At 46.8% G+C, this 62,483-nt stretch overlaps 1 protein-coding gene across 1 annotated transcript; it reads right to left on the bottom strand.

Annotated features, from left to right (window-relative positions):
* Positions 1-1,820: 1,820 nt before the first annotated feature.
* SACS (sacsin molecular chaperone) lies at positions 1,821-43,285 on the bottom strand. The gene is made up of 10 exons (XM_052650110.1): positions 43,236-43,285; positions 43,020-43,170; positions 35,281-35,368; positions 32,938-33,023; positions 32,156-32,267; positions 29,348-29,494; positions 25,926-27,420; positions 25,130-25,221; positions 18,713-18,739; positions 1,821-14,667 (listed from the first exon to the last, which is right to left on the bottom strand). The coding sequence occupies exons 1-10, from the start codon at positions 43,244-43,246 to the stop codon at positions 3,110-3,112; spliced, it is 13,767 nt and encodes a 4,588-aa protein (XP_052506070.1). The 5' UTR covers positions 43,247-43,285; the 3' UTR covers positions 1,821-3,109.
* Positions 43,286-62,483: the final 19,198 nt, after the last annotated feature.

Here is a 62,483-nt window from a genome sequence, read left to right as displayed (position 1 = left end):
CGACTAGCTAAGTCTCATCTACTTGCCGTTCTCTACTCTCTTATCCTTGAGGTCGACAAAATGCTGAAGGACACAGGATGTCAACTGGCACTGATGGAAGGACACCCACTGGTCCCCAAAGTTAACCTGTCAACTACTTCTCTTTATTTGACTAAACGCTATGCAAACATCTTCCCAGCATCATTCTCGGGCCTTCACCTGCTCCCCCCCGGTGGCTGCAGACCACTCGGGCCTCCTGCCCACAGGGCAGCACAGAGCCCGCCTCCATGGGCAGGCCTGTTCCAACCCCCTCCCCAGGAGCAGCTGCTCACACACTGGTTGGCAGTCTCCAGTTTCCTTTTAATAAGAAAAGCAAAATAGGGTAAAAGGCATAAAATAATAATAATTAAAAAAATAGTTTGGGTCCAAAATTCCTTGCCCTGAACTTCAAAATCTAAAAGTTTCAAATAATGAAAACTTCCCAAATCTATCTGCTGTAAACTCTGGGCAGCAAAACCTGATCTAAGTTTAGATGAGGCTGTTTCTCAGGTCTGTGTAGTTTAGGGTGGGTGGGTGTTCATGGTTTCACTGTGTTTGATTAAAGGGGAGTGGCCCAACCCCCACCCCCAATGGAAAAGTGAAACTGAAGTCACTCAGTCGTCTCCAACTCTTAGAGACCCCATGGACTGTAGCCTACCAGGCTCCTCCCTCCATGGGATTCTCCAGGCAAGAGTACTGGAGTGGGTTGCATTTCCTTCTCCAGACCCCCAATGGAAAAGCCTCATTAAACCCAGTTTATACACAGTAGTATTAACTTTCTAAAATTCAAATTCTGAAATACATTTGTATGCAAGGGCTTCATGGAAAGGACTGCAGACCTATAATTTTTCTGTTAAAGGAAGTCTAGAAAAAACACAAAATTCCAACTACATCAACTACCATAAAGGCCAAAATTTTCTGTGTACATTTTAATATCCAAAAGCAATAAAAATACATTCCAAGTGTTGAATCTAAGTTTTAAAGTAGCAAGAACTTAAAAGTCCCAGATAGCTGGAGACCCAGAACTGGGGAGGGGACAGAGAACCCCAAGTTTGGTGTGTAGGGTTTGAAAACTTGTGCCTCAGGTATAAGAGGAACATCGCCCACCTGTTAGGGCTCAGGTGTGAACTAGCCCAGCACACAGCCCTTCCCTGAAGCAAGGTTGGCATCCATCCAGCCTCTACTACAGAATAATTCTATTTCATATATTTCCAAATACGTATGTGTATCACATATGTTGAAGTTACAATACTTTGGCCACCTGATGCAAAGAGTCAACTCATTGGAAAAGACCCTAATGCTGGAAAATATTGAAGGCAAAAGGAGAAGGGGGCGACAGAAGATGAGATGGTTGGACAGCATCATGACTCAGTGGACATGAATTTGAGCCAGTCCAGGAGATAGGGGAGGCCAGGGAAGCCTGGCATGCTGCAGTCCATGGGAGGGGGGTTGCAAGTCAGATACAATTTAGCAAGTGAACAACAACAAAACTCATAAATGTCAACTAATCGCATTCCCTAAAAAGGTGAAATAAAATCAACTCTTAACAAAATCAATGAGCACCTAATAAACTGAGTATATACCAAGTACTTTATACTCAATCATAAAAAGAAACCTCTTAAAATTCCAGTATAAAATATATAGGAAAGTTCTATCCTAGTATTTCCAATAAACACACATATACACAGCATGTCAAATCTTAATACAGGAAGATACTAAGTTTGATTTTCAAGGAACTATTTCTCAAGAAATACCAGTTATAATGACTTCATATGTACATTTGCTTTATTAAAATTGTGGCACTTATTATAATAGCAGAAATCATCACATGGCTCACATCCAGAAGCAATATAATAGTGGAGGCGCAAACATTCCTTATTACCAGTACAAGTAAAAAAAGTGGTAATATGTCCCATAAGCCCTTAATTGCATAAAATATTATACTGCACATCATTTACAGCCAGCACACTTAAATAAACTAATAATCATCTTTTATATTCTGCAAGGGATATAACGTTCATAGGACATTCAAACATGATAAAAATTAAACATCAGTTCTGAATTATTCATGGGGAAGACACAAGCTGATAATTCCTCTTTTATAACCTACTGGATATTGTCACATGATTTTACAATTTTTTAATGTCTTCAGAGTGAAATCCAAAGAAAAAAAAACTCCACTAAGTGCCATGTTGAAGGACAAAAAATGTTGAGTGCAGCACCTTTAGACAATGAAAGATCACATCCTGTCCAACCACACCATATAAATTAGGGCGTTTGTGGGAAACACATACAAACAAACATCAAGCAAATGCCCTCACAGGTGACGGGCGTGGCTTTGGCAAGCGGTTCTCCAAACAATATTCACATCCAGCGAGAACAGGGGCCACCACCGGGTCTCCCGTAATGCCATCTTCATGATCTGGGATGCCTGCAGGCCCAGGGAGGGGGACCTCCAGGAAGAGGATGTGAAGGGCACTCAGGGAACCCCAGTGGAGGCTGTCTGCAGAGTCTCAATCAAGTAGTAGTCAGGATAAAATACTGTTCCATGTTACACATGTGCTGAGTATCTAGCATGTAAAACTGCAACAGGCTCATAATCAGATCCAGCTGATAATGCACCCAAGAGGATCTGCTTAAAGAAACGATAAAGCTCCACAGATCTAATAGCCTTAATTTGTTTCAACCAATGATATGTCCAGTGTTTCATTAGCTCCTTCAAAAATACTGCATACATCAAAAACATAAAACTAACTCCTCCCACCCTCCACCACCAACCAGAGACCCAGAGACTCTATCTAACAGACCGCTGAGCTTTGGTGTGTAAAGTGCAGTTCACAGAGGTGCTGGCCGGCCAGCCAGCTGCATCCAGCAATTTCAAGTTCACCACCAGCCTCGAAACACTACTCTCTCAGGTCAAGGTCCCCTGTGGACATCCACGTTAATAAGAAGGCCGAGATTCTACCTGATCAACTCCCATGTGCTTCACCATCCCTGAATGCTGGCGATGAGGCTTAAGGAAGGACAGTGAGTCATATTTGTGCTACGACATGTCCGGGATCTAGCTCCCCACTTCTCCCCCGGTGTTGCCTCACACTTTCTGCTGTATGAAGTTTTCAAGTTTTATGATGATACAGGCAGTACACTCCATCACCCTCATGGCGACCTCAGACGTGAACCTGTCATTGGGGATCTGCGGGAAAGGCAGCAAGTCAGGGTACCTGGTCTTCAAGCTGTCCACACCGTAGGCCTCCAGGGTGTGGACGTCGTTGGTCAGGCCCTCCAGCTGCTGACTGTACTCCTCAATCTTCTGCGCCAGGGCCGTTGGCTTCACGTCCTTATCGGACTTGCCCCGCACGGCATAGTCGGCCGCGATGAGAGCCAGCTTGGCAGACAGGAAGCATTTGAAGCACACCCACTCGTTGGCATTCTTGTGCAGGTCGTTCCTGGCAGCCGAGAAGTTGGCCCTGGCCTGGCGCAGCCACCTGCGCGCCTCCACCGGGTTGCCAACTGTCTTGAAAGTAGGGGGGACAAAGAACCTCTGGGAGTACGTCTGCCCAGCCGGCGGTGGGCCTTTCTCTTTATTTTGCTGCTGCCGCTCGGATTTGTGGCTCGTGGCCTCCTGGTTCCACGATGTGTAAAATCTCTGGAAGGAGAACTTCTCCGACTGGAACCGGGTGGCTGAGGTGGGAAACGTCCGCCTCGAGGCTCTGTCTGCATTTTGATCGAGAAAGGCCTGTTTCTCTAACCTGTTAATCTCATTCTGCAGATGCTTGAAAACCTCATTAGCCATGTCGTGGTCCTCTGGGTTTTTGTCAGGGTGCCATTTCAAGTACAACCGCCTGATAATCTTCTTCCTCTCCGACTCAGGAAGCTTCCAGGCTTGCTCCACCACAGACGTCACCTCCTTTAGAATTTCTGGGAGAGAAGTAGCCTTGAGCTTTTTGGGGGAATGATGCTTGGAAGATGGGGTCTTGAGGCCCTCTCTCCCAGGGAAGAGGGGTGGAACGCTTCGAAGACCGGGGGCCAGAAACTCTGTGGGGCTGGTGGGGGTGGAGGGGGTGCTGTCTCTGCTCTGGGAGCTCTCCTCTGGCCGTGAGAACTTGTACAGATCCAGAGAGCTAACGATTTTGTATTCACTGTAGCCAATGTCAATCTGATAAATCTTTCCTAGGAAGCTTGAATTGTCGGCGTCTTCTCTTTCGACCTCCTGTACAATGATGGCGTACGTGTACGTTGGCTGGTATGACCCATAGATGTCCCCGCCTTCAGCATCGACAAGGTAACCAACGTACTCTCCCGGGTAAAAGACATTCATGGGGTCCATGAGCAGGGTGTAATGAATCTCAGCAGGTATTGGTGTGCCAGGCATTGGTAGTTCAAGTTTTGATGGTTCTGAAGAGTCATACTTCACACCTAGGCTGTCAAGCTTCTCGCTGATCCTGTAAATATCGTTGCAGCCCAGCATAGCAATTAGGTAGGACGTGTCAGAGATCAGGTTGTCGGTCGCCGACTTCAGCGTCATGGCCAAGGCCAGCAGGAAGTTGATGTCCTTACTGTCTGAGTGCTGTATGTACAGCAGGATGACGGCATTCCCAAACCGCTTCAGGAAAGCGAAGGTCTCGCTCCTGCTCTGGGGGATGGGGTTGAAGCCCTTGACCCGTAGTGTGGTCTGAAGCTTCTCAAAGCAGGACACCTTCAGCCCTTCACGGAGGGCCTTGCAGAGGCGGATGGCCTTCTCCTCGTTGGCCAGGAAGGCATTGTCATTCTCGTGCTTCATGATCCTGACAAGGCCTGCGATGAACTGCTCAGAGGACAGCAGGAGCTGCAGCCGGCCTTGGAGTGAGCACAGCGCCCCAAACTGGCACACCCTGGGGGTCTCCTCGTCCAGCTGCTCCTCCAGGATGCTGCTCAGCAGGCGTGGCCGCAGCTTCTGGGGAAAGAGCATGATGAGCTTGGTGTGGAAGCCGTGGTCCTTCCCCAAGTAACACTGGCTGAGGTCCACCAGCATCTGCACCCCGATGCTGCCCTGGATCCGGCTCTTGTAGTGCGGGGCATCGTCGAACACCAAGATGCTCGACCTGACCAGTCGGCCGTCCTGACTTGGCAGGTAGAGTGTGAGGTCCCGGATGTTCTCCAGGTCGCCCCGCACCTTGACAGAGTCGTTCTGCAGACTCCTGAACAGGCCAGAAACAACCCTCTTGACAGTGCGCATCTCGTTCGGGTCCAGCTGCTTCCCTTCAGAGTTCTTGAAGATGCGGCTCAGCACCTCCACGTACTGCTTGGTGGAGATGACGTCCTCAGTACCCAAATGTTTGAACAGCTGGTGGAAGGTGCCCAGCTCTAAGGGCAGCTTGTACAGATACGGCTTGAAATCGGACTCGTACTCCAGGTTGATCACCACCTCCTCTGGCTTCAGGAGCTTCCAGCCGTCTTCCACCATCACAAAAGCAACACCCCGCAGCTGGAAACGGAACTCCCTCTTCTCGGCACTGAGGAACTCGTATATGCTCCTCAGGACCTTGGCTCTAGTCCTGACCATATCCTCGTCCAGTGTCGTGATGTTGCACACGTTCCTGCAGTTGTTGATGACCTTGTCCACGGGGGGGTCGAGGTTCACATTCAGCAGGCTCAGAACCTGCTCCAGCTGCTCCTGGGGGCCGAGGTCACTCCCTGCTTGCTCCCTGATGCTCAGGGGCGTGGCTTTCTCTGGGAGGATGGGGCAGGACGTCCACAGCAGCTGCAGCACATCACACTGCTTGAACTTTGGGTTCACCTGGGCGCCACTGAACCTGATGAGGGGGAGTGTCCCATTCACCTCCTGATATTGAGGGTGAAATCGGATGAACTCTGCAGGGGCCCGTTCTGGACACAAGAAGGGGATCAGAGACAGTTCTTTTAGGAAGTCCCCCACAAACAGATCTGTTCGTTCCTGGAATATGTGATGGAGAAGGATGTCGACCGTGTTCTGCAGCATTTCCTTAGACCAGTTTTCCGTATTAGCTCGCACACTGATCTCCTTAGCAAACTGCAACAATTGCTGCTGAGAGAGGATGTGTTTCAGTCCAATGTTTCTTAAGAATTCTACCCAGGAGGTCATAAATGCAACTTGATTTTTGGGTTTTATAAGTTGTTCCAGTTTTTTAAAGAAGTCTTTCGGGATGAACAATTTTTCAGGAAGCATAACTTCAAAAACTCTTACAGTTCTGTCATAGAAATGCTTTGCTTGCTTTAGTCGGTTGTTAGCATCGTGGATTATCAATAAACCTTCCAGCTTTTCAAAAAGTTGTTCCTTAATCTCAGACAGCTCCTCAACATTCGACAGTCTATTCTTGAGATAAATCAAATGCTCTAGTTTTGCATCATAAGAGAGATTTTCAATTTTTGGTAAGAGGTGTTTCAAATATACCTCAAGATCATCCACGGGTACACAACCCAGCAGCTCATACAGTTCTTTCAAGTGTATTTTTTCTTCAAGAAATGCAGAGGATGATGATTGCGTCCATTTTTCCACTTCGGCGGAGGGAATACTTTTTGTAAGCATGTAGCATGTTCCAAACTTCACAATGCTCATGTAGCGACCACTGATGGATTTGTAGCATGGAAGGGACTTTAAAATTTTTATGTCATCTTGGGACATCAAGTGATTCAAATTGCAGTTGAAATACATCAAAAGTGCTTCAAAGTCATTTTCCACTAATTTTTCAGTTCTAAACGTTGAGGTTTGGACCATGTAATGCACAGCCTTCAAAATGCTTGTGGGGCTCTCTATGTTGGCCGTGTGAGAGGACAACAAAGGGACAAATGCACTGTCTTTGGAGCAGATTTTGTTCAAAGCCAGCTGAATGCAGCCAGCTTTCATGAGGGCATGAAAAACCTTATCAGTCTGGGCATTTGGGAAGACAGCGATGTGCATGAGGCTCAGCGGGAGCAGGACGTCCCCCTCAGGGACCACGAGCTGGCTGGCTGACACAGTGAACTTTGTTCCCGGGAGCAGGGCCCAGTCTCTCAGGGTGTCCACGACGGCGTCGAAGGCTGGCTTTGTCTCCTCTTGGTCCTCCTTCACGTTCATGGACTCGCTGATGAAATGCCAGGCATTCTTCAGCCAAGACTCACTGGCAAAGCTGTCTTTCCACTTGGTGCAGCTCTTGGTCTTGTACTCGCGGGGCAGCACAGAGGGCAGCAGGTCAGCAAAGCTGGAAATGTCAAACACTTTCGCAACTTTGCAGTTCAGTAAAATATTGCTGTACTTCAAGTACAGCGTGTTCATGAACAGGTCTTTGCGGGATGGGATCAGTTCGTGGTATGTTGTTAGAAACTTGGGACGTTTTGCATCAAAAGTTTGCAAAACACTGTCCAGGGTAATGAGAAGGGGCAGGCCCTCCACTTCAAACTCACTTTCTTCTGCGTCCTTAAAACAATAATCGACTAAAAGTTTTAAACTGTGGAAAAGCTTCAGGTTGGTCTGCTGGAGACGACAGGGCAGCTTCCCAATATGGCAGTTGGTGTCAGGGGAGGAAAAGGTCATTAAGAAAGCCCGGACATCGGCAGGGGTGACATAGCTCACGGGGATGTTGGCGTCCACAAGGCAGTGGTACAGGTTAGCAGTCTCGTCACAGTTATAAACCAGGTTGAAGCCGATCTCCAGGAGCAGGTGCTTCAGCCTGTAGACATTCTCTGCGACCGTTTTGCGTGTGGTGATGTTATAATCTGCGTTTTTAAGGTGCTGTAGCTCATCCTGCAGTAGATTGTCAAAGAATGGCCTGGTTTTATTTGAGGTGGACATGTTGACCCAGGTGATGATAACGGCGGAGTGCAGGTCAGAGCCGTCAATGCTGGGAGCGCGCACCACTGGAAGGAGGCGCTTCATGTCATCGTGGATGCAGCTGTACAGCGCCTTCACCAGACAGTACAGGTCTGGCTGGAGGTCCAGCCTGTTGACGGGGAAGAACGACAGGAACTTCTTCAGCATGTCCTTGACAACATGGATGGGTGTGCTCTGCAGGACCGAAAGCGTTGGGTCAGAGCCGGGGAAGTAGCGCTTCTTTAGCTGGGCCAGCAGCTCCACATACGCGGGTGCAATGAGCGCCGTCATCAGGCTGCTGTTCCAGTCACTGCGCACGCCGACCCCGTTGTCGTCTCGCCACAGGTTCCTGCGGGCCGAGTCCAATGCAAAGTGGCCGTTCACGTGGAATGGGAGCCCCGTCTCTAAAGAGAGCGGCAGAAAGCAGAAGACCCTGTGGGGCTTCTTGTAGTTGTGGGTGATACAGGCGGCCACGCCCCCGCGAGGGAAGAGCGTGATGTCCTGGTTCTTGTGCGCTGACACAACGCTCTTGGACACCTTGTCCATGCTGGAGAAGCCAGACCTGTTACAGATGAGCCATGTGGTGAGGCTCCCCTCAGAGTCCTCGGTGTCCATGGTGTAGGTGACCTGCTGCACTGGGATGTCTGGGAGCTGCCTCTTCTTTGTGACGCTGTCGATGACAGACGCATGAAACTGCTTCCTCTTCAGCCGGTCCCCATCAGTGATATTGCCCTTCACAGAATACAGCACGTTCAGGGCACCCGTGGCTTTGTCTATTTCACAAATAGAGATTTTTTCCATGTGGTTAAGAAACATTAACAGCTCTGCTCCATCTGACCGCAGCTTGTCCAGGAGGTTCTGGACCATCCTGTCTGATGATGGAACTGATGAGATCTCCGAAACCTTTGCCATCTCTGCGTTACGGAGAGGGAACCGGAACATTGTGCAGTTGTCCAGCTTGAAGTGGGTTCCCAGGTAAAGATCCAGAACGTCTGAGAACTGAGTTCTGAAATCTGCATCCAGGTCTCTGAACATGCGTCCAGGACTGACGGACGTGGCTCCCGGTGCATACCTGGCGTGAGGGTCGAAAATGCACAGGATGTCGTTGCCGGAGATGAAGGAGGGGCAGTCTGTGATGTGATACACGGAGTTGAACCCCACCCCGTACTGCCCGGTCTTACAAGGGTTCCCTTCCTTGGTGCCTCTGCCCAGGTTCTGGATCCCTCTGACGTCATCCTCCGTGAAAGGCTGGTTGTTGTACACACACAGCGCTGGCCCCTGCAAGGGCGCCCACTTCTCATCAAATATCCTGTCCACTGGGTGCTGCCTGGGGTCAAACACGAAGCAGATCTCCGTGGCCTTCGCGTCATCAGCGTTCTGAAGCAGCTCTTTCAGCATCTCCTTTTCTGAAGGATAGGCATTGAGGATGCTCTTAATTCTGCTGGTCAGTTTTTCTTTCTGCCCAAACTCCGAGCCCAGTGTCGTGAAGCACACATTGGATGCATACCGTTCCAGGGCTTTGTGCCGCTTTGGCACTGCACCCAGTTTCACGGCTACTTCCCTAGGTATGTCTGCATGACAGTACTTGACAGTGCTATCCTTCACTTTTATCCAGGGACAGTCATTATAGCACAGAGACTTCGCAGGGAGAAGCTTAAGGTTAGTATCCGGCAATAATATATGGCCATAATTTTTCTCACAAAATTCTTGTTTCTTTTCTCTAATGAGACTCCATATCCCCTCACTGATTATTCGCCGGCAGAGCTGAAAATTCTCTTCTGTTACTTGTTTGGTTTCTTTTTCTTGAGCTATGGATTCCAAAACGAGGGCAAAATCTTCCACAGTGAAAGACTGCCTCACACCCACACTTTCAAAAAGTTCACGGAAATTATTTTTATATTTATTAGGCAACTGATAAAGGTATGGGGCTGCTTCAAAATTTAAATGAAAAGCCACCTTTTCTGAGCTGACATACACATTTTCAACGAGAACGAAGCTAAAGGTTTTCAGCTTTTCAGTGACTGCCGTCTTGGTGCTGTCGCTCTGCATCATCGCCTCGTGGAGGTATTTGTAGCAAGCATTGGTGATGTTCTCCTGGTATAACGTGATCCCATCATCCACTGACTTTGCAACTTCTCTCAGCTGGTTTACAACCAGCTCAACTGTGGGCTTCCGGAGCAAACCCAGAAACTCCTTCACTGCTAAGGGCACAGACCCACAGCCTCTGAAGGAATGAGAATTTTCATTTAGAATTGGTTGCAAAAGACAGACTATATCCTGGTGCTCAGCTATATAGAGGTCAGTTGCTGCAAACATGGTTTCAGGCTTAAAGCTGTTGCCTTTCCAATCCAAAGAGAAACCTGCCGGCTTTGTCAGAAATGGGAGGAAGGGGATTGTTTGATACATTGCAGCAAAATCCTTTGCTCTTGGATCCCTTATCTTCAGTTTTTCATCAATAAGACTTAACAGGATGCTACTTCGTAGACAAGCAGCACCGTGATCACTTTTATTAATTTCAGCTACTGACTCTGCACGCTCCAGCATGTCATCCCACAAAATGTCATCCTTCGCCATACCTAGCTGGACTAGTTTGATCAGAATGATAGGGTTTAGATAGTCCTGAGTGGAACCGTAAGGAAATCTTCCGTCTTTAGTATCAAATAACTTAGCGACGCGTCCTTCAGGGTGGATTAATCTTGACGGTAAAACCAGAGGATGCCCCTCCAGAGAGCAGGGGATACATGGGGTAACACGGAGGATCCCTGAGAACTCATCAACTTTCTCATTTAGGACAAAATTCATTAAAGGATCTCTGAGTTCTGCTTCAATTTCCTGAATATTTGGGAAAAACACTTCTGAAAAAAACTGTCTCTCTGAAAATGTATTTTCCAGCAGTATCTGTTTGCAGCCAGCTTCTTCAAATCCTAGCTTTACCGAAGAAGGAAGTTCAACAGCACAAAGGTTTTTCGACCCTGTCTTCTTGAGGTATTTCAAAAATATCTTGAAGGCAGCTGGACCAACATCTCTTCTTTTAAGTATGGAGTCATCCAGAAATCTCACGTTCTTCATGGAGACCCACGTGGACCCGTCAGAGAAGACCCTCGTCAAGTCCTTCCCTTTGCCATGGGCGATGTCTTCATAAAACCCTTGGCAGATGACAGAAAAGTCATCGTGCACTAGGTCGGGGTCAGGCCACACAGTGTGGTAAGTGTAGTCCATCAGCTCTCCGCTGGCGGCTAGCTCACGCAGCACACTGAGAGCCTCCAAGTACGCTTTCACGACCACGTGCCTCATGAAGGTGGTGTTCCAGCGCCCCTTCGTGTCTGTCTTCCAGATCTCTTTCCTGTTTGAAGTAACAGCAAAGCACCCGTTGATGTGAACTGGCAATCCCGTCTTTATCCGCAGGGGTAAATAGCAGAACACTTCTCCAGCCTGTGGCCGCACAGCCCACTTCTGGTCCTGGACTTCAGCAAGGAGAACCGCCACAGCTCCACATGGCACCAGGCCCAACCTTCTCCCGCTCTCACTCAGGGAGAACTTGAGTGCCTCCCCTGTGTCCATGCAGGTACAGATCAGCCACGTGGTACAATCCACGGTTTTCTGAGGCAACTCATCTGACGGTTTTTTGGATTGGCCTGCCTTCGCCATTTCAAAGAGAACAGCCGGGTCATCTTCTGGACCTCTGAAAAGTGGTGACTGTAAGTCTGCAATCCTTCGGAACACGTGGTGAAATTCCTCCACTGTGATCTGCAGGATGCAAGACGACTTGGGGGCCTCGGCGGGGAGCTTTTTGTTACTGGTGCCACAAGTTTTCATGAGCTTAGCGGCTTCTTTTAGAACACTGATGACAGGTGTGGTCAGTGCTTTGGAGGAGCATGGTTTTTTTTTTATGATTATTGTGTCCTGTGCTAAGCTGGGATTGGTTTCCTCAATCTTCAGGTACTTCAAGTACATGGAGGTTACATTCTGAGTGAAAATGATGAGCCTGTGTCCACAGAGACTAAACTCATCCACCAGAGAGTAGATGTCAGCTGTGTTGTAGCAGGTGCTGCTGACCTCGCTCACTTTGGCTTCCTGCTGGGTTCTGAAGGACAGTCGAAACAGAGTCCCACTATAACTGTAGGGTGCCTCCACCGTCAGGGGCAACTGACAGTCAAACACGTTCATGAATGGCTTGAACTGATTAGGAAACTTCCTGAGTCTCTTCTGCTGCTTGCTCCAGTTAATTTTGATCCCAGGGTTAGACCTGTCCTTAATGTGCTTGCTAATGTGGTTGATGTTCGGGTCAAACATTATCATGAACTCTCGGCTCATAATGACAGGGATGTCCGTGATGTGGTACACAGAGTTGAACCCAAGACCAAATTTCCCAACCTTGTCAACTTCGGCCCTCTTCAGAGATTCCCCAAGCCTGGTTATGTTCACAAAGTCTGAATCTGAGAACTGGGAGTTGTTGAACGACCACAGAGCCGGCCCGTGGCACGCCGCCATCCCCGGGTCCAGGAGATTCTCTCGGATGTCCATGTTTCTTCTCATGTCAATCATGAAGCTGCATTCTGTTGCATTTGCATCATCAGCATTTTGAAGAAGCTCTTTAAAAATATCTGACACCGAAGGGTACTCTTCCAGAATGTTTTTGATCCTTACTGTCAGCGGTTCTCGTTGTCCTGACTGCTCAAAGCCCATGTTCTCAGGGTTGATTAGTCTTGTACTGAGGCATGGGACTTTCAGCCACTCAGCAGTTTTCATGGGTATGTCCTCATGTACCAAAATGATCGGCTCCACAGAATCTTCCAGTAAGTCATTCAGGTCATCAACTTTGATGTCACAGTAGCAGCATTCATGAATTGGCTTCATGATGAGCTTGGAAGGGTTCTTGCTATGATGTATAGGAACTGGTGTGTTGGGGCTTGCTGGAATCTGATTGCTGTAAAGCCACCTGATAATGTTCAACATAAGATGAAGATTCTGTTTGCTTTCCTGGTCACTGAGGTCTTGGTCACTTTTGAGATACACCTTCTGAATGACCATGGAAATATGATCTGCTGTCAACTCCTCTATTGAGCCACAGGCCTTAAACAGCTGGTGGAACTTTGCCATGGTTTTAGGCACACTATGCAAATAAGGCTGAAGGTCAAGATCATGGAATGGTTTTATCACAGCTTGGGTGAGAGGACAGAACTTTTTGCCAGTCCAAACCCATGGAAATTTTAAGGCTCTGAAAGCATCTTTCCCTTCATTTAAATGATCATGCATGAATCCATAAATTTCAAGCAAAATATGTTGGAATTGGTAGTAGTCTTCATCGCTAAAGGTCTTTGATGTATACCAATCCACAACGATCTTAAAGTGCTTTAAGACGGCGTTGATACCAGGTTTTGTGAGGATGCCTAAAGCTTTCTCCAAGTTTACATGGACGCTTTCCACGAGGGGAAGTGAAGAGCCAACCAGGATGGCATGGGCTGCATCGCACATGTCAGGGGGCACACAGAGCTCACAGAGGTCGCCCTTCCAGACTAAGGAGCCTGGGTAGTTTGGGGGCCTTTCCTTGCAAGCTGGAACCCATTTTATCTTCTTTAGGGTCGCCTTCCCTTCACATGAGTGCAGCAAGGCAGGGTTCTTATTTAAAACCAGTAAGAGTGTCCTGGCTTTCTTCAGGAGAGTGTCCTGATTTGGACAAGAACTGGCCTGTAAGGCTTCAATTTTTTTAGCCACTTGCACAACATCTTTCTCTTTGAGACTGGCTTCATTTTTCAGGCCAATCTGTCTTAAAGAGTGAAGGATGTCTGGGGAGGTAAAGGCCAAGGGCGGGAAACAAGCTTCCTCTTCGTCATAGAAGAGGTCCTTCAACACCTCTACGTCAGGGTCAAAGAGTTCGCTGGCCATCACCAGCCGCCCTGGTGGGAGCTGAATAAACTTTAGTGGCGTTAACCAATCAAGCACATTTGGGTTCTCACTTTTGAGAGAGGACAGGTTCTCAAGGACCCATAGCACAAGGTGTGTCACCTCTTCTTGAGAGTAAAATGTACTTTCTATGTCTTTTAAGATGAGCTTCAAGCAGCTGGTGGTCCTGACCTTCTCCACCTTCAGCAGGTTTGCCAGGCGGATGGTGGCCTCGTCGCTGCTGTCGACCACCGAGATGGAGAGCCGCAGGCCTGCCGGGAGTGTGGCCGCGGGGTGCAGGACCCTGCAGCCCTTCAGCTTGGTGTAGGAAGACAGCCCCTGGCTGGATGAATGGTTGATGCGCTTGAATATTGTCAGCTCCTGAATTATTCTCTTCTCCTTCTCACTGCTCTCAGTCAAGTTGGCCAAGAACTTACGCAGGGCATCTTTGTGCGTTGGAAGCAGCGATGCAACCTGGTTACACAGCTTCTGCAGAGGCATCTTCTCCATGATGTGCAGCACAGCACTTGGCGAGGGCAGGTGGATATATTTTTTAATAAGTGGGTGCTGTATGCAGGCATCTAATTTTTTAAGGACAATCCCTCCAAGCTTCTGTACCACGTCTGCTAAAAATTCTGGAAGCTGTGCTTCAGACTCATCATCTAAAATGACTAATGAAGGAACCCTGAGTCTGATGAGCTCCACACACGTCTGCCCTTCTTCTAGTGGGGTCCTGGGGATGAGCGGCATCTCATCAAATAAAGTCAGATCCTCTGAAAAATGTACATAGAGATGCTTCCACACCATCCTAAGCCATGACACAGATGGGTGCTTTCTGTCTTCATCGCATGGGTACCACTGGACAATCAACTCTCTGCCAGGCCAGAATGTGTTCATTACTTCTTTGATAAGACGTGCAAAGCGTTCTGGATTCAGGAGCTGAAGCTGAGTGCAGGGCCTTCCTACAAGTCACATAAAGAGATGCTATGAGTACATACAAGTCTACTGTCACTTATTTAATTTGCATATTCTTGCATATTAGATAGGCCTAGAAAGTCACTTTGAGAGTTTTAAGCACACTGTAAAAACACAACAATTTGGCATAATTGTGCTGACAGAGCCTAGAGAAGTAATATTTTTCTCTGGAAAGTGCTTACTTTATTTTTTTATAAATGTTATTTATTTATTTTATTTGCCTGCATCAGGTTTTGGCTGTGACACGCAGGATCTTCAGTCTTCATTGAAGCACGTGGGACCTTTAGTTGTAGCAAGTGCGATCTAGTTCCCCAGCCAGAGATTGAGCCAGGCCTCCTGCATCAGGAGCACAGAGTCTCAGCCACTGGACCACCAGGGAAGCCCTGGAAGTGCTTATTTCAAATAAATATATAGAATGCATTTACATGCGTTTAAAAAATTACCCTATAGAATCATACAAATGGAATCAACATGGAAAATAGTTTTTAGTGGTGATTTGACCACAAATAAGAGCATCAAAGAAAATGTGAATAAAGCTTAAAGAAGCCTCATTTTATTTAAGGATAATTTATAAGCAGGCCCTGTAAGAATTTTTCTTTGTGGTGCTCCCAGGAGCCGAGCAGCTGAAAGGATAAAGCGAGGCTCCAGGTGAGGGTATGGGGACTGATGTCCCTGTCCTAGCTGACCCAGGCTGCAGGAGCTGAGGCAGCCAGGAGCCTGGAGCTTCCTGTCCACCACGACTGGACGTTTGAGGAGAAGGGGCTAGCGCGGCCTCTCTGGAACTTGAGGGCTCCCTGGAGAGAGGAAGGGGCTGAGGTTACAGCTCTGAGATGCTCTGTGCGTGTCCAGGCAGGGAGCATGGCCACAACCCTCTGAGGCAGAGTTCACTTGTGCTTATCACCCAGGAAAGGGCACTCTTCTGGACTCTGGCCTTGGCAGCAGTGCTTTAGGGATAAGCAATGGGACACCGGGGCCAGCTGTGATGGCATGCTTTCCCTACCAGGTAGCAGCACTCTGGGACTATTGATAAGCCAAGAGGCTAGTAAGGTTTTCTCTGGGGAAAAAACATGTTTGCTGATTTTCAGCCACTGGTCTAGAAAAGAACATTTTATTTCTAAGCACATTTTGTGTTTCCGTGCATTTGTCTACAATACCAGGAATAATAAAATTTTAAAATAACATAATATACCTGTGAGTACTTGCCTATACAGGGAAATAAAAAGCATCGCAAATTCAATATTATGCAAACTAACATTCCATTTTTTCCCTAGCATACATATAATATCTAGACTCTGGAAAGACTAATTTTGGAAAAAAATTAAAAGGGGAACACCTCAAGCCCCTTGAAATTTTGTCCATCATTATCTGTTAACCAGGGAATGACACTCTTATTTCACGGACTCACACACCAGGGAGATGGCCTTAACTTCTACCAAGAAGATTCTCTCTCATGTTACAATAAGACATTTAAAATTACTGCCACAGAAGTTTAAGCAAGGACACACTTCTGCAGCTATTAAAGACACCAGTACCCACGTCCTGATTATTGTCAGTTTCTACACTATGTGGTGTTGGAGAAGACTCTTGAGAGTCCCTTGGACTGCAAGGAGATCCAACCAGTCCATTCTGAAGGAGATCAGCCCTGAGATTTCTTTGGAAGGAATAATGCTAAAGCTGAAACTCCAGTACTTTGGCCACCTCATGCGAAGAGTTGACTCATTGGAAAAGACTCTGATGCTGGGAGGGATTGGGGGCAGGAGGAGAAGGGGACGACAGAGGATGAGATGGCTGGATGGCATCACTGACTCGATGGACGTGAGTCTGGGTGAACTCCGGGAGTTGGTGATGGACAAGGAGGCCTGGCGTGCTGCAATTCCTGGGGTCGCAAAGAGTCGGACATGACTGAGCGACTGAACTGAACTGAGCTGAACTGACACTATGTCACTTAGGGTGAGTCAGGCAGTAGTGTTTAAGAAGTCACAAAATCTTGTCTATAGTCTGACTAGCACAGCCTCCTTGGTCTGTGAGTCCCATTAAAATATTATTTTTTAATTCATTTTTAATGTTCTGAAAAATGCTTACTGAATTAACTATAATAAAATATCCAAATCACAAGACAAGGATATAATACCAAAGATACAAAAAAAGAGTTAGAAATTAAAATTCCAAACACTCAAAAAACAGAAAAACCAAATGTGCAGCACACTGTGTTCCATGTTAATAACTGTCACCCAACATGCACTCTGCAGATAATCCTGTCCAATAACCTTGCGTGGAATTCAGCAGCCTATAAGCCACATACCTACCTTCAGGACAGCTGTCTAGTATCAATGTGCAAATAAAATGTCAATGATATGCACACACCACATGAAACATGCGATTGTGTGCGCCACGTGTAACATGTGATTCATGCATACACCACATGTAACGTGATTGCACACACCACATGTAACATGTGATTGACGCACCCACCACATGTAACATGCGATTAGCCAGTCATGCTCTGATGAAACAAATCATGGAAAATAAAGGAGAGAGAAAATGTAGTAAGAGACATTTCTAAGCACAGAAGTCAATTAAACCTGGAGTTCTGATTTCTGTTTATTTAGTAGTTAAGCTTTCAGCTTTTACCCTAAAGTATAAATGTTAACACAGAAAAATGTCTCCATGCCCTGGATTGGGGCACCCTTGAAATTGTGAAGCACCTCAACCAATATTCATAAAATAATTCAACAGAGTTTATTAAATGACTTGTGCTTCTGTGGCCCTGCCTTTAGAATTATCAGCATTGTCAAAAGAGGTTAAGTATTTCATGCCAGGCATGTTTCTAGAGACAGAGAGTGTTTATCAGTTTTAACTATTTAGGAACAACTCTGCTCAGACTGGTTTGTGCTTTACTGTGGGTCAGCTCAAGGTAAAACCGTCAGCATGCTAAATCTATGGTTCAGCCCTCACTTTGAGGAAGATTTTCCACGTGGATGGAGACAGGATGCTACAGTCCACTTGAAAATAAGATGAGGTGCCAGTTAAACTGTAGGCCATCTGTCAGTCAAATCTTCAAAGGAAGAAAAAGGAAACAAAGGACAGAAAAGCAGCACACAGGGATGGAGAGGGCAGCTCGGTGGTGAGCCCGGTGCTCCCGGTGCTCTGCAAGGGCCCAGGGAAGCCTCCCTCTACTCCACAGGGCACCAGGCTGGCTCAGAACAGCACTGCGAGCAGAAGTCAGCAGTGGCACTGCAGCGCCGCCCTCGCTTCCATCCTGAACAGGAGACAGACAACAAGTCGGGGGGGTGGCCGACACCACCCACAGCACCCCCCACCCTGGGCAGGTGGCTAACCATGCAGCCTGCTGACAACAAGACTCTGCCTTCCGCTGTGATCACTCCTTAAAGATGTAGGAATGCAGTCACGGTAGCTGTGAGGGATCAGCCACTTTTCTTACAAGCTAGAAAACAAGGTTAATACTTACATGAATTATCACTATAACAGTGACTTAGCTTCTAAATTAATTTTAGCTTCAAGGAATAGACTAACTCCAAAAATAATGTTTACTATAAAAACAGTTTCTATAAAGCTAATCTCATATCCTGATTTTCCAAGGGAAACACAAACTGGAGGAAAACAGTACAAGTTTATCAAAACTTTTTATAAAAAGACAGTCAATAACTGATACTTCACCGACAGAGATCCTAGAATGGATGTCCCTCTGTCCATTTCAATCTCATCATGTAACAAGTGTGGGCACTCTCACCCTTCCATTAAATCCCACAGCTTAAATACCAATCTCAGCATAATTGTTTCATTTGAGACTAAATGTTCTATGAACTGAAACATGGCCTGATTGTGGTGTGTGTAACAACCACCTATGTACTCTACTAGTATAGTTTCCTCTCTCCTTTAATTGTTAGCACCAGAAAATAATACTGACACAACTTCTAGCTACTGGGGTAAATGAAAAAACAGGATTCAAAGAATCAAATGAACAAAAACATCAGGCTGCAAATGAATACAACATTTAGTCAGTCATCATACCTGAGTATCCCCAGAGAAGTTGTTGTGCTAGAATATAATTAAATCCGTTCTTAGAAAAAGCCGGAATTGTCACAGTTTTCACATAATGGCTACAACAATTATTCTGAATCTTAAGATAGCACTGTTTTCAGAATCTTACACATCATTATGTAAAAGAAAAGCCATAAACAAACTCCAAACATAGCAGAATATACATTTAAGATTTAAGGATATACTTCAATATAATTGACCTAGGTTCAATTCCTGGGTCAGGAAGATCTGCAGGAGAAGGGATAGGCTACCCACTCCAGTTTTCTTGGGCTTCCCTTATGGCTCAGCTAGTAAAGAATCCACCTGCAATGCGGGAGACCTGAGTTAAATCCCTGGGTTGGGAAGATCTCCTGGAGAAGGGAAAGGCTACCCACTCCAGTATTCTCACCTGGAGAATTCCATGGATTGTATAGTCCATGGGGTTGCAAAGAGTTGGACACGGCTGAGCACTTTCAATATAAACTTTCACTTTCAATATAAACTAAATCCAAATTATGAAGCATTCCTACCATATGTCTGATTCAACTGCTTTTCTTCTACTTCCTCCAAAACCCATTTACCTGCTCTTCTAACTTCCAAGAGTCACCCATTTACTCAAGTAACTTAATACAGAAATAACCTGTAATGGAAAAGAGAAAACAACAGAATCTTCACCCCAACTCTGAAGCTCCAGAGAGTCCTAAGTCCTTCAAGCTCTTTCAGCTTGTGTCTCTGTCCCTCAGAGGAGGATGAAGGTGGAGAACAAATCAGACACAGAAGATATGCATTTGAAAAGAAATTCTGACTCACGGCCACACTACAAGCATCTGCCTGCTCATATCCCCGTCCCCGCAGCTTCATCCCACCTAGCCCAGCAACGGAAGCTCAGCATCAGCCTATCAACCTGGCACTGGGAACATGAAAGAGACTAGTGGGTGGCTTCCTAGTCTGTCTGGCCCAGGAAACCGGGGCTGTGATCAGGCAGAGAGGATTAAAAGGGCCGTGACAGGCTTGAGTGACACAGGTCTGCATGGCCTACAGGGGCAGGGGCGTGGTGGGCAGCGGGGGGGCCGGGGGGGGGTGGCAGTGGGTGGCACAGAGAGCCTCTCCGTGGAGGAGACTTATGGGTTGCAGGCAAAGAGATGAACAGAAGCCCTCAGGCAGGGTGCAGGAGAGAGAGTATTTTAAGCAAAGGGGATGCTGTGTGCAGAAACACAGATACGCGAAAACCTGAATTCGTGTAAAAGAAAACTTTACCAAGCGTCCACCTTGAAGTGGGCACTGTGCCGCGTCAGGGTGACAAACCTCACAGGGCTCTGCTCTCTTGGATGAAGGGAACTCTGGTCTCTGGAGGCCAGTCACGGAAGCCCCACAGGCCACACAAACAAGACCGGACCTGTCTGGAGCCAGGACACACACTGGAACCCATCAGCGGACGGTGATGAGATGAGCATAGCAAGGAGGAGGCCCTGCGCGCTAACAACACAGCCGGAGAAGGGCGATGCAGAAATTCCATCCCCAGAGCCCAGAGACACGAGAACAAGGGTGGTAATGGTGCCGTGCTCACAAGGAAAGATCACACAAGAGGCGAGACAGATATGGACACAAGATGAGGACATGAGTGGGGAAAGCGTGGACTTCGAGCTCCCTGAGGAGCTCCATGGACAGAATGACAACAGTGTTTCTCATGAGCCAGGTTTCATGTTAAACTACACGCTCCATGCACACCATCTTATCTTCAGAGAAAGCCTGCCAAACTAAAATATCACTGGAGAGGTTGTCAATAGCCTGCCTGATGGCCATCATGCAAACTGGATAAAATTCAGCTGGTAGGCTGGGACTGCCTGCCATCCGCCACTCAACCCTTTTTCTCATTTCATTACACTTGTAAGAAAGAAAGCAATCTTTCATTTCATGTAATTGAATCTCATGCGCTCTAGATACACTTTTCTCGAAGGATGTCACTGATGAGGAAAGAGGCTCACAGATATCAGGTAATTTGTTGAAGGTCACACAATGGAGGAATCAAGTCTGAGCCCAGATCTGTGCACTGACAGAGCCTGGGCCCATACCCCCTACGCTGCACTGCACTGTGAGTCCTGAAACTGGGCACCAACAGAAGACGTACAGACCACTACAGGTGTGTGATCAAGGGACCTGGGTGAACAAGGAGGCCCAAAGACCATAAGGAGTTCCTGAACTGACCCTCATTAAGGAGTCAACTAAGGAACAGGAATTCACAAATAATTCTTAAAAGCAGGCAAAGAAGTATCAGGACAATGAGAGAGCCGGGGATTCAAAGATGAGTGACCAGTAGGAGCAAAGCCTCAGGGGGACCAGGTAAGAAGAACAAAACAATTTCACTGGATTTAATAAATTTTAAAAAGTCATTAACTGGTGATCTCAGTCAGGCAATTTTATTGCACTGAATGAGAAGTGCGTCTGCAGAGACAACAGATGGTGAGCAAGTGCAGACGACAAGCATGTGCCACTCCCCCAGATGCTGGACTACACAGAAAGCAAACTAAAGTCAAGGTTGGCTTTGTTTCCCCCAAATGGAGAAGACTCTGTGGATCACAACAAACTGAGGAAAATTCTTAAAGAGATGGGAATACCAGACCACCTGACCTACCTCCTGAGAAATCTGTATGCAGGTCAGGAAGCAACAGTTAGAACTGGACATGGAACAACAGACTGGTTCCAAATAGGGAAAGGAGTACATCAAGGCTGTATATTGTCACCCTGCTTATTTAACTTATATGCAAAGTACATCATGAGAAATGCCAGGCTGGATGAAGCACAAGCTGGAATCAAGATTGCTGGGATGAACATCAATAACCTCAGATATACAAATGACATCACCCTTACGGCAGAAAATGAAGAAGAACTCAAGAGCCTCTTGATGAAAGTGAAAGAGGAGAGTGAAAAAGTTCGCTTAAAACAACATTCGGAAAACTAAGATCATGGTATCTGGTCCCATCACTTCATGGCAAAAAGATGGGGCAACAATGGAAACAGTGAGAGACTTTATTTTTGGGGCTCCAAAATCACTGCAGATGGTGACTGCAGCCATGAAATTAAAAGATGTTTTCTCCTTTAAGGAAAACTTATGACCAACGTAGACAGCATATTCAAAAGCAGAGACATTACTTTGCCAACAAAGGTCTGTCTAGTCAAAGCTATGGTTTTTCCAGTAGTCATGTATAGATGTTGGACTATAAAGATAGCTGAGCACCAAAGAACTGATGCTTTTGAACTGTGGTGTTGGAGAAGACTCTTGAGAGTCCCTTGGACAACAAGGAGATCCAACCAGTCCATCCTAAAGGAAATTAGTCCTGAATATTCATTGGAAGGACTGATGCTGAAGCTGCAACTCCAATACTTTAGTGACCTGATGTGAAGAACTGACTCATTTGAGAAGACCCTGATGCTGGGAAAGATTGAAGGCAGGAGGAGAAGGGGACAACAGAGGATGAGATGATTGGATGGCATCACCGACTCAATGGACATGAGTTAGGCTCTGGGAGTTGGTGGTGGACCGGGAAGCCTGGCGTGCAACAGTCCATGAGGTCGCAAAGATCAGGCACGACTGAGCTACTGAACTGACTGACTGAACTGAAGCGTGCAACTGCAAATGAGAGGCGACAGAGTTAAATAGTGAGAGCACAATCAGTACCATAGTACTTAGCTGAGGATTTTACATGTGAAACAAGTGGAAGATAAAACTATCACATGGTGAGGTATTTTGTTGGGGCTACACCCATTGCCAAAGAAAACACTTCCCATGCAGCTGTACTTCCAAGTGTGGCTAATCAGATTTTACTTATAATTAGGAAAGAGAAGCCCACAGTGCTTTGTGTCAGCAAAAGGATCACATAATCTGTTTTTGCAGCCAAAAAGATTCACTGACGTTTCACATCTGTGACGTTCCCACCGTAGGAAGGGAGCCCCACAGATGCAGCCCTCTCAGCCTCTCTTCTCATACTCTTACCCCACACACCAGCAAGATGACTGGCTCATCGACTTCTCAGTGTAGGAAGAAATGCCTGCCCCTGCCCAGGGGGACGGCCGGGGTAGCTCCCACAGCTCCGCAGTGCAGGGCATGCTGGGAAGTTGAGGTCCCCAATGCTGCCTGTGACCAGCCTGGTGAACTCGTCCATCTCACCCCAGAGGTCACAGTACAGGCCCACAGTGTGCCCTAAGCCACGCCCCCAAGACCAGGGTCACCGCAGTGACCCAGGGCTGACCAGTAAGGTCTGCCCACTGGTTCCTCTCTGCATCTTCCTTCACCAACTGGAGTCCCAGGAAAGGAAAGCAAAGGGGTCATTACTGAGTCCCCACTGGCCCTACACCATAATGTTCTCCAAGCAGTAAATCTGTTCATCAGAATAAAGTGACATCAAAAATACATTTCTGTCTGGAACTAATGGTACAAAACAACAAGAAGGATGCCCAGGAGGCAGTCCCTTCACCACATGGTCAGCTAAAGACACCAGAAAGGCTAGAGACCAGGATGATTAAATAATCACAAGGGTGGCAGGCTAATATTAATACTTAAATCCAGATAAGTTGACAGTGAAGACAACTCCTGGGAAAACTAGCTGCACATCACAGGTGACAATAACAGCAAAGACATCCCTTCTAGTGTAAAACCGGGAACCAGAGATAAAACACGGAGTTTACAGATGATTCCAAAATAACAAATCAGAACTCATAGTAGATGAGAAAATGAGAACACACACAGAGTGGGAAGACTCAGCTTTACAAAGATGTCAAATTACTGAGTTAACAATAGGTCCCCACTCATGCGAGGCTAGAGAAGAGGCTGTGGCCATGCCCTGTGCCACAAAGTACTTGAAAATTCTAAGTAAGACCAACATTATCCTGCTGGTCTTCTACCCTTTGAACCTGATTTGATTCTGAATTATTTTCAACTGATTTCCAACTCCCTACCTACCTCAGAAACTAATGCACATGAACAAAAATTCTCCCTTCAAAACAAAGTGAAACCACACAATGAAACAGCACAGCTGTGAGAAAGAACGGTCTGCAACTGCGGACACCAAACTAGACGATCCCAAATTCAGGGCAAGTGACCGCAGCAGACTGTGTGCACATGGATTCCCCCCACAGGAAGCCCCGAGTCCATCTCTGCTGTCGAGAGTCAGGGTCACAGTTGCCCTTGGGTGGTCGCAGCCAGTCTTCTGGTTCTGATCTGGGCATGTTCAGCTTATAAAATTCCAGACCTATGTTTAAGGTAAGTATACTTTTCTGTGTGTACACTGTATTGCAATGTAATGTTTTACATAAGAAGATAATAGAGAACTTGGGAAGTGAGAACTTGTAAAACTTTGGAGCAGAGAATGGCAGAGTCATAGGAAAGAATCCACAGTAAGACTCCCCACAAGGCTCTTCTAAAGCTCCTGACACGGGGAACAGCAGCATCCGGACCCCCTCCGGCTCACACCGCATTGCCCACAGCCTCCCTGAACTCCATCCTGAATCAACACCCCAAGCCCCAACTCCTTTCGCTTCCATTTACAGGAATGAAGGTGCATGACCATTAGCAAGCTTTCCTTTAGCCGTTACCTTTGAAAACAAACCAGCACACAGTACAAAAGACACGTCACAAAGAGCACACTTTACAACCTTACCTAGTAGAACAAACCCAGAATTTTTCAGGCCAATATCTAACTTTAAAAAAAGTTCAATATCCTTCAATTAAAAAAAAAAAAGAGTGGCTGAAAGAATATAAACAAACAAACAAAAAGTTCAGGCAACAGTCTTACAAAGGTGCTCACAAAAGTTGAAAGATAAGGTTAAACAGAACCATGGTGATTTTTGTCCCAATTATTCTGTCTTTTCCTAAAAAGGACTCCCGATAGAGGACACCCATTCCTGCCTCGGCCCCAGGAGTCCTCCCGACCCTGATGCACAGGTCTCTTTTCAACGTGCAGGTCCCCAAAGCCACCCCAACACAACCACGTGGAACCCTGGAGGCAGGTGGCGTGGGGGCAGAGCAGGCGGACCCCGTCTCCCCTCGTGTGTCCACCTAACCCACAGCAGTGCTCTCACAGCCACGCGGGCCACCAGGGAGGAGGCCGGGGGCAAAAATCGGGAAAGAAATGGGGAAGTACTGCAGGCCCGTGAGGCACTGTGCAGGGGTGAGGACCACCGCCACACCCTAACCCTAAACACAGGTTTCTAAACACAGGACCACCTTTGCATTCGGACAGACGTCAGCATCCACGACTGACACATCTCAAACCACAAGTACATGAGGTTGAACCGTATGGAGCTGCTGACCAATAGGCAATTCCATATTCATTCAACTTAACAGGAAACACATAAATTGTTCACATTTTTATAATTACACTTATTTTTAAAAAGCTAAAATAGCTATAATACCTCGGGTTTGGGCAGCTTCCTTTAAAGCAGCTAGAAGGTGAGGCTTCAAGTTATCCAAAAGAAATCTTCCTTCCAGACCTGGGAAAAGGGATCTTAAAAGTGACAGAAATGCAGCAATTTTTAGTAGATAAGTCCAATGATATAATTTCAAGCCAGTTATATGTGCTCACTATTTTACCTAAGTTACAAGGCACACCTCAAATCACACACAATGCTTGTAATCCAGGTGTGGCTTTAAACCCTGAGGCAGCATGCAAACCCAGGGACGGTCCAGAACACCTTAGAGAAACATGTACTGTATTCCCTGAAATGTCAATAGGCATCCTGAGCTATAATTGGGGTTTCCCTGGTAGTTCAGAAGTTAAAGCGTCTGCCTGCAATGCTGGAGACCCGAGCTCGATCCCTGGGTTGGGAAGATCCCCTGGAGAAGAAAATGGCAACCCACTCCAGTATTCTTGCCTGCAGAATCCCATGGACGGAGGAGCCTGGTGGACTACAATCCACAGCGTGGCAAAGAGTCGGACACGACTGAGCGACTTCACTTTCTTGAGTATTTTGGTGAATTTATTTTCATCAAAATAATTTCCTTTTGACTAACTTTAGTTATTACTAGCTCTTTGCAGCCATTCTTTTCTACATTCCGTTATTAGAATTTCCAGGAACAACGGCTTGGACCGCTTTTTAACGGATAAACATCTGGAGGCCCTTCCACCTTAGAACGTAACGGTGTGTTCTTTCTAACGGAGCAGCTCCGCAGAGCCCCCTAAGACCGCACGCCGACGTGTGCCCCGCCTACCTGGGGTGCTCCTCTGAGGCGATGTAGATCACGTCCTGGTCGCAGGCAGACGAGGAGAAGGGAACGAAGGCCCCGCTCTGCAGCGGCAGCAGCTCCAGCCCCAGCAGCTCGCCGTAGGCCTGGTCGGAGAGCACGAACTCCAGCAGATGCAGCCTCTCGGGCGTACCCGCGCCGCCCAGGCCGGCCTTCCGCAGCACCTGCCGGGTCCACGCAGGCGTCACCTGCGTCAGCGGCCCGGCGCTGGAGGCCATGAGCTGCGCGGCGGCAGCCAGGTGGGCCGGGGCCCGGACCACCTCCTTCCCCGAGCACTGCAGGAAGCGGAGCACGGCCGGGGCGTAGTCCAGGCCCTCGTCCAGATCCGAGAAGCATGCCTGCTCCAGGGGGACCCAGTGGCCGCCCAGGGAGGGCAGCACCTCGTGCTGGAAGAGCTCCTGGAACAGCGGCTCCAGCGCCGGCCGCCAGGGCAGTTTGACCTGCGCGGCATCCGGCCACAGCCCGTAGACCCCGGCCACCGAGAGCGGCAGCCTGGGGCTGCAACCGGCCCGCAGGCGGGCAATGGCGTCGAGGATGAGGGCGGCGTAGGCCCTGGGCACCACGCTCAGCACGAGCAGCTCGTTCCACACGGCGGCCGGGTCCCTCCACTGGTCCAGCTCCCGCCACTTGATGCTCCTGCGGTTGTCCGTCAAGCCGAAGAAGCCGCTGACGTGGACCGGGAGTCCAGTCCGGCTCTCCTCGCCGGGCGGTAAGGGGAGGAAGCAGAAGGCTTTCCCTGAGAACCCAGCCGCAGCGCCTCCGGCCCCGTTCTCCTCGGCGGGACCCGGCAGGGGCGTGGCGATGCCGATGACTGGGACGAAGCGCAGCTCGTCGGCCAGCGTGTCCAGCTGCGCGCTCAGGCCCCGGCCGCCCACGCTGTTGCACACCAGCCAAGACGTTTCCCGGGCGCCCTGGGCGCCCCCGTCCTCCAGGACGATGCTCACGGGGTACGTGACGCACGTGACGCCACCGCTGGGCACCCGCTCACAGTAGTCACTGAGGGCGGCCCCCAGCGCCTCCACCGCCCCTGGCCGCTCTGGCGCCGGCGCTGCCGGCTCGTGGGCCGTCACTCTGAAGACCAGCTTCTCCGAGCCGTCGGCCTCGCGGACGTGCAGGGACACGCCCTGCACACTCTTCAGGAAGAGCAGCACCGTGTCCGCGTCCGCCTGGAAGGACTCAAACAGCTCCAGTACCTTCTGCTTGTTGTAGAGGGTCCCGCTGAGCTGGGAGGGCTGCCGCCGAAGCGGGAAACGGAAAAACGTCCCTGGGAAGCTGCCCTTAACAAACGTCTCCTTGGTGCTTCCAAAAAGGCCAATAAACGGCGCAAACTGGTCTGAAAGCTCGCTGATTTCTTTGCTGTCATCTCTGAGATTCCAACACTGGCCTGATTCGTGCGGACCGAACAGCGTCTGATGAGGATCTAACATGCCAATCTGGTCACCACTAAAGATGCAAGGAACATCTGCAAAGGAAAATTCAAGTCACCATCAACTCTGAGCTATACTGACACTGATAATCACAATTACACTGCCCAGTTACACGTGGAGAAGCGTGAGCCACAGAAGGATTCTAAACAGAGTTATCTTAAAATGAACTAAGTCTTGCTTTGGACACATAATTCTTTGAATGCAAAAAATGATTTCTCTTTAGATTCAAAAAGCACCAGGCATTGAGAGGCTTTAAGTGATTATTGTGAAAACCTAAGATGTATCTTCAAGCATTTACTAAATTAATTAAAATACATAAGGAATATTTGGATATTTACACTCTCCCTACAGCCTTGTGAACCCAACTAAACAGAACAGAGTTGTAGCCTGTGTGCAAAACAAAATTTCAACCACAGATTCTCTGAGAGAATGAGAAAGAACAGGTGATCTCAAGCATGCATCCTGGAGTGAGTCTGAAATGGACAGTGACTTGAGTACGTAACCTTCACACAAGATCTCTGTGGGGTCCACCTGTGACACGCAGGGTCACCGACTACAGGCTTAGGCATCACAAGCACCAAATCCTGAGCTCTGGGGTATTTTCAGTAGGAAATGTTATGTCCACTAGCCCACCACCACGTCCAGTCAAGAAGGCTGGTCCACAGACCCCCATTGTCCACAGTCCCATCTGCACTCCCATTACTGAAACTATGTCAGGGAGAAGCCTGGTGGCTGGAGAGCAGAATGCATGACCTTGGCAAGTCCTTGGATTAGAGGCCAGCACCCAGGGAACCCATCCCACATAAGTGTGCTGGTTCTCAAACAGGGAACAAACCCACACTGAGAGCAGATACCGGCCGCCAGGGGACTCTATAGACAATACACCCCTGACAACAGGCTCCATGCTTATGCAACGCACAACTGTGTCCCCATAAAATTTAAAAACTACTGCATGTCACAGATGTGAGGAGTAACTCACAAATAATTGAACACATGACTGTTAATATTCACATAATTGTTATATAACATAATGACTTCATCAGTTTTATTATGTAATACATAATATTACTTAACACAATACTATACATTATAACACTGTAAATGCAATTTTAAAAATAGGTTTGCTAAAAATGGGCCATGGTGAGGATGCTTCTGCGTCCCACTTGCTCAGGGCAGTCCTAATTCGGGCCAGTGGCCAAGAATAATATCACTTCTTAACCCTCAGGACTACCCCAGTTTGGGCGATCAATTACATGTTACTCTAGCAACAGCTAGAACTCTGCCAGCGCAGCCCCTTCTTCTGCAAGTTCAAAATGCAAAAACAGTTCCAAATTAAGCCATAACTGGTGCTGATTTCATTAAAAGCTTTATCACAAAACCACAGTAAATACTAAGAACTCTGGTTCCAGAAGAACAGCCCTAAAAGTTACAAGTATTTCCTAGTGTAACTGAATCAGAAACCTCATATTCTTTCTAGACTCTAAACATGACTTTAAAGTAATCATCAAAATACTCAAGTTCTAGAGCAAAACTTCTATAGGGAAAGTGAGAAACCAAGATCATTTTAAAGTTCTCTGTGTCAACTGGATATTATATTTCCTTCTTCTTGTTATTTAAAAATATGTACAAGAAAATCTGTGAAAACCAGTTTGCCTGACTCAAAAATTTGCAGTACAAAAGTTTTTAGAGTAACAATTTTGTGTAGGCTTTCAACTGCTGACGTAAAGTCTCAAACTTCACAGAAAATGACTGACTATACTACATTGATTCCACCGGAAATGATGACATTAACTTTTGCATCACACGATGCAGATTTGATACGGTTACCAAGATAACTAGAGAAAACACAAGACACACTGAAATTTCATCAGCATTCAATATCGTCTCTGAAGTTTACCCAATAATATCCAAAGCAGGGGCTAAAATAACTGAATCTCAAGACTGAAAAGCCAAATACCACACCTGTGATATGATAGACAGAATTGAAGCCAATTCCAAATCTTCCAACCTTCAAAGGGTCATCCTTCTTCCTGCTCCGCGCTATTTCCTGAATGCCGTGCCAGTCCTCTGGGGTGAACACTGCGTTGTTGTACACGTAGAGAGCGGGCCCTGGGGGTCAAGATGCACAGGCAGGGGCTGAGAAAGAAGGGAGCCTGGATACTCACCTCTGCTACACAAACTTCCTCTATGTAATAATGCTTATTTGATGAAAAGACAGAAAGAACTGAAAACAGTGACTGATCCAGTATCACTGTTTGGTTGCTCTCACAGTAAAAACAGAAATTACAAATTAATGGTAAAAATGACCAGCACAAGAAATATAGTAGTGTTGACCCAAAATCCAAAAAGGAAAAATTATAGTGCTTAGATACTCAAAACACAGTGCAAACAAGAAAGTTAATCACCATGTACTACTTTGTAAAACTTGACCCTAAGTAACATATTTACTTATATATTTTTATAAATGGAATTACCTATAAATGTACTGAGAAGACTAAAGGAACCATGTTAAAATAATGCTTTTCATGTGCCTATGAATTCAAGCACAGATATGGGGATGCTGGTCATAATCTATGTTACAAAAATGGCATGACTGTAAAATATCTGTAAAATAGTCAAAGTAGAGACATGAAAAAGTCAAGCCTAAGAGGTTACTACAGGAAGGTTGACCATGTGGAGATCATGGTGTGTCCCACACAGCAGGAAGGGTGTGGGTGGGCTCTGGGAGCCCCCGGCTTCTGGGAGCCCCAGCCCTTCCTTCACTTGTAGCCCCTAATTAACTACACCCTTGAAGTCCTTAGTAAAGTGAGAAACTGAGGAAATCTCTTATTTTTCTGCATTGGATCTCTCTCATTGGACACATTCTGAGTCTTCTGTCTTCTCATTATATAAAAGAAACAAAAACAAGTTGAACTCAAGAATTCTCATCTACAACACTAAGCGTCTGTAAAGGGGAAAAAACTGTAACCCAAGAAGATGACACCAGCCAAGACAACACTCTTGTCTGAATGTGAGGAAAACCCCTCACACAGCATGAGCACAATAGACGTGAGCTAAAGAGATCACCAGGGCTTCCCTGGTGGCTCGGACGGTAAAGCATCTGCCTACAATGTGAGAGACCCGGGTTCGATCCCTGGCTCAGGAAGATCCCCTGGAGAAGGAAATAGCAACCCACTTCAGTACGCTTGCCTGGAAAATCTCATGGACCAAGGAGCCTGGTAGGCTACAATCCATGGGGTCGAAAAGAGTCAGACATGAACTGAGTGACTAACACTATAGTCCATGGGGTCACAAAGACTCAGACACGACTGAGCAACTTTCACTTTCAAAGAGATCAAAATCATGTCCAGCTCCTTCTGGACGTCCAGGTTTTAAAAATCTGTCTAATGTGACATCACTCACACAGCTAAATAACCATTTCACATATTTTTTAAAAAATGAAGTGAAGTCAGGGCTGGAAGCAAAAACTAGACATAAGAGAGCTGAGAAGCAAAACACTTCTAGGATCTCTTCCCATTTACAGCTCTACAGGACGCTCCAACCAGCAGAATGATGCCAGACAGAGAGCATGGCAACACACGCGAGCTCCTGGGACCCTCAAGAGTAACTGGGGGTGGCCGTGTCCTCACCAGTCCATGGACGAGCAGGCTGACATGCCGCCGGGCTCAAGCTCCACTCAGGCCCAGGGAGGAACTCGAGGGGCAGAGCTGACACTGGGTACCAGTGCCCATGGACATGGAACACGGGCAGCCCCAAGCAGGATCAGGACTTCGACAGAAGTCTGTCACATCTACACCGAGTGTCTTTCAACAATGCTTATACCACAGACTCTCAGGGCCAGGAAACCTACTGGTTTCATCCTCTCACTGTAAAACTGAGCTTGCCCGAGATCAGCGAAGGTGGCAGGAGTCAGGACTAGAGTGAAAACCTCTTGACATGTTACATCTCATCTCCTTATGGAATAAAAAAAAAAAATGCAACTTCCATATCACAAGAATAAACATATGAGCTATCATAAATGCTAAATATTTAGTATTTAAATACTTAACAATAATGTTGATTATCCTCCTAAATCATAAAACATCTTTTAAAGAATATGTGATTTACACCTCTGTAAAAAAATATGTCCAGGAAAGTCTGACTTGAGTTTCCCTTTTCTCAATGACTTTCCACCACAGTCATTCACAATCATTCTGTAGACTTTAAAGCTGCTCTGCAAGTGATGAATACCCTTTTCAACACAGCACTTCACAGCGCAGGGCTTCAGGAGTCCTTGTGTTAGTTATGGTTCCTACTGTCTTTCCTTTCATTCTCCTTACTCTATCCTTTTCTTTAGTCTTTCTTCCCACCTCCCTTCAAAATACTCCAAGGGCACCTCTCACAACAGAAAGTAAGATACAAAACCACAGCCTCTAACTTCTTTCCAAATGCAGAGGAGTGTTCTCTTTGGAAAGGGTGCCATTCTGTCTTGCTAACGATATAAAAGGCTCACAAGTTTACTGAATAGAATAAGAGGTTTATGTATTTACGTTGTTAGTTCCTCTGAGTTTTAGGATTTTTATTCTTTTCTGTTCTGTAAAAATACCAACTAGGAGAGACACTTGCCCATGAAAAGCAGAGAAAACCTCTGAAGAAGTGGAGTTAAATATGCAGAGAAGTGAAGGAGAGGTGGTAATGCGACCGTGCACTGAATGCTGTACTGTAAACCACGAAAAGTCACCTGTTAGTACACAGAATAAAACGTGTCTCTGACTAACGACTGACCCTTACCCTGATATTGTGCCATGTCTTTCGACCAAAGAGTCTGTGTTCCATACTGAGTCTCATCGTACAAGAACTTAACTTCTGTGGCCCCAGCATCTTCTGCATTCTGAATTAATTCCTAGAAATACACCAGAAAGGGTAATATTTAATAAAACAGTAATCCACTGCCCACCTTGTATTCACCTCGAATATGCAAAAAGCATTTACACATAAGTAAAGGAAACCCACTATCTGGATCATGAGCAGGTCTTTGTAGATTTGCTTGTTTAGTTTGTTTGTTTAATGAGTGTATTCAAACTAAAAGGATGTATCGTAAATACAAATACTGAACTAAAAAAATTATCCTTTTAAATACACTCACCCAAAAAGCAAACTTCTAAATCCAGGAGTCAAGCAAGCATGGGTTCATGGCGCCTGAATGTGGGTTTAGTATTATTTAATTTGGTCAGCTGGTTGGTTTGCGATGCTCCTGCACAATGTTTTACATAAGTTCACAAAATTACAATATGTAATTATATAAAAATTGCCCCAAAAAAGCATTTGTAGAGCGACACTGCTTGACTCCCGCACACAGGGGCCCCTTTGCCTCTGAACCCTCACACATTCATGCCAACTGCATCTCAAGCCGTCCTGTTCAGCATATGCACGGCAGGTGCAGAGGGAAACAGATACAGCCATTCAAATCTAGACAAAGCTTTAAAATGAAAACATGAACAGGACTTCCTGGTAATCTCTCTCATCTCATGGTTACCAGGATGGAGGTGCACATGCATGCAACCCTGCCCTACCTTCAGAATCTGCCCTCCTTCTGGGTACCGTCTCAAGATGTCCTTGAGGAAGTCCACAAGTGGTGGCGTTGTTTGACCAAATCGACCTAAAAGAGAGAACACATTCAACATGATTGTTATTAAGTCATTAATAGCCTTTACAAATGATGAATACCATTTGGTTCTTAGAGACAGTAGGTCAGTCGGTCAGTCAGTTCAGTCGCTCAGTCGTGTCCGACTCTTTGCAACCCCATGAATCTCAGCACGCCAGGCCTCCCTGTCCATCACCAACTCCCAGAGTTCACTCAGACACATCCATTGAGTCAGTGATGCCATCCAGCCATCTCATCCTCTGTCGTCCCCTTCTCCTCCTGCCCCCAATCCCTCCCAGCATTAGAGTCTTTTCCAATGAGTCAACTCTTCGCATGAGGTGGCCAAAGTACTGGAGTTTCAGCTTTAGCATCATTCCTTCCAAAGAAATCCCAGGGCTGATCTCCTTCAGAATGGACTGGTTGGATCTCCTTGCAGTCCAAGGAACTCTCAAGAGTCTTCTCCAACACCACAGTTCAAAAGCATCAATTCTTCAGCACTCAGCTTTCTTCACAGTCCGACTCTCACATCCATACATGACCACTGGAAAAACCATAGCCTTGACTAGATGGACCTTTGTTGACAAAGTAATGTCTCTGCTTTTCAATATGCTATCTAGATTGGTCATAACCTTTCTTCCAAGGAGTAAGTGTCTTTTAATTTCATGGCTGCAGTCACCATCTGCAGTGATTTTGGAGCCCCCAAAAATAAAGTCTGACACTGTTTCCACTGTTTCCCCATCTATTTGCCATGAAGTGATGGGACCAGATGCCATGATCTTTGTTTTCTGAATGTTGAGCTTTAAGTCAACTTTTTCACTCTCCACTTTCACTTTCATCAAGAGGCTTTTTAGTTCCTCTTCACTTTCTGCCATAAGGGTGGTGTCATCTGCATATCTGAGGTTATTGATATTTCTCCCAGGAATCTTGATTCCAGCTTGTGCTTCTTCCAGCCCAGCGTTTCTCATGATGTACTCTTCATAGAAGGTAAATAAGCAGGGTAACAATATACAGCCTTGACATACTCCTTTTCCTATTTGGAACCAGTCTGTTGTTCCACGTCCAATTCTAACTGTTGCTTCCTGACCCGCATAAAGGTTTCTCAAGAGGCAGGTCAGGTGGTCTGGTATTCCCATCTCTTTCAGAATTTTCCTCAGTTTATTGTGATCCACACAGTCAGAGACAGTAAAGCTGTGCAATTCTGACTTCATACACGTCACTGCAGCCCTCTGGTATGAAAACCTACCTGACTACACAGCTTCAGTACAAAGTAGAGTAGACTCAATTTTATCAAATCTCAAGCTTCTTAATTAAATTACAAATTTGGGTTTTAAAAAAATATCCTAAATGTCACATAAGATTATTAACTCAAAAATAAAGAGCATGGGGTGCTGCTATTTTCCAAAGCAAATGAAATAAATGGCGCTATTTTATGGGTGCTTTGGAGGTGGTTTTTGTCACTAAGTCATGTCTGACTCTTCGTAACCCTATTGACTGCAGCCCGCCAGGCTCCTCTGTCCATGGGATTCTTCAGGCAAGAATACTGGAGTGGGTTGCCATTTCCTTCTCCAGGGGATCTTCCCAACCCAGGGACTGAACCTGTGTCTCCTGAATTGCAGGCAGATTCTTTACTGCTAAACCACCAGAGAAGTCTTTGCAGCTAAGAAAGAAGCCAGAGATGGAAGTGCCTGTCATGCCAGCCTTAATATTCTCAAATCAATCACTGTTCACACTGTTCTGAAATGTGGCACAGGCAGCATCCCAATCGCTGCCTGGTTCCCATACCCTCCATCTCTCCTAAACTGGAGACTTTCAGGACAGGCCATCCAGGTCACCTTCAGACAGGGGACAGCAAAGTGTAGGGAGAATGGGGGAGGGAAAGTAATTTCCTAGATGCACAGAAAAAATACATGTTTATAAGCAAAAACGAAATCTGTGCTGACGACAAAACCTCAGTCTTAATTAATCTGCATCTTTCTGGTACAACGACCCACACCCACCAAGCCCCACAGGACCCAACCCACAGACCACTCACCCCAGGGGAGGCTCACTCCACCCACGTGTGCTTCTCCGACCTTGACATGCCCTCATCTCATCCCAGTGGTATGTACTTTCATTTCATTTTTTTTTTTAAATTTTAAAATCTTTAATTCTTACATGTGTTCCCAAACATGAACCCCCCTCCCACCTCCCTCCCCATAACATCTCTGTTTTTAAAACATTATCTTTATGCAATTAAAAATGGAACTGACTCCTAGTAAAGTCAATGGTATACCTCCTCCTCTTAAGCCTTTTGATTGAAGGTTTACAAAAAGATGACAGTTCTGGGAGGTCAGATCTCCAATCTTGATCCAGTCAGATAACTGAAAAAAAGAAAATGTATGAAAAGCAATATAGTTCCTACTTCTATAAATTCAAAACTTTACCTCATTCTGTTTCACTTAAATAATGTTTGTTAAGTGTTCTAATCAGGAAATAAGTTGCTCTGGAGAAGTGAATATTTCAGAGAACAAAATTTAGTCAAAAATTTTATTTAAAAATTTAAATGGCTCTTCCTTGTGTGCATGCATCAGTCACTCAATCAGAGCCGACTCTTTGCGACTCTGTGGATTGTGGCCATGGGTTTCTCTGTCCATGGGATTCTCTAGGCAAGAATACTGGAGCAGCTTGCCGTTTCCTCCTCCAGGGGATCTTCCCCACCTTTAGGGATTGAACCAGCATCTCCTGCCTCTCCTGCATTAGCAGGTGGGTTCTTCACCACAGAGCCACCTGATTTTTCCTTAAGTAATTACAAATAAAGAGACAGGGACACAAGCCATGGAAGAAAAGCACCAAGGCCAAGAGACTGTTAACACTGTTCCAGTGCTTCAGTTGGATGATGGGTTCATGGCTGTTCATTCTATTAATGATTGATGACTGAAAGAGAGCTATGCACAAGCCAAAGATTAGTAGTCCAACTCAGTTAGCTAAGGTACATTTAAAGAAGAATGGCAGGAAGGGAAGCAGAAGTCTGTAACATAGGACCATGTCTCCAGGTTTTAAGGAGGACTTGAAAGGAAGAGCACACACTGTAGAACCCCATTAGTGACAACACACGTGACTGGCTGTGTGACTCCGACACTGGATGCTTCTGGCAGATTGTAATCAGTGGCCTATCTCAGGCAGTGATTCTCCCAAAGAGAAGTCAAGCAGCAGAGAGAACCCAGCAGTGTACCTGTGTTCCCTCCTGAGCCCGCCAAGATCTGGGGGTTCTGCTTGGGCCTCTCCCTTGAGACCTTAAGTCAGTCAACCAAGCAAAGCTGGTCATATCCATCTCCAGAGGCAATGAAACCTTAAAAGTTGCCAATTTCAGTCTTTGTATTTTGTTTTTAGAACAGAATGATTACAAAATAACTTGAACATTTGGGTCTCTGTTCAGGTCAGCCCTGCTGCTGCTGCTGCTCAATTCAGTCATGTCCGACTCTGTGTGACCCCATAGACAGCAGCCCACCAGGCTCCCCCATCCCTGGGATTCTCCAGGCAAGAACACTGGAGTGGGTTGCCATTTCCTTCTCCAGCGCATGAAAGTGAAAAGTGAAAGGGAAGTTGCTCAGTCATGTCCAACTCTTCCTCCTCATGTCCTACCAGGCTCCTCCTGGGAGCCTGGGATTTTCCAAGCAAAAGTACTGGAGTGGGGTGCCATTGCCTTCTCCGTCAGGTCAGCCCTAGTCTTCTTTAAAAACCTCAGCAATACTCATTTTCATTTTCCATGAAACAATAATTGTGAAGCAAATACTATAATATTAACTGCATCTACATCTCCCAATACTTTTTCCTTTGTTCAGTTGTCAAGAGCACAAGGAGTCTCTCAAGATTCAAGGGTTGACAGGCACGTTTCTGATGAGCTAAATGAAAGGTAACAATACTTCCCACATCCTGGTTTGAGGTTCAAGCAGATTTGGCTGGAGAAGAAAGAGTCAGGAAGACACATAGCTCTAGTGAGCAGTTTCCCTCTCTTCACGGGACAGGAGGTGGAGGGAACAACAACACACAGACCCCTCTTCCAGACCAGGAGAAGCAAGAGAGACAAGGAGGAGGAGGATGGCAGGGGAACTGGAAAGACTGAGGACCAAGTACTATAAGTACCCACTCCTAAGTACATAACCTACCAAAACCAGTTTCTTGCACACCATGAAATACTTAGAATTCTCACCAATAATTCAAATCTAAAAAGTTCTGAGCAGCACTGGATAAAGAGGAAAAGAAATCCACCTCTATGAAAGGTTAGCTTATGTAAAAGAGACCCTTCTTGACGGCACATGTTGGCATCACTAAGGTCACCAGTTCAGTAGAAGTCACAGCCCATATGCTGCATCAGGAGAGAATTATACCCTCTGATTGTTTTCTGGAAGAGCTCTAAACTTGAGTTCAAAGATCACCTTTACTAGTTTAAGTTCCTCTTTGTTTTAAAGAACTTTACATTTAACTTTCATTTATTCCCAATTGACAGCCTGACCAGTTCTTTCTGGCATGGACTTTGGAATCAGATACACATGGGTATGAATCCTGATTGGATCCTTCATCTCTCTGAATCTTAGTTTTACTCTTTTGCAGGATGGACCAGTCACAACTCTCTCATGAGGCTGGCTGTCCTGCGTAGTAAACGAGATGACATGGGCAAAGTCACCAGCAGAACAGTGTGTGGAACACAGTTGACTGCCCAGCAAACATTAATCATGTCCCCAGTGAGCTTACCAAGATGAAGAAGGAGAGAGGCCCTGATCAAGTGGTTCCCAAACTCATGGCCCCAGCCCTGAACTCTAGCCCTTGAGCTTCAGGACCAGATCCACAGCTATCTGTGGACCACCATGCCCTAGACCGTTAACACAGCAGAGACCTTAGAACTGGTTCGGTTCGGTTCAGTTCATTTCAGTCATTCAGTCATGTCCAACTCTTTGTGATCCCATGGACTGCAGCATGCCAGGCCTCCCTGCCCATCACCAACTCCCAGAGTTCACTCAGGCTCACGTCCATTGAGTCAGTGATGCCATCCAACCACCTCATCCTCTGTCGTCCTCTTCTCCTCCTGACTTCAATCTTACCCAGCATCAGAGTCTTTCCCAATGAGTCAGTTCTTCACATCAGGTGGCCAAAGTATTGGAGTTTCGGCTTCAGCATCAGTCCTTCCAATGAATATTCAGGACTGATCTCCTTTAGGATGGATTGGTTGGATCTCCTTGCAGTCCAAGGGGCTCTCAAGAGTCTTCTCCAACACCACAGTCCAAAAGCATCAATTCTTCGGCACTCAGCTTTCTTTATAGTCCAAATCTCACATCCATACATGACTACTGAAAAAACCATAGCCTTGACTAGACAGACCTTTGTTGGCAAAGTAATGTCTCTGCTTTTCAATATGCTATCTAGATTGGTCATAACTTTTCTTCCAAGGAGCAAGCATCTTTTAATTTCATGGTTGCAGTCACCATCTGCAGTGATTTTGGAACCCCCAAGATAGTCTGTCACTGTTCCCACTGTTTCCTCATCTATTTGCCATAAAGTAATGGGACCAGATGCCATGATCTTAGTTTTCTGAATGTTGTTTTAAGCCAACTTTTTCACTCTCCTCTTTCACTTTCATCAAGAGGCTCTTTAGTTCTTCTTCACTTTCTGCCATAAGGGTGGTGTCATCTGCATATCTGAGGTTATTGATATTTCTCCAGAAATCTTAATTTCAGCTGTGCTTCTTCCAGCTCAGCATTTCTCATGATGTGCTCTGTATATAAGTTAAATAAGCAGGGTGACAATATACTGCCTTGACGTACACCTTTCCCTATTTGGAACCAGTCTGTTGCTCCCTGTCCAGTTCTAACTGTTGCTTCTTGACATGCATACAGATTTCTCAAGAGGCAGGTCAGATGATCTGGTATTCCTACTTCTTTAAGAATTTTCCAGAGTTTGTTGTGGTCCACACAGTCAAAGGCTTTGGCATAGTCAATAAAGCAGAAGTAGACGTTTTTCTGGACTCTTTTGGTTTTTTGATGATCCAACAGATGTTGGCAATTTGATCTCTGGTTCCTCTGCCTTTTCTAAGTCCAGTTTGAACATCTGGAAGTTCACAGTTCATGTACTGATGAAGCCTGGTTTGGAGGATTTTGAGCATTACTTTGCTAGCATGTGAGATGAGTGCAATTGTGCAGTAGTTTGAGCATTTTTTCGCATTGCCTTTCTTTGGGATAGGAATGAAAACTAACTTTTTCCAGTTCTATGGCCACTGCTGAGTTTTCCAAATTTGCTGGCATATTGAGTGCAGCACATTCACAGCATCATTCTTTTAGGATTTGAAACAGCTCAACCAGAATTCCATCACCTCCACTAGCTTTGTTCATAGTGATGCTTCCTAAGGCCCACTTGACTTCACGTCCCAGGATGTCTGGCTCTAGGTTAGTGATTATACCATCATGATTATCTGGGTCGTGAAGATCTTTTTTGTATAGTTCTTCTGTGTATTCTTGCCACCTCTTCTTAATATCTTCTATTTCTGAAGGGCAGAGAAGCCCCAGCAAGATGGTCGGCGCTGGAGCGGCGGCTGCGGAGCACTCGAGCAACTGTGAGGAGATACCCTACGTCCAAGAACAAAGGAGAAGCCCCAGCAAAGTGGTAGGAGAGGAGAAATCGCGTTTAGAATCAAACCCTATACCCGCCAGAGATGCTCAGAGGGCTCAAACAAACCTTGTGCACACCAGGACCCAGAGACCCACAGAGACTGAGACAGAACTGTGTTTGAGCATCTCCTGTGGAGGCACGGTGGAGAAGGCAATGGCACCCCACTCCAGTGGTCTTGCCTGGAAAATCCTATGGATGGAGGAGCCTGGTAGGCTGCAGTCCATGGGGTCTCTAAGACTGAGTGTCTTCACTTTCACTTTTCACTTTCATGCACTGGAGAAGGAAATGGCAACCCACTCCAGTGTTCTTGCCTGGAGAATCCCAGGGAAAGCAGAGCCTAGTGGGCTACCATCTATGGGGTCACACAGAGTCGGACACAACTGAAGCAACTTAGCAGCAGCAGCAGCAGTAGTGGAGGTACAGGTCAGCAGTGGACTGCCACAGGGACAAGGGCTCTGGGTGCAGCAGACCTGGGTATCGCATAAGCCCTCTTGGAGGAGGTCTCCATTAACCCTACCATAGAGCTATCAGAACTTATACAGGACTGGGAAACAAACTCTTGGTGGGCACAAACAGAACCTTATGTGTACCAGGACCCAGGAGAAAGGAGCAGTGACCCCACAAGAGACTGACCCAGACTTGCCCAGGAGCATCCAGGAGTCTCTGGAGGAGGCATGGGTCGGCGATGGCCTGCTACAGGGCTGGGGGCACTGAGTATAGCAGTGCATGCAGGGACCTTCTGAAGGAGATCACTATTATCCTTCGGCCTTCCCAAGTGTCTGTCTACAGTGTGGGAGACCTGGGTTCGATCCCTGGGTCAGGAAGATCCCCTGGAGAAGGAAATGGCAATCCACTCCAGTACTATTGCCTGGAAAACCCCATGGACAGAGGAGCCTGGTAGGCTACAGTCCATGGGGTCGCAAAGAGTTGGACATGACTGAGCGACTTCATCATATCACCCATTATCCTTCATTACCTGCACCACAGTCTGGCCTCAGGTCAAACAACAGGGAGGGAACACAGCCCCGCCCATCAAGAGAAAATTGGATGAAAGATTGACTGAGCATGGCCCCGCCCATCAGAACAAGACCCCAGTTTCCCCCTCAGTCAGTCTCTCCTATCAGGAAGCTTCCATAAGCCTCTTAACCTTCTCCATCAGAGGGCAGACAGACTGAAAACCACAATCACAGGAAACTAACCAATATGATCACATGGGCCACAGCCTTATCTAACTCAATGAAACTATGAGCCATGCTGTGTAGGGCCACCCAAGACAGATGGGTCATGGCAGAGAGTTCCGACAAAACATGGTCCAGTGGAGAAGGGAATGGCAAACCACTTCAGTATTCTTGCCTTGAGAACCCCGTGAACAGCACAACTGGTTAGAATTTATTTTATTCCACTGCTACCAGAATAAGAAAACAGAGTCTACCGTGTTACTTAATTTGGCCCCTGTTACCCACTGGTAATACAGGATCTAGGTCACCCCCCTTTCCATGTTCTGTCCTAACTGCTTAAGTCCTGCACAAGCTCAAACACACATAAAACCTGGGTCACCCTCACCCCTGACCTGCTCATCTCTGCCACCTGAGCATTATCCTCCCGTCCTGTTCGAGGCTTGTGAACATCCTTGGCAAGGCCTTCCCCTTTATTCTACATCCAACACTCACCCACCACTTCTCCCACTGTTTGCACAAATATACACGGCCATTTGGTACCACACAACCCTGTCTTTCACAAAGGCCCCCATGTATCCTTTCCTTTGGGTTTCAACTCTACAGCACAGGTCTGGAAGCTTACCACTTACACGAGCACAAGGTTCCTACCTAGACTCTCCACACCCACCCATTCAATCCAACTGCTCTGCACACCACACCCACGCCCACCACCCCACACGAGTGCTCTGCAGAGATGCATCCAGAAACCCTACCAATGGCAAGACTGAGCCACAACTGACTCTTTGGGTATGACCATACCTAGGGGATAAGATGACAAAGCAAATCCAGAGGAGCAACCAAAGAGGTAGGTATAGGACCAGGAGAGGATGTGCAGGAAGGTCAAGAGATGGAGGCAGACGCAGAGAGAGAGGTAAGGCCGAGGAGCTTTTCTCCTCTGTCCTATCCAGAGCCCTGATCCAGTCACTGACCACCACCAAAATCCCTGGGGACCAAGCAGTAGGAGGACTGATCCCTGGAGGAACATAAGAACAGGCTAACCTGAAACCTGTTTAAGCAGGCAAGAGACGGGAGGGTGCACCAGGCACCCTGAAGGCCAGGACTACACTGCGAGATTAAAAATCACAGGCACCAAGCATGTCGCCGATGTCTGTACTGGTATTAAAAGTAAAGAAATCTAGTACTTGAAATGCCATCCTGGGTACTCAAGCAGTCCTGTGTATCTGGTTCAACTCTTAAAAAGTGAAGATGTTTACGAGGATAAAATAAGAAGTTAATTTTTAGTAAAATGTCTCCATTTAACACCTCCTTTAAGAAAACTGCAGTACTTCCACCAGTCTTAAAGGTTATATATAACATGAAATACTCCTGTTTTCCAAAGTTCTGATTAAGTCATTCATTTGCATCTCATAAGTTTTCATATAAATTTACTCCTCAAAATAATGGCTTACATGTTAGAGTATGCCTGAAGACCTTCTCAGCCCTAAATTTCTGTGCTTCAAAAATGGGGGAACTTCTAAAACATAAAAAGCTAAGGTACTGACCAAGATCCCAGTCAAATGCATAACAAAATCAGAAAAATATGAGTAATGATGAAGTCACTTCAGTGGTGATGGCTCCAAATAAGCAAACTAAAAAAAAAAAAAACCTCTTGCTATACCGCACATCAGAAAGTATCTTAATTTCAGGAAGTGAAGATTCAGACAAAAAGGGAGAAGGGGATACAGTGCTGAAAAGGCAAATCGACAAAAATCTGAGCAGTGACAGGCGCACACAGCCACCTCATCTGATCCTTATTCTCAGAGAAGGATGACTTCCAGGAGGGGAGGAGCCTGGGGCCCCTGTCCCCGGCTTCTCGCCCCCAGACCCCGGTTCTCCAGTCCTCCACCTCCGCCCCTGATCCCCGCCCCCAAGCTCCGTCGTCCCAGGGCCCCGTCCCGGCCCCCCACCCATCCCCGATCCTTGTTCCCAGGCGCCCCGTCCCGGGTCCCCCCTATCCACGACCCCCGTTCCCAGATCCCCCAACTCCTATCCCCCATTCCCGGTCCCCCCCACCCCCGATCCCCGTCCCCAGGCACCCCATCCCTGCTCCCCCATCCCAGGCCCCTTCATCCCCTGTTGCCCCCCATCTCCGACCCCCGTCCCCAAGGCCCCTGTCCGGTCCCCGGCCCCATCCCAGGGCCCGTCCCCGCCCTACCTGCCGGCCGCCGAGCCACAGCCTCTGCTCCGACGCGGGGAAGCCAGTTTCGGCCGCGAGGCGCCGCTTCACGTCGCGCACCGTCCAGGACGCGGGCACCGCTACGGTCCTGCAGCCCGCGCAGCCGGGCAGCACAGTCACCCGGAGCCACCTGCGCGAAGGAAAGGCCTCAGCGGGAGCCACGAGGGGTCGCGGCCCCCGCCGACGCGCGCTCACCTGTCGCCCATGGCGCGTCCTCACGGCCGTGGCCACCGCGCCCTCTCCATGCTCCCCGCCGCCCGCGCCGCCCGGCCCGGCCCCGCCCGCCGACCGGAGCCGCGGGAGGAAGCCGCGGCCGGGGAGGGGCCCCGGAGGCGCCGCCCGCGGGTACGCGCCCGCCAGGACCGTTAGCTAAGGAGACGCCCCGCCTCCGCGTCGGGACTTGGAGGGCTGGCCCCGCCCCGCCCCGCCCCAAGCCCCGCCCGGCCCTCCAGGTCCCGCCCCTTCCTCACCTTTTCTTGAGAAATCCCTGGGTCCACCAGGCCTCACCCGCCCGTCAGGACTCGCCCCGCCCACCCGGCCTGTCCCGTTGCTTCAGACGCCGCTGGCCCCGCCCCTCCCGGATTTGTAGGTGAATTGCTGCTGGCCCCGCCCTCCCCGCGTCTCACTCGCGGACAACCCCCACACGGATTAGAGAAGACTTGTGTTTTCCGTGACCGAGTTCCAAAGAGCCGGTGCGTGCAGAACTTGCCCTTTCCAGGGCCTCTGTCTCCTTCAACCCTAGGAACTTGTGAGTGTCTGGAGGCATCTCCGGATGAGATCGGCGGGGGCCTCTCGGGCACCAGCGGGGAAAGAGGCAGCCGCAGAACCGTGCCTCCACGCTTTCGTTTCCTGTTTGCTTTTAAGGCACAAAAGGACGATCTATCGATTCAGTTTCCTGCTGGACTGCCAGCCAGAAAGCGATAGATGAGAAGGCACGCGGACTTAACTCGGCAGTATTGTCTTCTGTTGTTGTGGCCTGTTACCCATCGCACCTGCAAGCTCCTTGAAATCAGAAGCACACTCTGAAGAGTCGATGGACTCGCCCCAGAGTGACCAACGTGGCCTTGCCATTTGAAAGTGTATGTGGCTTGATGACCCTTCAGAACATGTCCTTTCTTCGAGCTAACTTCTCCTAGGTGTGGATGAGACACGTTGCAAAAAAAAAAAAAGGCAACATCTACTAAGGCAGCTCAAAGACTCTGTCGTGAACAGGTAAACTTGTGTGCTTCTTGTTTAAATACCCTTGGTAGAATTAAATTTTTGTGTTGACCCCAAAGATGGCATTAATTACTGGTTTTCAATTATACTTCTCACACACACACAGGAAATATTATTCAGAACTCATTAGCAGTAATAAAGATACAAAACACCCCTACAGCTGTTCCATCCCTTCCTTCCAACCATATTTAAAAGTGAAGTTCCTGTAAATCATTCAGGTCTTTCTCTGCTTGGAAAGTAAGTTTGTTCAATCAATCAGAGGGAGACAGGCTAATGTAATATAAAGATCAGGTCAGAAAACTCTAACAGACAAATATTCACTTCTTCAATCAGACAAGATGATACAAGCAAGTGTATCGGACAGAGTGAGACTAGTATCATATGCTATAGCTTATATGCAGAATCCTGATACAAATGAACTTATTTATGAAACAGAAATAGGTCTTAGAGAAGTAACTTATGATTACCAGAGGAGAATGGTAAAGGGGAAGGATAGATTGGAGTTTGGGATGGATATGTACACACTGCTATATTTAAAATAGATAACCAAAAAGGACCTACTGTATAGCATGGGGAACTCTGTGCAATACTCTGCAATAACCTAAATGAGAATTTTTTAAAGAATAGATACATATATATATATATAACTGATTCACTTTTCTGTACACCTGAACCTAACCCAACATTGTTAATAGACTATTTGTGCTTAGTTGCTCAGTCGTGTCCAACTCTTTGCAACCCCATGGACTGTACCCCACCAGGCTCCTCTATCCATGGGATTTTCCAGGCAAGAATACTGGAGTGGGTTGCCATTTCCTTCTCCAGGGCATCTTCCCAACCCAGGAATCAAACTGGGGTCTCCTGCATTCCAGGCAGATTCTTTACCAGCTGAGCTACCAGGGAATACTGCAATATAAAATAAAATAAATTTTTTTAAAAGAGTATCAACAAGTAGAATGTGAGCTCTCACTCCTCCGCTAAAGTGTCACAGCATGCACAACCCCAGGACAAATCCTTCACACCTCAATCCTTTGATAACCCTCTGGTCCCTGATTTTCTTAAGCGTCTCCTAAGGAGCCAGGCAAACAGGATGTGGTGACAGAAGAATATAGATGCACAGTGAAGACTTGAGAGACAGAGAAATGACCTGAAGGGAGAGAGTTTCATAAGAATCAAAGCAGATTTGTCTGGGGAAGGACGCTGATCACAAAAAGCTCTGAATATCTGGGGTTCATAGTATGCTTGAAATACACGTTAAAGGATTAGTCAGCATGCGGAATGCACATCTGGAACTCAGCAAGGTGCCAAAGCTAAGGATATAGAGTAGGGAATCATTCATTGAATCAGTGAGTATTTATTCAACCTCTCCTGTGTACTAGATCAAAGTGTTAGTCACTCAGTCGTGTCCGACTCTTTGCGACCCCCTGGATTTTAGCCCTCCAGGCTCCTCTGTGTATGGGATTCTCCAGGCAAGAATACTGGGATGGGTTGCCATTTCCTACTCCAGGCCATTCTCCTCACCCAGGGATCAAACCCATATCTCTTGCTTCTCCTGCATTGGCAGGAGGGTTCTTTACCACTAGGGCCACCTGGGAAGCCCAGGTGTCTATTTAGAAACAGACATTTCTAAATGGCAGGAATACAGCAATGAACGAAACAGAGTCCCTATCTCATGCTGATGTTTTGAGGAAGGAAAACAACAATAACCAAGTGTACAAATGAAATAAATTCACATCACGAGGTCAGCCTGTTCTTTTTAAGTGAGGGGAGGGCATCGGGGCAGGATAGGACAGGACAGGAGAGGCACTAGGGTGATTGGAGAACTCCTACCTAAGAAGGCCCAGTAAGCAGATGCCTGGGTAAAGCACTGGGAGATGACCTTTATGCAGAAAGAACCTACAAAGAGGGACAGAACTGGGGCAGCTCGCACTCCCTCCCCTGTCACCTGCATTCAGAGTAGTCCGATTCTTTTCCCTCTCCCAGTTCTCTCTCTGATCCATGTCCCACCCAACACAGACACAGGTTTGGAATTCCTGTGTCCCTTTACTGATGGTTTCATGGGGCCTGGAAGAGGTCGTCACACACAATAGGTGCTCGGTAAATACAGAGGAAGGAAGGAAGGACCGAGAGAGAGAGGGAGAAGAGAAGGAATGAGTAAATATCTGGAACATACAAAGAAGTGGAAACTCAAACATTATTCATGATTCGAATGCCCACCCAAATGCTAATGATTTTATACACTGCCATAAATGTAAGGTTTTTTAATATGACAGTAATTACACCATGGACAAATAGTATTTTTCAGTTCTCTTATCATGGTGTAAACCTCATTTCTAATAATTTCCTGACTTTCCATTGCGAAGAACTATCTTAGGGTACTTAACCCAATGAATACTTACATGGGTATTTTAATTTTTCAAAAGTGTACAAACTTCAATGAATATCTGTTCATGAAACATCACCATTATGTATGATAAGAAGGAAATTTGAAAAATATATTCTAGGAAATGTTAGAGAAGTGTGAAGATCGCTCAGTCGTGTCCGACTCTTTGTGACCCCATGGACTGCACAGTCCATGGAATTCTCCAGGCCAGAATACTGGAGTGGGTAGCCTTTCCCTTCTCCAGGGCATCTTCTGGACCCAGGAATCGTACTGGGGTCTCCCACATTATGGGGCGGATTCTTTACCAGCTGAGCCACCAGAGAAGACTTAGGAAATGTTAAGCTGAGCCTTAATGCTTTTATCAAATGCAGAACAACAAGAAACCAGAGCTTTCAGTCCCCCCTTTCATGGTAAGTCCAAGTCAGTAAGGAAGGGGGATCATAGGACCACCCTCTGAGCCTGTTTCAGTCGTGGAGATGGGCAGATAAAGCTGTTTGATCGCATGTGTTGGACTCTGCAGGACACAGAAAACAAGATTCCTCCTCATGACACCTGTTTTAACTTGCCCTGGTGCTTCCTTTCTTTTTTCCTGGATAACACACACCTGGCACAACATGGGCCCCAGCTTCCCCATCACTCTTAGGTGATGAAAATCTCCCAGTCCCTGCCAAACGATTCATTTTAGTAACTAAAAATCCTACCCAGGGTCATCATCAAAAAACACAAGTCCAGGGCTTCCCTGGTGGCTCAGTGATAAAAAATCCACCTGCCAATGTAGGGGATCTGGGCTTGATCCCTGGTCCGGGAAGATCCCACATGCTGCGGAGCAGCTAAGCCGTGCACCACAACCACTGAGCGTGTGCTCTAGAGTCTGCAAGCCACAACTATTGAGCCCAAGTGCCACAAATACTGAAGCCTGTGTGCCAAAAGCCTGTGTTCTGCAACAACAGAAGCTACTGTGATGAGAAGCCCTCACACAGCAACGAAGACTAGCTCCCTGCTCACTGCAAGCAAGGAAGAGTGCAGCCATTTTTGTTGTTTAGTCGCTGAGTCGTGTCCTACTCTTTATAACCCCACAGACTGTAGCCTGCCAGGCTCCTCTGTCTTTGGGGTTCTCCTGGCAAATATACTGGAGTGGGTTGGCATTTCCTTCTCCAGGGGATCCTCCCAACCCAGTGATCAAATCTGCATCTCCTGCATTGGCAGATTCTTTACCAATGAGCTACTAGGAAAGCCCATAAATAAATGAATCTTAAAAATACACACAAACACACACACAAAAAACACCAGTCCAATCCAGTGTAAAAAATCCTAAATTTTTATTGTGGTCCATTCTCAGCCTCACACTGCAGTTTGGAAGCATAGCTCCAGGCTGAGGTTAACTTCCCCTGAAACAATTGCTTCATGATTTTGCGAAGTGGAATGTTCCCGATTGCGCGTCTTTGAGTCAAGGGAAACAATTAATCGGTTCCTTCTGCAGAATGTTGGCCAGTTATAAAAAGACAAAAGTGTAACAAATCATTATTCCCTTGTTTCATGAGTCAGCACAAGACTATTTAACTTGGAAACAGAAAGATGACGATATTGTGGGCACACAGTTCAGTGAAGTCCTAAAGGATGAGTAAAACCATAAGCCAAGCAGAGAAAGGAAGACGGTGTCTAAGGGAGAGGAAACAGGACCACAAATCATGGAATAAAAATAGCAATAATAGGAGCTTCTACAGTTGCCTTTGTAAGGGTCAGAGGGTAAAAGTCATGCAGAGCATAAAAAAAATAGAACCATGTGGTCATGAAGCCTCTACACCACGAACATATGGAGTGACCGGAAGGATATAGGGAGTACCCTTTAGGCTTTAATCAAGTTAGGTGATCACAGCTACATTCTACAAAGACTCCTCAGGCACCAGAAGTTAGGATGACTGAAGAAGACAAGACTTAAGAACAAAACCAAGAAAAACTGGTCTCTGTGAGATTAAGTAAAATGCTTCAAGAAGGGAATCAAGAGTGCAAAGTTGCTGAAGTGCCCCCACTTGACAACAAGGAGGCCACTCTTGACTTAGTTTTTTGCTCCAAAACCTACAGGGATCTGTAGGATCAATGGTCAAACTATTCAGCGTGGCATATAAGGCTCATCACAGTTTGCTGCTGCTGCTGCTGCTAAGTCGCTTCAGTCGTGTTCGACGCTGTGCGACCCCATAGACCGCAGCCCACCAGGCTCCCCCGTGCCTGGGATTCTCCAGGCAAGAACACCGGAGTGGGTTGCCATTTCCTTCTCCAGTGCATGAAAGTGAAAAGTGAAGTCACTCAGTCATGTCCAACTCTTAGCGACCCCATGGACTGCAGCCTACCAGGCTCCTCCATCCATGGGATTTTCCAGGCAAGAGTACTGGAGCCGGGTGCCATTGCCTTCTCCCATCACAGTTTAGCCCCCATCAATCTTCTCAAATTCTTCTGTGGCCACCCTGCCAACCCTGATACAGTCTGTGTCCAAGATCAGCTGATACTTAATATCAGCATTCATGGAATACTCACTACATGCCATGCACCAACTAAAAACCTTCTGTGATTCAGCTCATTCAGTCTTCCCAGCCACCCCGTGAAGCACATGAAGACCTCAATTTCAGGTTAGGAAAATGAAAGTAAACATCTTTCAGCTATGAACGGAAGAGCCTGATTTTGAATACAGGAAATGCAGCTGCAAAGCCCCAGCACTGTTCAGTGTTAACCTAGTCAGTCAGTTCAGTCGCTCAGTCATGTCCGACTCTTTGTGACGCCATGGACTGCAGCACACCAGGCCTCCCTGTCCATCACCAACTCCCAGAGCTTGCTCAAACTCATGTCCATGGAATCAGTGATGGCATACAACTATCTCATCCTCTGTCATCCCCATTTCCTCCCGCCTTCAGTCTTTCCCAGCATCAGAGTTTTTTTCCAACGAGTCACCTCTTCACATCAGGTGGCCAAAGTATTAGAGCTTCGGCTTCAGCATCAGTCCTTCCAATGAACATTCAGGACTGATTTCCTTTAGGACTGACTGGTTGGATTTCTTTGCAGTCCAAGGGACTCTCAAGCGTCTTCTCCAACACCACAGTTCAAAAGCATCAGTTCTTTGGTGCTCAGCTTTCTTTATAGTCCAAGTCTCTCTGTTAACCTAGTGTTTACAAAATGTGGTCACTTCACACTGCCTGACCTTCCCCATGGGCTCCACCTGCATTGTCCCACCTGCCTGCATCCTCCAGTCAACCCTCTCTTTCTGATAATCCCTAAGTTGTAGTCCTAGAATCACTACTTCCTGAACCTTTCCTGCACTCTTCAGTCTGATTCGTCCTGTATAACCTGTATGTTGTACATTCACATTGGTACTTTAGTGCCAATCACATTTCTGTTAATCATATTTCATTTCTATTCATTGCAGTGCATGTCTCTTTGTACCTTAAGGGCCTAGAATTGATAAATGTTACTCAGATATTTAGAGTTAAATGAATGGCTGCATATAAATGGATATTCACTTTACCCCTAACATCAGTCAGCAAGGTTTTATTTTGGGTTTTTGTTCTGTCCAAGATGCTTTTGGTTGCAAATAACTGATTACCTGACTAGCAGTAGCTAAACCGGTAAGGGTTTGTTTTTCTCACAGCGCAGAGGAAGGCTGCTCTTCTTCAAGATCAGCACCCCAGTGACGTGGAGACCTCCCACTCCTTCCCATAAAATGGCTAATACAGCTCAACATTTCCACATTCGATGAAGGAAGAAGGGAAAAGGGAAGACTCCCACCCTCTCTGTTTTATGGGAAAAGTAGAATTTCTTGAGCACACTTCTGTTTCTCTCTCATTGGCCAAAATTCTTATCACATGGACACCCTGTAGCTGTGAGGAAGCCGCAAGAAAAGTGAACACAGTTGTCCCTGGGTATGGGGGGCAGGATGGAGGTGGATTGGTTCCAGGACCCCCCTGGTTTCCAAAATCCTTGGATGCTCAAGTTCCTTGTATAAAAGGACATAATATCTACACATAACCTACACACATCTTCTGTGTACTTTAAATCATCTATAAGTTTACCATCTGAGCCACGAGGAAAGTCCCTAATACTTTAGGCTGAACCAACAATCACTCATAAATTCTATATAGGTTATGTATAATATCTACTACAATGTAAATGTAATGTAAATTGCCAGCCCCTGGAAAATTTAAATTTTGCTTTTTGGAACTTTCTGAAATTTTTTTCTAGTATTTTCAACCTACGGTTGGCTGAACCCTCAGATGTAGAACCTGTGAATACAGAGGGTCCATGGGTTTATCTAGCCTTCCAAACCTCTGTGGCAGGTTCCAGCAAGAGAGATGAAATTTATGAGTGACTGTTGGTTCAGCCTACAGCTTTGCTCTAATCTACACAGCAAAGTTATGTTTGAATTATCTGTAGAAGTATTAGGGACTTCCCTCATGGCTCAGATGGTAAAGAATCAGCCCACAGTGTGGGAGACCCAGGTCCTATCCCTCGGTTGGGAAGATCCCCTGGAGAATGGCATGCAACCCACACCAGTATTCTTGCCTGGAGAATTCCATGAACAGAGGAGCCTGGTGGGCTATAGGGTATGGGATCGCAAATAGTTGGACACAACTGAGTGACTAACACATACTTTAGCAGTGTTAGAAAACAGCATAACTGGTAAGATTGTAAAAGCCTGAGTACTAACACGTCAAGGCACATTTTCTGAAGGATTAGGGGTAACGTTTTGTGCCTGTCACCTTTCTCTGCCTTGGGATGGGAATCGGAGCAGATTCTATGGTTTTTCTGCTCACTCTAACATAACCACGGTTCTGAGGTCTCTTTAAGTTATACAACATGATTTCATTTCTATAATTGGAACAAATTCAGCCAAAATCATTATATAAAATTTCAACCTTCAATCCTCATGCAAAGGTCAGCTCTCTCCTCGCTGAAGCCATCAGCACCCCGCACTAGGGCAGATGGTCAAAGGCTGCCAGCCTTTGAGGGGAGCAGGTGGGGGTCTGCTCTCTCCCTGTCCCGCAAATAGTCAGCTGTGATTGACCCCACACAGGCCAAAGCCCTGAGGCAAGAGAGGAAGAGGGTGGGCTGTTCTCCTTGACTGGGTGGTCCTGAGCCCCATGGCTCTGGCAGGGGAGTGAGTTCACCCTCTCTCTTCTTAACCCCCTATTCCTGAGCATCTCTATTTGATAAGGCTCTCCCATTTCTGCTTTCCATCAGATCGCCTGACCTTGAGGGAGCATGGAGAGTCCACCGTCTTGGGTGAGGTTTGCTGGTCGCACAGGCTTTCTCTCCAGGCTTTCCCAGGGTGCCCAGCACCTGCCCTCTGCCCTGTGTAGCCTCCACTGCTGGTGAACATCCTAAAAACCCTTTAAAATGGTGAGTTTCATGATATGTGAATTACATCTAACATAATAACAACATTGTAGTTGATGTGAAGCAAAGGCGTTCCCTGCACACTGTGTGTAGAACCCCTCTGGGCTCAAACACCTGTGAACGTGGCTCCCATGATTTTCCTGGTGGGTCCAGTGGTTTATCTATTTAACTGTCTTCTTAAGATGCTCTGGACCTTTTCCAGAGTAGTCGGAACTGACATCTTTGCCCTCAAACACATACGTGAACAAGATGAAATACAGGCTCCTTAGGAGAACATGCGAGTTCTACTTTGCACACTCATCCACGCCCCCCCCCCCCCCCACCTCACCAATGTGCTCTCCCCACCTCCCACCTCCCTTTCTGGGCTCTGCTCCAGCCCCATCAGATCAGCCCCCCTGCTCTCTCACGTGGCCTTTGCCTGTGTCCTTCTTCCTCCTCCAACGCCCACTCCTCCTTCAGATTCGGGAAGCCTGATGCCTCACAGGGCGCCACAGCTGCAAGCGAGCCTCGTGCCCACCTGCTGGCTGACTTACCCAGTGTGTGTCTTCTCCCTAAGCTCATGGACCCCACGTTCTGCCATCGAGGCCTCACACAGAGTGATCCTTACACAGAGGACCTGGTTTTCAACCAGAGAGGCCGGTGGCCCAGGCATGGCTTATCCAGCAACCACGTTCAATAACCAATCAGCCAGACAAGTGGCAAAACTTCCCTTGTCTTCGCGCCGGTGCAGACGCAGTAGCTTGACTTCTATTTTTAGTTCCATTCAACATGCTCTGGGAAATGATGTCATGTTTCTGAATTAACATTCCTGCCTTTGCTCCTTCCAAAGAGGGCATTATGCACCCCTAGAGTGAGAGCGTCAGGTAAAGCATGGGACTGTACACGCTTTACCCCATGCTTTAGAATCTGTTGTTAATGTGAGAGGTAGCTGTTGAGTTGCCAGAAATCCCAGATTGTTCATATATAACTGGGCCAAAGCCCGATTACCCAGGAAGAGCCTTAAGTGTAGTCATGCTTCTGAACAGCAATGGGGTGATCAGAAAGAAGTTCGCATTAGAAAGGGAAAAAGTGACTCAGGCCCTCAGATTTCGTCAAGGTGACACATTTTGAGCTGTCTTAGCCATTTCAGGAATAATAAAACCACCCATGGCCTCTGAATTCCTCTTCTACTTATGTAATCTTTGATGAAACATCCTCTCTTGGAACATTTTATAGAAAATAAAGTGACAGGGCGAGCTAAATATGGCAGTAGGTACATTAAAATGAATGTACCCCATGCTAATAATTAGAGTAAACTGAACTGAATGGAGTCTCGCCCTAGACACAAGACTAAGGAAACTTTTGACATAAACCTATAACTGCTGCTAAGTCTATAAAACACTCCATTATAAAAATTGATTGCACTGGACATAAAAAAGGAAATGGTATGAGCAACGATACCATAATACACTCTAATACGCTCCTTCCTTTTTTCTGTGTCTTCCGGCTATTTATATTTTTTCTTTTCTTTTAGGAAATTAACAATTTCCCTTCTGTTTTGCCCGTTGTTTTACATGTTGCTTTTCTTCACTCTCTACCTGTCTCCACCCTCTACCTCCTTGAAAGTGAAAGTGAAAGTCGTTCAGTCATGTCAGACTCTTTGCAACCCCACGGACTATACAGTCCATGGAATTCTCCAGGCAAGAATACTGGAGTGGGTTGCCATTCCCTTCTCCAGGAAATCTTCCCAACCCGGGGATCGAACCCAGGTCTCCCACATTGCAGGTGGATTCTTTACCAGCTGAGCTGTCACGGAAGCCCTCTGCCCCTTCGTGTGCGGACGAATTCATAGTCAGATTCTTGGCTCTCCCACCTTTCCATGGGATGCCACCACTCCAAGCTCACCGCCTCACCTGTAGGACCCTTCCTTGGGGTTATGAGGAGGTGAAATGGGCTATCACTGACCTGGGAGGGTCACGTGTATTCATACAATAAAAACACACGACAACCAGGATGCCCTAGGCACTGGCACTCTGATTAAGGGGCACAGTCCCCGGAGGGGTATGTCCCCCTCTGCCCGGGGGTGAGTCAGCTCGTGGGAAACATCAATCAGGCAGGCACCGTAAGAAGGAGGCCTCACACCCTTCTTGTCGCCTTTATCCTCCCCCGTGCCCTGCTCTCTGGCTCTGGAGGTCAGTGCTGGAAAAACCATGAAGCAGGCCAGTGTGTCTCAGGTCCCCTTCAACCTTTGATCTGAACTTCACCTCCTCTCCTGACACACTCTGTGCTTGTATCCACTGCGTCCCCAGCACTGCTGAGCTCAGTAAACGTTACCCCTCCTAGGTGCAGGCTCTCTGCCAGGGGCTCAGGAATCAGACAGATAATGATCTTAATAACAGCTCCACTGCCCATTAGGAACTCAGCGGCCTGTGTGCTCAGTCACTCAGTCTTGTCCGACTCTTTTGCAACCCCATGGACTGTAGCCCGCCAGGATCCTCTGTCCATGGAATTTTTCCGGCAAGAATACTGGAGTAGGTTGCCATTTCCTCCTCCAGGGAATTTTCCTGACCCAGAGATCAAACCTGCATCTACTACATTGGCACTCAGACTCTTTACCACTGAACCTCAAGGGCAGCCAAGACTAGAATGATGCAGAAATATCATTTCAACATAAAAGGGACAATGCTGAAATAAAGGCAAGCTGCTGAGTGCCACAGCGTGGCTTTCCATTAAAGGCTTTCCTGGACGAGCACCGCAGTCAGGAAAGAGACTGCTCTCCTGGGTGACCCTCTGTCGAGACCGAGGTCTGGTCTTCTCTTCCCTCATTGTCTCTCCTCCTGAGCATACCCAGGCTCAGCTCCCATCAGCTGTATCCTTCACACACCCGCCAGGCACACCCCTCCTGCGCACAAGGACCCCCTCCAAAGTGGCCCTGGGACTTCCATTCTGGTGCATTCCCCTGTGTTCCTGTGTGTTTAGAGATATCGTTTATTTTTCCTTCCATCTCTTTAACCTTCTTTGGAGAAGACCACACACACAGGGAGCTCCCTGCCAGCCCTCCCCCTCCAGCCCGAAGCACTGTGCTCTGACCCCTGCTGCTTCTTCCCCCAGTGGCTCAGCAGACACTTCCTGGCTCTCAAGGGGGTCTGTTTTAATTTCTACCGCAGTGTGGGCCCTGGGATCAGAGGGCGGGAGGTGCGTCACTTACTGCCTCTGAAATCCTATCACCAAGACCGTTGTTCACTTAAAGCAGTCACTGGGATGTGAGAAATGGAAAATCATGTACAATAATAATAATCCGTGTGGCTAATGAAACACTTCCTAGGCACCAAACGCTTGTCATTTAATCTTCACTAAAATCCTATGCGGCATGTTTATTCCTATTTTACAGATGAAAAGGAGATTCAGAAAAGTTCTAACTGCCCCAGACCACATGCAGGTCCCGCAAACCCATACCCTGTGCATATCTCCATGTGGGGCTGTTATTGGTGCTAACAGAGATGTTTATCCTGGGGAAAACGTGACTCCAGCGTGCATGCTATACTGTTCAAATAGGAGAAAGATTTTCATGTGCAAAAATTTCTGCGACTCCAGAGACAGATGTGGGGTTCACTATAAGGAAAAATATCCCTTATATTCACTATAAGGAAAAATAACAGTGCTTGTTTGTATTTACTTATCACCAACCACATGCTGACTCTTTCACATCCACTGTCATATTTAATTCCCAGAAGAATCTAACATTATCATCCACAATTACAAATCAGGACTCAGGATCCAGAGAGGGCAAGTAATTTGTCTGAAGTTTCCTTGCAAACACCAAGTGTCAAGACCGGAACCCAGGTCTCCATTCAATGTTCTCATTCTGTGCTGCACCCCAGAATTGAAGTAAAAGAGAAACATTTGCTTTGAAATTCTAAAAATCTCGCAGAGTCAGCACACCTTAGGGAGTGCATGCGTGCTTGACTGCTAAGTCGCTTCAGTCGTGTCCGACTCTTCGTGACTCCATGGACTGTAGCCCACCAGACTCCTCTGTCCATGGGATTCTGCAGCCAAGAATACTGGAGTGGGTTTCCATACCCTCCTCCAGGGGATCTTCCCGACCCAGGGATCGAACCCATGTCTCTTATGTCACCTGCATTAGGCAGGTGGGTTCTTTACCACTAGCACTACCTGGGAAGCCCATGCCTTAGGGGTGGGTGCCCTAAATTCTCTCCTAAGAGCTAATCACGATCTTGTATTCTCAAGCACGTGGCAGTTTTACAGTCTGGCCAGACGTAGGCAGCACAAGAGCCCTCAGGCACATGCTGGGAAACAAGTTTAAATGAATATGATAAATACGTGAGCGTGCACTACAGAATAGAGACACAGACAACGCAGCCGAAAGGGTGAGATTGTACATTTCACTACTTCCGTTTCATTCATTATAGCCAGCTGAATTACTTGTTGAAAACTACGCTCCCCTACATATCTGAGCACCTCTGGGAGTTCTTGAAGAATAGGCCTGCTGCTGTCCATGGAGTCGTAAAGAGTTGGACATGACTGAGGGACTAAACAACAACATATTTAGCTGTGAAGTGGTGTCTCAAACAGAATCCCTAGACTGTAATTTGATTAAACTAACATCCTCTGGTCAGAAGGATTTGAGAAATGAGTTTATTTATGAAAAACAAATGGGAATCTTTTTTATTTTGTCATATTCTATCTTTAACATTTCTTGCTTACATTCATTAAAGTTTTTTTTTTAATTTCTTATTTTATTTCATTTCCAAATGTTTGGACTTGGAGTGATAATGTCAATGAATGATCACTTCAAAAGCATTGTGTTTTATGTCTGTGCAGTCAGTGCCACAATAACTTGAAAATATGAATTATAGTAACTGTGCCCACAAAATTATAGATCTGTGAATTTGTGAAAAACACCTTTCTGGGTTATTCCTTTGCTTTGTATAAAAAGGGATCATGCTACAGCCTTCCTCATATGGAAGGTTTACAAATAGCTTCATGCATTTGCTATTTGGCGGACAATGATAGTAGTTGGCAGGCAACCACTTGGAGGGGACACAAAGGAAATGCTAGTTAGAAATAGGTCAAGAGAGAATTTTTTAAGGAAAATTGGGAATGAATCCATAAAAAACAAAAATGACTGAATTTTATATGATTACTGTAACTGAATGGACCCTTCCTCTGTTAAAATCCTACATTTTGCTCATTTTCCAAACCATTTCAAATTTTCTCTTGATAAGGATTTTATTGGATAAGTTAGATAGCTATAAAATAGAAAAGATATCTATTTACTGACAGCTTCTGAAAATGAATATTTCTGAAGAACCAAAGACAAGATTTTTAACAGAGAAAGCATAGAATAATAGTCATATGAACAGCTGTGCTTTTTTTTTTCAGAATTCACTCAAATCTAAATCCCCCCCCCCCAAAAACCTATGATTGTTCACTATTTCTATAATCTTTATAAATATAACAGCTAAGTAATTTTGGCTGATTCATGTTGATGTTTGATAGAAACCAACACAATACTATAAAGCAATTATCCTTCAATTAAGAATAAATACTTTAAAAAAATAAAATAAAATAACTCATCAATGAAAAAGCTATTAAGGGCAATTGAGTGTACTTCAGAAAACATATACTTAATGTTATTAGCAATTACAATTTATATGTGTGTTTGTCTTTTAAGACGCTGGTCACTTTCTTGTTTTCTAAATATTTTCGAACTGCCCCGAATCCTTTCCCCTCTGACTAATCCTGTTAATTAATTCCTGTTGCCACTGAGTTGATCTGTTATGAAGTATGACTTAACCTCGCCCCAGCATAACAACACTCAGTACTTCAAGTCCAAAGGCTTCTAGACTCACCTTTCCCACCTCATCCCCACCCCTCCTTCCTGGGCATCCTCCCAGAGCCCTGCAGCCATGCTTATATCCTTATACCTTCTTTTGCACATTTCTCTGGACATTTTGCTTTAAAGACATTAAAGAGGAAAAAAAAAAACCAACAACAACTAGACATGACTTAACCAGTCAACTGAGTGGACTTAATCCATGGATAATCCATTCTATGAATTTAAAGAATGGGCTAAACCTAACTAACCCTTTGAGCAGCCTTCGCTAAACAGTTGTAAGTAAACTGGGTAACGTTCACGGTATTTATACTAAAAATACATTAGCACAATTTTCTGTTCCAGAACAGGAAACAAGGATTTCGAATCATCTCTTATTGTAACATGACCTAAGAATGCAAAGAATATGGTGGCAAGGTACACAACTACTAAAATGCAGACATAAACATGACCCTCCCAGTGTTTGCCTTTTTCAGTGACTGTGGGCAGAGAAGCCTCCAGTTCTCTGCAAGGCACATGTTCTGCTTGCCAGCCCTCTGTCCTCTTCTTCTGGGGCTCAACTGAAGCTTTAAGCTAAGCCTTCCCTAGTTTAAAAAAAAGGACAATATAAGTGTATGATGGGTCTATAGTCCTACACAGATCCATCACATTTGCCTCCATCTTCTCCATGCAGGTGAAAGGAACAAATTAAATAGTGTCTGAAATATCTTCCTTTGGGACTCTACATTCAGCCACCACTTCCTTGCAACATGAGAAAGGTTAATTAATTAATTTATTTATTTTTCTCTTTCTGTGGGCAGTAGGGAGCAGGTGACCATTTAATTTTCTGTCAAAATGTCAGATTGTTAGGCTATGCCTTCAGATGCCAGTTGTCACAATCATAGGCAATCCCTTTTATACATTTTTCTGTTTTTAATATTTTCTATGATTCTTCAAGGGATGTTTTTTCTATTCAGTCTTTGAAGGCTTTTTCTACAGCAGCTATTTAACTTGGCCTAGAATCCCAGGGACAGGGGAGCCTGGCGGGCTGCCATCTATGGGGTCGCACAGAGTCGGACACTACTGAAGCAGCTTAGCAGCAGCGGCAGCAGCGGAGGTGCTGCAGGTTTCAGATTGCATTTGGCTTTGCCTCTGGAAAGAATTAGTGTTTTGCTTCTATGTTGTTTTTCTGTGGCTATTGCTTGCAATCACAACAAACTAGAAATTAAGAACCATTTATATTAAAGTATCATAAACAAATCATTTTGCCTACTGCTTAATTAAAAAAAATAATAATCTTGAGTCAGTTGGACTAAGTTACCATTTCTATATGAGATTCCCTCTCCCTCCACCCCTCCCCCAGGAGATTCAGTAAATGAGATAATTTAAAACTGCGTTTCTTACTGGGTAATACACTAACATTATTATTATTCTCAAGGAAAAGCTATCAGTTGATTTTTCAATGGAGTGGACCTTCGTGAGCAGTGTCTAAAGGGCAGTGATTCTGACCCCTGTGTATTTTCAATGACACGTGTATTTCTACAGCTGAGACAGTTTCTCGTCTCCCATCGGTGATTCTGTGACTGCACCGAACCTGTCCTGGGTCCGCACACGGGTCTGCCTTCCCCGACACGAGCCCGCCTGGAGCGGGACAGCCCTCGGGGCTCCCCAGGGACCGCCCTGCAGTTTACGAAGCTCCCCTCCAACACACATCTGTACCCCCAGGGCTCTGCTGCGAGGACCAGGGGAAATAGGACATCTAGGGTTTGCTTCAACATGAAAAGGCAAAGAAAAAGAGAGACAGGAATATCTGTGGCTGAATTATGACAACTGCTGAAATCTGCCCACTGGGTACAGGACGCTCACTGTAATAAATAGTTCCCTCTGCTTCTCTGGACGCCTGAAATTCCTCATAATAAAATTTTTACCACAAGGCACAGGGGTACCAAGGCTGAGCAGAGGACTTCTGCTAATTCCAGGGGAGGGAGATGAGAGCCAGCACCCTCCGTATGCACCAGCACCCTGCAGGGGGCCCACTCTCCACCCGCTCTGGGCCCCAGACCAGCCTGTGTAGACCATCAATGGTGTCTCCAGGATGCTCCCTGGGCCCTCTCTTTGCCTCTTGCACTTCCTGTCTGATGGCCAGTGACACTCCATAAGCCCCTCCCCAAAGAGAACCCAGCGCAGGTGGAAACAGAGGGGCTGACAGTGATGGGAAGGGACACCCCGCCACCAACAAGAGGGACAAGACAGACCGGTCTGCAGCTGCTCTGTAGGCTGGGGTGGCAGTGGTGGTGATCGTGGCACCCCCCAGGGCACCTGCATTGAGGACAGGTGCTCAGGTTGTGGGTGGGGCTTTGTGCGAGCTTCTGGAGGATGGAAGGATGAGAGCCGCATCAGATACAACATAAGTGTCTTACATTCACAGGCTCTCATCTAACATTTTTATGGGTATTGTTTTCCCTAAGGCTGCATGACTAGAAAATGGGATTCAGACCAAGTATGTCTGGCTCCAAAGTCTACACTCTTTCCATTACACGATTTGTTTTCTCTTAAAACAAATGGGTGTCTGTGTTTGTGGAGGGTGTTTGTGGAGTTGGTCTTGTTTTGTTTGGATGCGGAGGTATGTGTCTAAGGAAGAAAAAAGATGTAGAAGGGACAGGATGGGACCCACCGTCCCCTCTCTGGCCACATGAGAGGGACCGGTTTGGAGCCTGTGAGGACAGAAGGTGAAGGACCAGTGCCATGAAACCCTGGGTGGGAATAAGTCCAGGCAGCAATGCCTCTCTCCCAGGAAACAAAATCAGCACGGGCTTGAGAAGAAGGCATTCCTCTTCCTGACCTCCAGTCCACAGGGGGCAGTCACTTTGGTCCCAAGGGGTCTGTTGGGTTAAAGTCTTACAGAGGCACCACCTACAGAGATCATGACAAGTGCCCCTGACCCAGGGGCTCAAGTGGAAAGAACATAAGCAAATTTGTTCCTGAGACCATAGCAGATGTCACCGCCCCAAGGACACCCAGAAATAGCCGGGGAAGAAGTTAAGCCAACAAGAAGAGCATCAGGGTTAAGGTCTTGTCAACAGGTGAAGATCTGGAGTCATGGAGACGTGGGTGTAAATATGAATTGACCTTATTTACACTCACGAACTTCTGAAACCTAGGAGGGGCGGCATAATCGCTTAAGTACTTGCTCTTTCTCTGGACTCCACCTTCCCAGCCCGATCCCTGGCTGACTGCCATCAGGTCCACAGCTCCATCAGAAGTCAGGGCTGGCTGGCGTGCTTGGCCCTCTACTGCCCACTACTGCTCTTCCCCACTGGGCTTAGTCTTCATACGCCTGGACTCAGCTAGTCTGCCTCCTCTCCTGCTGTCTGGACCCTGCTGTCTTACCTGAATCTTTACTCCTCCTATTATGGCATAATAGGAAATAGATATTTGCTCTTTGCCTCTGAGTCTTGGCACAAAACTCCTAAACCTCTCCGAATTCCCTGAGAAAACAGTGTCTTTCGTATGCTGATGAGGTAGCTCAAGGCAGGGCCCCTAGATAGCTTCAGATGGGGAGGGAGGACTCAACCCTGTGATTCGAGGGTTGGAGTTTTCTGACCCTTCTAATCTCCATGGAGGGGGAAGGACTAGAGTGAGTTCAATCAGCCAATGATGTAATCAGTCACGCCAATACAGACACTTTGCTGGGAACTCGGAAACAACCACTAAGCTACAGGAACTTCCAGGCTGGTGACCACATGGAGGTGCTGGGGTGTGGGGGCCCCCGGACAGGGCCTGGGAGCTCTACACATGCGCTGCCCCCAAATCTTGACCCATGGTCTTGACAAGAGCTCTTGTCTCTTCCATGAGCAGTTACAATAAACAGTAATTGTAAGTAAAGCACCCTCTGGGTTCTGGGTCAGTCTAGTGAGTTATTGAACCCAAGGGAAGGCATTCTGGGAACCCCTGAATTTGTAGTTGGGGTGTCCCAGGGATCCCATTCCCACGGGCACCTGAAGTGGAGGCAATCCCGCAGGACTGTCTGTGACATGGGGTCTGTGCTAACTCTGGGAAGTTAAGTGTCAGAATCAACTTAACATGCTGAACTCCCAGGAGGTCCTGGAGAATTAGGGAACCGATCATTGTAGGAGAGATGACTCAACCCCCATCCTCATCGGGTTGTTGACATTCATCTTAGATGTCCTGGCCGTTCTGACACTGCCAGGTGGCCAGGACACCCTCCCAGCCTCAGTGGAGACACTGACACAGGAGCAGCACTAAGAGGTCAGTGGGGGGCCTCCTCCACGCAGCCCTCCTGGCAGAACCACCCTGGTTGCTCACCTGGGAGGTGACCGCAAACTGTAGTGGGCCTTCCTGCCTCTGCTCATGTCCTCCACACACCAGCTGGAGGGATCCTTTTACAAAGGAAGTTAGATCATGCCTCTCCCCGCAGTGGGTCCCCATCATGCTTCCTCTTTAACTGTGACTTCAGCTCCCTGCCCCTAAGTCCCTCCCCGCCAGCCCACCAGCCTCCTCTCTGTTCTTGGAACATTCCAGGCCGCACCCACCTACAAGATCTACACAGTCTGGAACATTCTTCCCTGAAAGAGCTTATGACTAATTCCCTCACCTCCTTCAAGTGTCTGCTCAAATGTCACTT

The sequence above is a fragment of the Budorcas taxicolor genome, chromosome 12, assembly GCF_023091745.1.
Source record: "Budorcas taxicolor isolate Tak-1 chromosome 12, Takin1.1, whole genome shotgun sequence".
Lineage (NCBI taxonomy): Eukaryota > Metazoa > Chordata > Mammalia > Artiodactyla > Bovidae > Budorcas > Budorcas taxicolor.
This window is presented reverse-complemented; position numbering and strand designations above follow the sequence as displayed.

Bases quoted from the DNA above. Each gene is read 5' to 3' on its own strand.
- SACS (XM_052650110.1), bottom strand. The intron at 29,495-32,155 runs GTAAGGGTCAGT...CTTGACCCCCAG, and splicing joins AGACATGGCACAATATCAGG to GGCCCGCTCTCTACGTGTAC. The intron at 27,421-29,347 runs GTGTGGTATTTG...TTTCCTTTGCAG, and splicing joins TTCTGTCTATCATATCACAG to ATGTTCCTTGCATCTTTAGT.